Here is a 70,207-nt window from a genome sequence, read left to right as displayed (position 1 = left end):
CTCTCATAGCAGAGCAGGTGTCTTTGGTCACCATCGTGGCCTTATCAAGGTCCGTCGCCTTCGCTCGGTTTTCTTCTTCAAGGAACTAGCAACGGTCGGCAGTGTCTTTTAATTTTACAGCCATCTTGGCCATTTTCTCTTTGCTCTCACAATGCACGGCCTTCTCGGCTCTCAACTCTTCGACCATCTTCAAAGCAGCCGCATTACTACTCCTTGCTTGTTCTTTGGCTCGGGAAAGTTCCGCCCGAAGGGTCTCCACGGTGGCAGCTCCATCTGCGGTCACAACATATTAAAGATACTGGCATCATGCTGCTCTTACTATGTGACATTCACCAGAAAACATTACTTACCCTGTGCCTCGTCAAGCCGCTTGTTAACAAGCTCGATGTCGGCATATGCCGCATCCAGTTGCCGCTTTAGTTCAGCAAACTCATTACTCCGGCTAGCCACCGGAGCTTCCACCACCTGCACATAAAGGTGGTTTGGTTATTACCTGGGACTACGATCCTCTGTTCGCCGCCATTCTCGACGACAACCAGAGTCTCAGGGGCTACTATCTACACAGGGCACACCTAAAAATGTGCGGTACTATCAAAAAGTATATCATTTCACGTACCTCAAAGCCCGTCAGTATACTCATAAAAGCTTCATGCAATCCGCTTTTGGCGAACAAAATTCTTTCCATCACCGTACCCATCAATGTACGGTGTTCTTCTGAGATGGCCGCTCGCTCCAATAGCTCCCTCAGTACGTCCGACCACATACCAGACGGTGCCGGACTCTTTTGTTTGCTCTCTTCAAGAGCCGGACGCTGGGGACTTTGGGTGACTATAGGATTATCTTCTGTCCTCACCGGATCCGGAGAGGCCCTCCGTGACAACACTTCAAGGTCGCCCGCTTCTTGAGCGGGGGAGTCCGGGCGAGGCGTTTCGCTCTCCATCATCTCCGAAAGAAGATCCCCCGAAGATGAGCTCTGCTGAGAAGGGCTAAGATCCAAACTGCAAGATAAATGCTTCGGTTATTTTCCTCAGAGGTAAGGTAGTATATCTTCACTATTAAAGTACTTTTTGATTACTTACAGCTCGTTAGAGAGCAGATCCCCGCGTGGACTTTGTGCGGCAAGAGCACCGTCCAAGGCAGGACCCTCTGGTGGAGATTTCTTCTCCCGTTTGGAAACCTTGGTTTCTGGATCTTCAGAGGTAGTCCTCTTCCTTCCCCGGGGTGAGAGAATGTCAGATTCGTCCCCTTGGTTATCCTCCCTCACAGAGGCACCCATTCCCTCGGTCAGAATAGGTAGTGGTGGAGGCCCGCTTTCGCCCTCTTTATTCCCTCTTTATCTTCCTCTGAGGGCTCCGGGCAAGGTGCTAGCTCGAGCATCTTTTCCAGTACCGGATTTTCCAAACCTTCAGGAAGGGGGGCCGAACACCGAATCATCTTCGCCTTTGTTAGCCAGTCCTGGTCAAAGAGCAATTTCTCAGAATGACGTCATGATAAGTGAAAGAAGGTGTGTTCGGCTAGAGGATTACTTACTTGGTCGGCGGTACGGTTGCTGCTCAGGCCCATGTCCTCGGTAGTGTCCGGACACTCTATTTGGGGTCCGAAGAATGATTTATACATCTCCTCGTGCGTCAGGCCGAGGAAATTCTAAATAGTGCGCGGTCCTTCTAGGTTGAACTCCCACATGCGAAGGGGCCGGCGTTTGCATGGCTGGATTCGTCGAACCAGCATGACTTGCACCACCATAACCAGACTAAAATCTCCTTCGAAGAGATCTTGAATGCGGCTTGTAGTACAGGCACGTCCTTGGCTGGACCCCAGCTCAGCCCTCTGCTAATCTATGATATCAGTTGTGGTGGAGGGCCCGAGCGGAAAGCAGGGGCAGCCGCCCACTTGGCACTTCTGGGAGCTGTGATGTAAAACCACTCCCGTTGCCATAATCCGGACACCTCTGGAATGGAACACTTTGGCCATGGAGCTCCAGCGGTCTTGCTTATTAATGCGCCTTCGCACGCTACATGCTGCCCCTCGACCATCTTCGGCTTCACGTCAAAGGTCTTGAGCCACAGGCCGAAGTGAGGGGTAATGCGGAGGAAGGCCTCACATACGATAATAAATGCCGAGATGTGGATAAAGGAGTCCGAGGCTAGATCATGGAAATCTGGCCCGTAATAGAACATCAAACCCCTAACGAAGGGATCTAGAGTGAGGGCTAGACCTCGGAGGAAGTGGGAGACGAACACGATGCTCTCGTCGGGTTCGGGGGTAGGGACAACCTGCCCTTGGGCAGGCAGCCGATGCGATACCTCGGCGGTCAGGTATCTGGCCTCCCTCAACTTCTTGATATCCTCTTCCGTAACGGAGGAGGGCATCCACCGGCCTTGAAGGCTAGATCCGGACATGATTGAAGGTCCGAAGCGCCTGACCTGGGCTTTGGGTGTTAGAACTCGAGGCGGGGGAAGGATTCGATTGAGCACGGGAGGGAAAAAAAGTAAAAGCCCTGTCCCTTTATAAAGAGGGTGAATATCAAGCGTCCTCTCCGTAGCCGTTTGGGACTTGCCTATAATCTAGGAGTCCTAGACACGGTTGGGTTACCCACGACCGTATTGATGAGAATCCCGTAATTAGGGGAACACGATCTCTGCTTTGACAAGACGTGTCAAGAAACCGCCTCGCGTTATGTGTGGAGCTGGTTGAAGAAAAACGGTTCGAATAATCACCGAGCCATGGCATGATGTCATGTGGCCAAAACGTGTCAGCAGATTAAGATTTGTGGAAATATTATTCTCTCTACGGTGGTATGTGGAACTTATTTTGCAGGGTCGGACACTATCTTTGTATTCAAATTCTTCTGTGGTGTATTCGGAGGAGGAACCCGCCTTGCAATGCCGAAGACAATACTGCGCGCCGGACTCATCGTCATTGAAGCCTGGTTCAGGGGCTACTGAGGGAGTCCTGGATTAGGGGGTCTCCGGACAGCCGAACTATATCCTTTGGCCGGACTGTTGGACTATGAAGATACAAGATTGAAGACTTCGTCTCGTGTCCGGATGGGACTCTACTTGGCGTGGAAGGCAAGCTAGGCAATACGGATATGTATATCTCCTCCTTTGTAACCGACCTTGTGTAACCCTAGCCCCTCCGGTGTCTATATAAACCGGAGGGTTTTAGTCCGTAGGACAACATACAATCATACCATAGGCTAGCTTCTAGGGTTTAGCCTCTCTGATCTCGTGGTAGATCAACTCTTGTACTACCCATATCATCAAGAATAAATCAAGCAGGACGTAGGGTTTTACCTCCATCAAGAGGGCCCGAACCTGGATAAAACATCATGTCCCCTGCCTCCTATTACGATCCGCCTTAGACGCACAGTTCGGGACCCCCTACCCAAGATCCGCCGGTTTTGACACCGACACTCTCCATTCTTTTATTTCAATTATCTATCTTCAATTTCTTCCGTCCGGAGGCATGGTGATGTTGCTCTATTCAATCAATCTTCTTGTTTTGTGAAGATCATGTTCTTTCTTTTGCTTATCCTTTTAACCGGAGTGTCATGTCCTCCATTCAAGTTCTCTCATCTTATCAAGTTTTGCCCCCTTCTCAACCGGAGTGTCGTCTGAAATCATTCTTACCCATTGTGTCATTCTTTCAATAGTTCCGGAGGCAGCGTGTTGTTGATTTCATCAAGTATCCTCTCATCTTGTCAAGTTCTTATTCAATTCCTTTTCTTTTCAATCGGAGTGCTTCCCAAAGTTGTTCTTCCTTGTCCCTCTTTTCTAACGGAGTGATTTCAACTTCGTTCATCTCCGTTGTATTCTTTTCGCGAAATGGCTTAACCTTCTCAAGGTTCTTTGGTTTCACTCGTTTGTCAAAGAAGCAACTTAGTTTTTACCGCTTATCTTCCTTTTCCGTTGTCCCTCCGGTGCCATTCTAGATCTCGGGACGAGATCCTCTCGTAGTGGTGGAGTGTTGTGACGCCCCAAGACCGATGTGCCAGGTGTCTTCCAGTTATTCACCGACGTTGTCGTGTCATTCACTTGTGTGTTGCATATTGTCATGTCATCATGTGCATTGCATCATCATGTTTTCAAAACTTGCATCCGTCCGGGTCTCCCAGTTCTCTTCATTGTCCGTTATGAGCCCAGGCACACTTGCACGCGCCCGTGGCATGTCCGAAATATTATTTTGTAAGTGGCCGGAAAATGTTCTCGGAATGGGTTGAAAGTTGGCGTGCGGTGTTGTTTTGTTGTCAGTAGACCGCCTGCCAAGTTTCATCGCATTCGGAGTTCGTTTGATGCCCCAACGGATAACTATAGCGGCAATATAGCCGGCCTAACGTCGGACGTTTTCGGTCTTCGGAAACGGTTGCCGGGCTGCCTTCTTTCCTCTCCTCTCAGCCCAAGCCCCTCTTCACAGTCCATCTAGATCCCCTCTCGCCGGAGCCGTCCGATCGAGATCAAACGGCTCGAAACGGCCTCAAACCCACCAAACCCTAGCCCCTACCCTATTTAAGCACACCCACATGCCATTTTGGTCCTTCTCCTTCCTCCTCCTCGAAAACCGCGCCACCAATCATCAACCAGCCGCCTCCCACCTCCTCTCCTCAAATTCCGTCGCCGGCCACCTCGTCCCTGCCACTTGGCACCATCCTAGTGGCCAGCCGCCACCACGCAGGACGCCCGCAGCCAACGGGAAGGCGCCACGCGTCCCTCCCACGCCCCACTTCGCTGTGGCCCGCCCGAGCCCACAACCGGCCCGCCCGAGCCAGATCTGGGCCCGTCTGCCTCAGCCCCCGGTGCCCTGTCTTCCTCCCTGCGGTCAGGGAGCCCGAGCTCCCTCTGCGCCGACCTGCCGCCACCTCGCCAAACCCCGATGACCACTGGGAGCTGCGCCGGCGACCACCACCCCTGCATCACGCTAGCCCCGCCGCCCCGCCTCTCTGCTTCCTTCTCCTTCTCCTTCGGCCTTCCTCTCTAAACTCTCTCTCCCGCGCGCGCAGGAGAGATCACCGTCATCGGAGTCGCCCATTCCATCGTCGTCGAGGGCGTTGCCGACCTCCTCGCCCTGAAACATCGTCAGATCCGGGATCCCCTCGCCAGGATCTGCTCGTTCCTGACCTCGCCGACCGCACCGTTGTCGTTTCCCCGTGCGCTGCTCTCGCCGGAGTTCGGCCGCTGCCGCCGTGGTTCTTCGCTGACCGCGCCCTCATCGACCGTGCGTGCCTGGGCCGCCTTCCCCTTCACCTGTTGACCGAGGCCCAGCGCACCAAGCCTCAGCCAACCCAAGCCGGTTGCTGCACTGACCGGGCCAGGCCCATGGTGAGCACCCCAGCGCCCAGCAGTTTCGGCCCGTGCCTTGTTTTTTTCCTAGATCTGCGAGTTTGCCAGATTTGCAGAAAAGTCCCTAGAGTTCATGCATTTAATATCTATTTAACCATACATCGGTTTAAAATAAATTATATATGAAAGTTGCTTAGAATTTTGTCTAGTTTAATAATATTCAACTTTCATCTATGATTCAAATGTTTAAAATGTTGTTTGTTTAAGTTTTGCTTAATTGCCATGTTAAAATGATTTAATTCATAACTAATTAACCGTAGCTCGGTTTTAAATAATCTTTATATGTAATTGGGATAGAAAAATGCCTAGTTTAACATGGTGGCTTTACTTTGCATGTTTAACAACCCTAAAATTGTGTTTAGGACAGAACAGTACCAAACCTAATATATGCATATGGGGATTTACCGGAATTGTTGTTTGTTGTTCCGGCCTCATTTAAACTTGGCTAGATAGGTAGTTTTCTTTTGCTTCACCCTCTTGCCATGTTTAACAACATTTAATATTGTTGGGTACGTAAACAAGATCGAACTAAATTAGTCATGTGGTGTTTCGTCAATATGCAACGGAGTTGCATATTGAGCTCCACTTAATTTGTAGGGTTGTTTGTGCACTTTGCCATGCCATGCATATTTAAATCGGACATGCATCATACTTGGTTGTGCATCATGCCATGTTATGTGATGGTTGTTTACTATGTTGTTTGCTTCTTTCCGGTGTTGCTTCTTCGGGTTAGTTCCGATAACGTCGCGTTTGTGAGGATTCGTTCGACTACGTCCATTTATATTCTTCATGGACTCGTTCTTCTTCCTTGCGAGGTTTCAGGAAAGATGACCATACCCTCGAAATCACTTCTATCTTTGCTTGCTAGATGCTCGCTCTTTTGCTATGCCTATGTTGCGATACCTAACACTTACTTATCATGCCTCTAACCACCTTGTCCTAGCAAACTGTTGTTTGGTTATATTACCACTTTTCTCAGCCCCTCTTATAGCGTTGTTAGTTGCAGGTGAAGATTGGAGCTTGTTCCATGTTTGGAACATGGTTATTTTGTTGGGATATCACAATATCTCTTATTTAATTAATGCATCTATATACTTGGTAAAGGCTGGAAGGCTCGGCCTTATGCCTGGTGTTTTGTTCCACTCTTGCCGCCCTAGTTTCCGTCATATCGGTGTTATGTTCCCGGATTTTGCGTTCCTTACACGGTTGGGTTATAATGGGAACCCCTTGACAGTTCGCCTTGAATAAAACTCCTCCAGCAAGGCCCAACATTGGTTTTACCATTTGCCACCTAGCCTTTTCTTTCCCTTGGGTCGGCCAGCCCAAGGGTCATCTTATTTTAACCCCCCCGGGCCAGTGCTTCTCTAAGTGTTGGTCCAACCCAGAGCACCTTGCGGGGCCGTCCCTTGGCAACTTGGGTTACGTTGGCTCTCATACGCTTAGCTTATCCGGTGTGCCCTCAGAACGAGATATGTGCAGCTCCTATCAGGATTTGTCGGCACAGCGGGTGGTCTTGCTGGTCTTGTTTTACCATTGTCGAAATGTCTTGTAACCGGGATTTCGAGTCTGATCAGGTTGTCTTGGGAGAAGGAATATCCTTCATTGACCGTGAGAGCTTATGATGGGCTAAGTTGGGACACCCCTGCAGGGATTTGAACTTTCGAAAGCCGTGCCCGCGGTTATGGGCAGATGGGAATTTGTTAATGTCCGGTTGTAGAAAACCTGAAACTTAACTTAATTAAAATGCATCAACCGTGTGTGTAACCGTGATGGTCTCTTCTCGACGGAGTCCGGGAAGTGAACACGGTGTTGGAGTAATGCTTGACGTAGGTTGTTCTAGGATCACTTCTTGATCATAGTTGTTCAACCATGCCTTTGCCTTCTCTTCTCGCTCTCTTTTGCGTATATGTTAGCCACCAAATATGCTAGTCGCTTGCTGCAGCTCCACCTCATACCTTTTACCTTACCCATAAGCTTAAATAGTCTTGATCGTGTGGGTGTGAGATTGTTGAGTCCCCGTGACTCACAGATTACTTCCAAAACCAGTTTGCAGGTGCCGGTGATACCGTGCAGGTGACGCTACCGAGATCAAGGAGGAGCTCGATGAAGATCTTGTTCATTGTGTTGTTTCGTTTCAGTTGATCAGTAGTGGAGCCCAGTTGGGACGATCGGGGATCTGTGTAGCTTTTGGGGTAGTCTTCTTTTATTTTGGTTCCGTAGTCGCACCTTGATTGTATCTGGTTGATGTAATGCTTTATTCATGTAATTGTGTGAAGTGGTGATTGTAAGCCAACTATGTATGTTTTTCCCTTATGTATTACATGGGTTGTGTGAAGATTACCTCACTTGCGACATTGCTTACAATGCGGTTATGCCTCTAAGTCGTGCTTCGACATGTGGGAGATATAGCCGCATCCTGGGCGTTACACCTTGACTCAACACTAATCTTTATTATATAGCTCACGGACTCGATTACATAGAAAGATTATAAAGCAAAACTCACAACTAGATCATACTAAGAACTTTTATTCTACTGGATTAAGATATTACCAAAAGGATCGAACTAAGAAAAACGGTAAAGATAAATGTGATGGTGATACGATACCGGGGCACTCCCCCAAGCTTGGTAGTTGCCAAGTGGAGTGCCCATACCCAAGTGATTATGTCTCCTTTGTTGGTGAAGAAGGTGGAGTTGTTGATGATGGATAGTCGCACATCGAGCATAGGAGGTCTTCTAACTTGCGGATAATGCCCTTGAGTGCGATGATATGCTCCTTCAACAAAATATTTTCACGTGTGAGATACTTATTTTGTATACGAGCTAACTCAATCATCTTGAAAGCTTCGATTTCTGTTGGGGTAAGAAGATTGTGATCCAGTTGAAGGGTGTCTTCTGTTGCCGGAACTTGGTCCTCCATGGCCTTCTTGATCCCTTCATCCTTGTTGATCTCCATAGGTTCTTCTCTCTTCAGCTCTATCTTCATTAGCCAAGCATCGTTGCCCTCATGGTTGGAGGAGGGAGACGACATAGTGCCTAGCCTTGACAACCCTGACAGAAAACAGCTCGAAACAAAGACAGGAGATTTTTTGCGTGATACGGGAGTCAAAACCCCCGGGAGATTATATAATAAATTTTTACCGACCAAAATACGTGTCGTGTACGAAAACGGAGTCCGGAGAGCACATGAGGTGCCCACAAGGTAGGGGCGTGCCCAGTAGGGTAGGGCGCGCCCTCCACCCTCATGGAGGCCTCGTGTCCTTCCTGGACTGCTTCTTATTTTTCTATTTTTCTAAATATTCCAAAATGGGGAAATATTGCCTTCAAACTGTTTTGGAGTCTGTTTACTTACCGTACCACATACCTATTCCTTTTTGGAGTCTGAAACATTCCGGAAAGTGTCCCTTATATATTCCTCCGGGGTTACGGTTTCAATAACATTGGTTTCAACATTTATGGGATTACCTGAGATATAGTGTTTGATTCTTTGACCGTTCACCACCTTCGAATTTGTGCCTTCGAAGTTGTTGATTTTTATGGCACGGGAATGATAGACCTCCTCGATAACGTAAGGGCCTTCCCATTTAGAGAGAAGTTTTCCTGCAAAAAAATCTTAAACGAGAGTTGTATAGCAATACATAATCACCTACATTAAACTCACGCTTTTGTATTCTTTTGTCATGCCATCTTTTAACTTTTTCTTTAAACAACTTGGCATTTTCATAGGCTTGGGCTCTCCATTCATCAAGTGAGCTAATATCAAATAACCTCTTCTCACCGGCAAGTTTAAAATCATAATTGAGTTCTTTAATAGCCCAATAAGCCTTGTGTTCTAGTTCGAGAGGTAAGTGACATGCTTTTCCATAGACCATTTCATACGGAGACATACCCATAGGATTTTTATGGGAGGATGATATTTAAACCATTTCTCCTTGGGGAGATCAACATAAGTAGCAAAAGATTCACAAAAAGAAGCTACTATCTCAGAGTCAAGTCCATATTTAGTGCTAAATTTATGAAAAATATTGGTATCCATAAAAGATTTAACACAATCAAAACTAGGTGTTATACCTGACTCCTTACCTTTGTCGAGGTCCCAATCTTCAGAATTGCATTTAATTCTTTCCAATAAATCCCATTTGAATTCAATAGTCTTCATCATAAAAGAGCCAGCACAAGAAGTATCAAGCATGGTGCAATTGTTATCAGAAAGCCGAGCATAAAAATTTTGAATAATCATTTCTCTTGAGAGCTCATGATTGGGGCATGAATATAACATTGATTTAAGCCTCACCCAAGCTTGAGCGATGCTTTCTCCTTCGCGAGGCCAAAAATTATATATATAACTGCGATCACGATGAACAAGATGCATAGGATAAAACTTCTGATGAAATTCCAATTTCAATCGTTTGTAATTCCAAGACCCCATATCATCACATAGCCTATACCATGTCGATGCGTCTCCCTTCAAAGATAAAGGGAAGACCTTCTTCTTAACAACATCTCCGGGTACACCTGCAAGCTTAAATAATCCACAAACTTCATCCACATATATTAGATGCTCATCAGGATGTTTTGTTCCATCTGAAGGAAATATGCCCTAGAGGCAATAATAAAGTTATTATTTATTTCCTTATTTCATGATAAATGTTTATTATTCATGCTAGAATTGTATTAACCGGAAACATAATACATGTGTGAATACATAGACAAACAAAGTGTCACTAGTATGCCTCTACTTGACTAGCTCGTTAATCAAAGATGGTTATGTTTCCTGACCATGAACAATGAGTTGTTATTTGAGTAACGAGGTCACATCATTAGTTGAATGATCTGATTGACATGACCCATTCCATTAGCTTAGCACCCGATCGTTTAGTATGTTGCTATTGCTTTCTTCATGACTTATACATGTTCCTATGACTATGAGATTATGCAACTCCCGTTTACCGGAGGAACACTTTGGGTACTACCAAACGTCACAACGTAACTGGGTGATTATAAAGGAGTACTACAGGTGTCTCCAATGGTCGATGTTGGGTTGGCGTATTTCGAGATTAGGATTTGTCACTCCGATTGTCGGAGAGGTATCTCTGGGCCCTCTCGGTAATACACATCACATAAGCCTTGCAAGCATTACAACTAATATGTTAGTTGTGAGATGATGTATTACGGAACGAGTAAAGAGACTTGCCGGTAACGAGATTGAACTAGGTATTGGATACCAACGATCGAATCTCGGGCAAGTAACATACCGATGACAAAGGGAACAACGTATGTTGTTATGCGGTCTGACCGATAAAGATCTTCGTAGAATATGTAGGAACCAATATGGGCATCCAGGTCCCGCTATTGGTTATTGACCAGAGACGTGTCTCGGTCATGTCTACATTGTTCTCGAACCCGTAGGGTCCGCACGCTTAAGGTTACGATGACAGTTATATTATGAGTTTATGCATTTTGATGTACCGAAGGTTGTTCGGAGTCCCGGATGTGATCACGGACATGACGAGGAGTCTCGAAATGGTCGAGACATAAAGATTGATATATTGGAAGTCTATGTTTGGACATCGGAAGTGTTCCGGGTGAAATCGGGATTTTACCGGGTTACCGGGAGGTTACCGGAACCCCCCGGGAGCCATATGGGCCATCATGGGCCTTAGTGGAAAGGAGAAAGGGGCAGCCCAAGGGGGCTGCGCGCCTCCCCCCTTCCCCTAGTCCTATTAGGACTAGGAGAGGTGGCCGGCCACCCCTCTCCCTCTTTCCCCCTTGGGAATCCTAGTTGGAATAGGATTGGGGGGGGAGTCCTACTCCCGGTAGGAGTAGGACTCCTCCTGCGCCTCTCCCTCTTGGCCGGCGCCCCCTTCCCCCTTGGCTCCTTTATATACGGAGGCAGGGGCACCTCTAAACACACAAGTTGACACAAGTTGATCCACGTGATCGATTCCTTAGTCGTGTGCGGTGCCCCCTGCCACCATATTCCTCGATATTACTGTAGCGGAGTTTAGGCGAAGCCCTGCTGCTGTAGTTCATCAAGATCGTCACCACGCCATCGTGCTGACGGAACTCTTCCCCGACACTTTGCTGGATCGGAGTCCGGGGATCGTCATCGAGCTGAACGTGTGCTCGAACTCGGAGGTGCCGTAGTTTCGGTGCTTGATCGGTTGGATCGTGAAGACGTACGACTACTTCCTCTACGTCGTGTCATCGCTTCCGCAGTCGGTCTGCGTAGGGTACGTAGACAATACTCTCCCTCTCGTTGCTATGCATCACATGATCTTGCGTGTGCGTAGGAAATTTTTGAAATTACTACGAAACCCAACAGTGGCATCCGAGCCTAGGTTATTTATGTTGATGTTATATGCACGAGTAGAACACAAGTGAGTTGTGGACGATACAAGTCATACTGCCTACCAGCATGTCATACTTTGGTTCGGCGGTATTGTTGGACGAGACGACCCGGACCAACCTTACGCGTACGCTTACGCGAGACCGGTTCTCTCGACGTGCTTTGCACAGAGATGGCTTGCGGGCGACTGCCTCTCCAACTTTAGTTGAACCAAGTATGGCTACGCCCGGTCCTTGCGAAGGTTAAAACGGGGTCTATTTGACAAACTATCGTTGTGGTTTTGATGCGTAGGTGAGATTGGTTCTTACTTAAGCCCGTAGCAGCCACGTAAAAAATGCAACAACAAAGTAGAGGACGTCTAACTTGTTTTTGCAGGGCATGTTGTGATGTGATATGGTCAAGGCATGATGCTGAATTTTATTGTATGAGATGATCATGTTTTGTAACCAAGTTATCGGCAACTGGCAGGAGCCATATGGTTGTCGCTTTATTGTATGCAATGCAATCGCGATGTAATGCTTTACTTTATTACAAAACGGTAGTGATAGTCGTGGAAGCATAAGATTGGCGAGACGACAACGATGCTACGATGGAGATCAAGGTGTCGCGCCGGTGACGATGGTGATCATGACGGTGCTTCGGAGATGGAGATCACAAGCACAAGATGATGATGGCCATATCATATCACTTATATTGATTGCATGTGATGTTTATCTTTTTATGCATCTTATCTTGCTTTGATTGACGGTAGCATTATAAGATGATCTCTCACTAAATTATCAAGAAGTGTTTTCCCTGAGTATGCACCGTTGCCAAAGTTCGTCGTGCCCAGACACCACGTGATGATCGGGTGTGATAAGCTCTACGTCCATCTACAACGGGTGCAAGCCAGTTTTGCACACGCAGAATACTCAGGTTAAACTTGACGAGCCTAGCATATGCAGATATGGCCTCGGAACACGGAGACCGAAAGGTCGAGCGTGAATCATATAGTAGATATGATCAACATAACGATGTTCACCATTGAAAACTACTCCATCTCACGTGATGATCGGTTATGGTTTAGTTGGTTTGGATCACGTGATCACTTAGAGGATTAGAGGGATGTCTATCTAAGTGGGAGTTCTTAAGTAATATGATTAAATTGAACTTAAATTTATCATGAACTTAGTCCTGGTAGTATTTTGCAAATCATGTTGTAGATCAATAGCTCGCGTTGTTGCTTCCCTGTGTTTATTTTGATATGTTCCTAGAGAAAATTGTGTTGAAAAATGTTAGTAGCAATGTTGCGGATTTGATCCGTGATCTGAGGTTAAATCCTCATTGCTGCACAGAAGAATTATGTCCTTAATGCACCGCTAGGTGACGGACCTATTGCAGGAGCAAATGCAAACGTTATGAACGTTTAGCTAGCTCAATATGATGACTACTTGATAGTTTAAGTGCACCATGCTTAACGGCTTAGAATCGGGACTTCAAAGACGTTTTGAATGTCATGGACCATATGAGATGTTCCAGGAGTTGAAGCTAATATTTCAAGCAAATACCCGAGTTGAGAGATATGAAGTCTCCAACAAGTTCTATAGCTAAAAGATGGAGGAGAATCACTCAACTAGTGAGCATGTGCTCAGATTGTCTGAGTACTACAATCGCTTGAATCAAGTGGGAGTTAATCTTCCAGATAAGATAGTGATTGACAGAATTCTCTAGTCACCATCACCAAGTTAGTAGAACTTCGTGATGAACTATGACATGCAAGGGATAACGGAAACGATTCCCAAGCTCTTCGTAATGCGGAAATTGACGAAGATAGAAATCGAGAAAAACATCAAGTGTTGATGGTAGACAAGACCACTAGTTTCAAGAAAAGGGGCAGAAGGAAGAAGGGGAACTTCAAGAAGAACAGCAAGCAAGTTGCTGCTCAAGTGAAGAAGCCCAAGTCTGATCCTAAGCCTGAGACTAAGTGTTTCTACTGCAAAGGGACTGGTCACTGGAAGCGGATCTACCCCAAGTGATTGGCGGATAAGAAGGATGGCAAAGTGAACATAAGTATATTTGATATACATGTTATTGATGTGTACTTTACTAGTGTTTATCGCAAACCCTCAGTATTTGATACTAGTTCAGTTGCTAAGATTAGTAACTCGAAACGGGAGTTGCAGAATAAACAGAGACTAGTTAAGGGTGAAGTGACGATGTGTGTTGGAAGTAGTTCCAAGATTGATATGATCATCGTCACACACTCCCTATACTTTCGGGATTAGTGTTGAACCTAAATAAGTGTTATTTGGTGTTTGCGTTGAGCATGAATATGATTTGATCATGTTTATTGTAATACGATTATTCATTTAAGTAAGAGAATAAATTGTTGTTCTGTTTACATGAATAGAACCTTATATGGTTACACACCCAATGAAAATTTGTTGGATCTCGATCGTAGTGATACACATAATCATAATATTGAAACCAAAAAGATGCAAAGTTAATAATGATAAGTGCAACTTGTTTGTAGCACTGCCGTTTAGGTCATATTGGTGTAAAGCGCATGAAGAAACTCCATACTGATGGAATTTTGGAATCACTTGATTATGAATCACTTGATGCTTGCGAACTGTGCCTTTTGGGCAAGATGACTAAAACTCCGTTCTCCGGAACAATGGAACGAGCTACTGACTTATTGGAAATAATACATACCGATGTATGCGATCCAATGAGTGCTGATGCTCGTGGCAAGCATCGTTGTTTTCTGACCTTCACAAGATGATTTGAGCAGATATGGGTATATCTACTTGATGAAACATAAGTCTGAAATAGTTGAAAGGATTAAAGAATTTCAGAGTGAAGTGGAAAAATCATCGTAACAAGAAAATAAAGTTTCTGCGATCTAATCGCGGAGACAAATATTTGAGTTACGAGTTTGGTCTTCAATTAAAACAATGTGGAATAGTTTCACAGCTCACGCCACCTGGAACACCACATCGTTATGGTGTGTCCGAACGTCGTAACCGCACTTTATTTGATATGATGCGATCTATGATATCTCTTTACCACTATCGTTTTGGGGTTATGCATTAGAGACAGCTGCATTCACGTTTTATAATAGGGCACCATCTAAATCCGTTGAGACGACACTGTATGAACTATGGTTTAGCAGTAAACCTAACCTGTTATTTCTTAAAGATTGGGGCTGCGATGCTTATGTGAAAAAGTTTCATCCTGATAAGCTCGAACCCAATTCGGAGAAGTGCGTCTTCATACCCAAAGGAAATTGTTGGGTACACCTTCTATCACAGATCCGAAGGCAAGACATTCGTTGCTAAAATGGATCCTTTCCAGAGAAGGAGTTTCTCTCGAAAGAAGTGAGTGGGAGGAAAGTAGAACTTGACGAGGTAACTGTACCTGCTCCCTTACTGGAAAGTAGTTCATCACAGAAAACTGTTTCAGTGACACCTACACCAGTTAGTGAGGAAGCCAATGATAATGATCATGAAACTTCAGATCAAGATACTACTGAACCGCGTAGATCAACCAGAGTAAGATCCGCACCAGAGTGGTACGGTAATCCTGTTCTGGAGATCATGCTACTAGATCATGATGAACCTACGAACTATGAAGAAGCGATGGTGAGCCCAGATTCCGTAAAGTGGCTTGAAGCCATGAAATCTGAGATGGGATCCATGTATGAGAACAAAGTATGGACTTTAGTTGACTTGCCCGATGATCGGCAAGCAATTGAGAATAAATGGATTTTTAAGAAGAAGACTGACGCTGATGGTAATGTTACTGTCTACAAAGCTAGAATTGTCGCAAAAAGGTTTTCGACAAGTTCAAGGTGTTGACTACGATGAGATTTTCTCACTCGTATCTATGCTTAAGTCTGTCCGAATCATGTTAGCAATTGCTGCATTTTATGAAATCTGGCAAATGGATAAACAAAACTGCATTCCTTAATGGATTTATTAAAGAAGAGTTGTATATGATGCAACCAGAAGGTTTTGTCAATCCTAAAGGTACTAACAAAATGTGCAAGCTCCAGCGATCCATCTATGGACTGGTGCAAGCCTCTCGGAGTTGGAATATACGCTTTGATGAGTTGATCAAAGCATATGGTTTTATACAGACTTTTTGAGAAGCCTGTATTTACAATAAAGTGAGTGGGAGCACTACAGCCTTTCTGATTAGTATATGTGAGTAACATATTGTTGATCAGAAATGATGTAGAATTTTTCTGCAAAGCATAAAGGAGTGTTTTAAAGGAGTTCTTTAAAAGGAAAAAGACCTCAGTAAAAGCTACTTACATATTAAGCATCAAGATCTATTGAGATAGATCAAGACGCTTGATAAGATTTTCAATGAGTACATACCTTGGCAAGATTTTGAAATAGTTCAAAATGGAACAGTCAAAGAAAGAGTTCTTGCCTGTGTTGCAAAGGTATGAAATTGAGTAAGACTCAAATCCCGACCACAGCAAAAAATAGAAAAAAAATGAAAAGTCATTCCCTGTGCCTCAGTCATAGGTTCTATAAAGTATGATATGCTATGTACCAGACCTATTGTATACCTTACTCTGAATTTGGCAAGAGAGTACAATAGTGATCTAGGAGTAGATCACTGGACATTGGTCAAGAATATCCTTAGTAAGGACTAAGGAGATGTTTCTCGATTATGGAGGTGATAAAAGAGTTTGTTGTAAAAGTTACACTAAGTCTCAACCTGGATACATATTGAAAGTGGGAGCAATTAGCTAGAGTAGCTCCGTGCAGAGCATTGTTGACATAAATATTTGCAAAATACTTACGGATCTGAATGTGACAGACCCGTTGACTAAGATTCTCTCACAAGCAAAACATGACCGCACCTTAGTACTCCTTGGGTGTTAATCACATAGCGATGTGAACTAGATGACTGAATCTAGTAAAACCCTTTGGGTGTTGATTACATATCGATGTGAACTATGGGTGTTAATCACATGGTGATGTGAACTATTGCTGTTAAATCACATGGCGATGTGAACTAGATTATTGACTCTAGTGCAAGTGGGAGACTGAAGGAAATATGCCCTAGAGGCAATAATAAAGTTATTATTTATTTCCTTATTTCATGATAAATGTTTATTATTCATGCTAGAATTGTATTAACCGGAAACATAATACATGTGTGAATACATAGACAAACAAAGTGTCACTAGTATGCCTCTACTTGACTAGCTCGTTAATCAAAGATGGTTATGTTTCCTGACCATGAACAATGAGTTGTTATTTGAGTAACGAGGTCACATCATTAGTTGAATGATCTGATTGACATGACCCATTCCATTAGCTTAGCACCCGATCGTTTAGTATGTTGCTATTGCTTTCTTCATGACTTATACATGTTCCTATGACTATGAGATTATGCAACTCCCGTTTACCGGAGGAACACTTTGGGTACTACCAAACGTCACAACGTAACTGGGTGATTATAAAGGAGTACTACAGGTGTCTCCAATGGTTGATGTTGGGTTGGCGTATTTCGAGATTAGGATTTGTCACTCCGATTGTCGGAGAGGTATCTCTGGGCCCTCTCGGTAATACACATCACATAAGCCTTGCAAGCATTACAACTAATATGTTAGTTGTGAGATGATGTATTACGGAACGAGTAAAGAGACTTGCCGGTAACGAGATTGAACTAGGTATTGGATACCGACGATCGAATCTCGGGCAAGTAACATACCGATGACAAAGGGAACAACGTATGTTGTTATGCGGTCTGACCGATAAAGATCTTCGTAGAATATGTAGGAACCAATATGGGCACCCAGGTCCCGCTATTGGTTATTGACCAGAGACGTGTCTCGGTCATGTCTACATTGTTCTCGAACCCGTAGGGTCCGCACGCTTAAGGTTACGATGACAGTTATATTATGAGTTTATGCATTTTGATGTACCGAAGGTTGTTCGGAGTCCCGGATGTGATCACGGACATGACGAGGAGTCTCGAAATGGTCGAGACATAAAGATTGATATATTGGAAGTCTATGTTTGGACATCGGAAGTGTTCCGGGTGAAATCGGGATTTTACCGGGTTACCGGGAGGTTACCGGAACCCCCCGGGAGCCATATGGGCCATCATGGGCCTTAGTGGAAAGGAGAAAGGGGCAGCCCAAGGGGGCTGCGCGCCTCCCCCCTTCCCCTAGTCCTATTAGGACTAGGAGAGGTGGCCGGCCACCCCTCTCCCTCTTTCCCCCTTGGGAATCCTAGTTGGAATAGGATTGGGGGGGGGAGTCCTACTCCCGGTAGGAGTAGGACTCCTCCTGCGCCTCTCCCTCTTGGCCGGCGCCCCCTTCCCCCTTGGCTCCTTTATATACGGAGGCAGGGGCACCTCTAAACACACAAGTTGACACAAGTTGATCCACGTGATCGATTCCTTAGCCGTGTGCGGTGCCCCCTGCCACCATATTCCTCGATATTACTGTAGCGGAGTTTAGGCGAAGCCCTGCTGCTGTAGTTCATCAAGATCGTCACCACGCCATCATGCTGACGGAACTCTTCCCCGACACTTTGCTGGATCGGAGTCCGGGGATCGTCATCGAGCTGAACGTGTGCTCGAACTCGGAGGTGCCGTAGTTTCGGTGCTTGATCGGTTGGATCGTGAAGACGTACGACTACTTCCTCTACGTCGTGTCATCGCTTCCGCAGTCGGTCTGCGTAGGGTACGTAGACAATACTCTCCCTCTCGTTGCTATGCATCACATGATCTTGCGTGTGCGTAGGAAATTTTTGAAATTACTACGAAACCCAACACCATCTCCTAAAAAGGGATTAGCTAGCAGTTTTTCTATCATACCCGAAGGAATTTCAAAGCAGACATTTTCATTTTCATATTCATTTTCAGTAGGTTGAGAAGGTTGAGGAGCAACTCTTTGCTCTACTGGTCGGGGTGAAGATACCCCGAACAAGCCCCTCAGAGGATTACTTTCCATAGTAACAAGTGACAGTAAATATCAGCACACTATATAAATTTTTTCTTACCAAATTCCACCTACCAAAGGCGCTTCACTCCCCGGCAATGGCGCCAGAAAAGAGTCTTGATGACCCACAAGTATAGGGGATCTATTGTAGTCCTTTCAATAAGTAAGAGTGTCAAACCCAACGAGGAGCAGAAGGAAATGATAAGTGGTTTCCAGCAAGGTATTCTCTGCAAGTACTGAAACAAGTGGTAACAGGTAGTTTTGTGATAGGATAATTTGTAACGAGCAACAAGTAACAAAAGTAAATAAAGTGCAGCAAGGTGGCCCAATCCTTTTTGTAGCAAAGGACAAGCCTGGACAAACTCTTATACAGAGAAAAGCGCCCCCAAGGACACATGGGAATATCGTCAAGCTAGTTTTCATCATGTTCATATGATTCGAGTTCATTACTTTGATAATTTGGTATGTGGGAGGACCGGTGCTTGGGTACTGCCCTTACTTGGACAAGCATCCCACTTATGATTAACCTCAATTGCAAGCATCCGCAACTGCAACAAAAGTATTAAGGTAAACATAACCATAGCATGAAACATATGGATCCAAATCAGCCCCTTACGAAGTAACGCATAAACTAGGGTTTAAGCTTCTGTCACTCTAGCAACCCATCATCTACTTATTACTTCCCAACGCCTTCCTCTAGGCCCAAATAATGGTGAAGTGTCATGTAGTCGACGTTCACATAACACCACTAGAGGAGAGACAACATACATCTCATCAAAATATCGAACGAATACCAAATTCACATGACTATTAATAGCAAGACTTCTCCCATGTTCTCAGGAACAAGCGTAACTACTCAAAAAGCATAAACATGTTCATAATCAGAGGGGTATTAATGTGCATATAGGATCTGAACATATGATCTTCCACCAATTAAACCAACTAGTATCAACTACAAGGAGTAATTAACACTACTAGCAACCTACTAGCACCAATCCCGGACTTGGAGACAAGAATTGGATACAAGAGATGAACTAGGGTTTTGAGAGGAGATGGTGCTGATGAAGATGTTGATGGAGATTGTCCTCTCCCGATGAGAGGAGCGTTGGTGACGACGATGGCGATGATTTCCCCCTTCGGGAGGGAAGTTTCCCCGGCAGAACAGCTCCGCCAGAGCCCTAGATTGGTTCCGCCAAGGTTCCGCCTCGTGGCGGCGGAGTTTCGTCCGAGAAGATGGCTTGTTATTTTTTTCCCATCAAAATACTTCATATAGCAGAAGATGGTCACCGAAGGGCCACTAGGGGGCCCACGAGGTAGGGGGCGCGCCCATGGGGGTAGGGCGCGCCCCCCACCCTCGTGGGCAGGGTGTGGCCCCCCTGGTGAAGTTCTTGCTCTCAGTATTTTTTATATATTTGGAAAACGTCTTTCGTGGAGTTTCAGGACTTTTGGAGCTGTGCAGAATAGGTCTCTAATATTTGCTCCTTTTCCAGCCCAGAATCCCAGCTGCTGGCATTCTCCCTCTTTATGTAAACCTTGTAAAATAAGAGAGATAGGCATAAGTATTGTGGCATAATGTGTAATAACAGCCCATAAGGCAATAAATGTCGATATTAAAGCATGATGCAAAATAGACGTATCACCAAACAAATCTATCATAGCGTTATAAGAATCAAAAGTATGGCTACCCAAGAAATTCCCTCCGGTAATGGTATCAAGAATATATCGGTACCAAGGAGTAGTGCCTACATAGAAATTGCGGAGAAGAACGGACGTAGATTGCTTCCTGGTAGATCTATTTTGAGCATTGCAAATTCTATACCAAGCATCTTTTAGATTTTCTCCATCCCTTTGCTTAAAATTAAGAACTTCATTCTCGGGAGACAACGGAGAAGATAGAGGACTAGTCATAACGACAAGACAAGCAATCCAACACACAAGCAAACAAGAAACAGGCAAAAAGGCAAATAGAAAAAGAGAAGGGGAACAGAGAGAGAGGGCGAATAAAACGGCAAGGGTGAAGTGGGGGAGAGGAAAACGCGAGAGAAATGGCAAATAATGTAATGCGAGGGATAAGGGTTTGTGATGTGTACTTGGTATGTCCTAACTTAGCAACGGCACCTGAAATGACTCGTTGTTGGGAGTCAAATCTTGAATTGACTTGGTGTGAATCTCCCCGGCAACGGCGCCAGAAATCCTTCTTGCTACCTCTTGAGCACTGCGTTGGTTTTCCCTTGAAGAGGAAAGGGTGATGCAGCAAAGTAGTGTCAGTATTTCCCTCAGTTTTTGAGAACCAAGGTATCAATCTAGTAGGAGATCACGCTCAAGTCCAACGCACCTACACAAACAAATAAGAACCTCGCAACCAACGCGATAAAGGGGTTGTCAAGCCCTTCACGATCACTTACGAGAGTGAGATCTGATAGATATGATAAGATAATATTTTTGGTATTTTTATGATAAAGATGCAAAGTAAAATAAAAGGCAAAAGAAATAACTAAGTGTTGGAAGATTAATATGATGGAAGATAGACCCGAGGGGCATAGGTTTCACTAGTGGCTTCTCTCAAGAGCATAAGTATTACGGTGGGTAAACGAATTACTGTCGAGCAATTGATAGAATTGAGCATAGTTATGAGAATATCTAGGTATGATCATGTATATAGGCATCACGTCCGAGACATGTAGACCGACTCCTGCCTGCATCTACTACTATTACTCCACACATCGACCGCTATCCAGCATGCATCTAGAGTATTAAGTTCATAAGAACAGAGTAATGCTTTAAGGAAGATGACATGATGTAGAGGGATAAAGTCATGCAATATGATATGAACCCCATCTTTTTATTCTCGATGGCAACAATACAATACGTGTCGGTTCCCTTTTTGTCACTGGGATTGAGCACCGCAAGATTGAACCCAAAGCTAAGCACTTCTCCCATTGCAAGAAAGATCAATCTAGTAGGCCAAACCAAACTGATAATTCGAAGAGACTTGCAAAGATAAACCAATCATACATAAAAGAATTCAGAGGAGAATCAAATATTATTCATAGATAATCTGGATCATAAACCCACAATTCATCGGATCTCGACAAACACACCGCAAAAAAAAGATTACATCGAATAGATCTCCAAGAGAATCAAGGAGAACTTTGTATTGAGATCCAAAGAGAGAGAAGAAACCATCTAGCTAATAACCATGGACCCGAAGGTATATAGTAAACTACTCACACATCACCGAAGAGGCCATGGAGTTGATGTAGAGGCCCTCCGTGATCAATGCCCCCTCCGGCAGAGCTCCAGAAAAGGCCCCGAGATGGGATCTCTCGAGTACAGAAGGTTGCGGCGGTGAAATTAGTTTTTCGTGTGTACATGTGTCTCCGACGGATCCCGCGAGATCCGGTCGGTGTTTGTCTTTGATGGATCCGGCCTTCGTTCGTCTACGTGTGTGTGGATGCATGTTGGATCCTTCCGATCTATGCTTCTCTTTCTCGGCAGCGGTTGTTGTTCTGGTGCACTGGTTCTATGGGGTCTTAGAACAACAACTTCCCGACTATCTAATACAATAATATTTGCCCGGCTCCAATGAGGGAGGTGCGATAACGGCGGCACGCCTTCGGCTCGCTTCAACGCTTGTAGTCCTGGTGTTCTTTGTACTACCTTGATTGTTGATGAATAAATCAAAAGTTTTCTCGAAAAAAGAACATGTTGTAGTTGTGTGAGCATAGATGGATGTCATGTTGAAATAAATGACGTGGACCTATTGTTAGAGATACGACAGGTAAATCAACTCGGTGAAGAACGAAAAACACGCAGGAGACACAAGATTTAACAGGAAAAAACCCTCCAAAACGAAGGGGGAAAAACCATGGGCGCTAGCCAGCCAACCAAACTTCACTATATCGGAGGAGGCTACAAACATCGGGGATTTACAACTGATCAACTTATCCCATGCAGCGGCTTACAAAAAGTATATATAACACAGGTGACCTAGGTTAATACTCGTCCGTACGCTCCGCTTCGGCCCAAGCCTATCAGCGACGGGCCTCGCGCCGCTTGATCGTTAGAAGTTAGTCTTTCTCTTTATACTTGAATTTGAAGTATAACATAACACCTATTGGGGTATCGAGTCATGACCATGGGGTTAGGGGCGGGTGGGATCTATTGTTAGTAATCACCAAAAGCATATCATTGAATCTGTAGAAAAATTCTTATATATATATATATATATATATATATATATATATATATATATATATATAGGAAAATGGTTGTGTACTCCTAGGAGTACGTACTCCCGCTTCTCATATACCACATAGATGAATTTTTTATACCACTTTATTATTTTTAATATACTTCATTAGTAATTATTAAATACCCCAAAATGAGTTCCATGAAAAAATTCATGTGAGTCTACATATTTTTAAATGTTTACGTATATACTGATGTGTTTGTACGTGAAAAAGGTATATTACAAAAAGTACATCACAGATGATATTTTTTCAACAAAACTCGTATTGGGGTATCTTAGAATATTTAATGAAGTATATTGAGAATAATAAAGAGGTATATATATATAGTGTTAATATTCATCACCCAGGATGCAGAATAAGTTATTCTTCATCTGAGGTAATCTTACGATCATTTCATAATTAAATTACGTTTGGAATTTAAATAGTAACATTTCTATTGATTCACTACGTAAAATTTGATATAAGAAAATAAAAAATATAGGTCATAAGACAAGAAAAATTGTAGTTTATGTGTATTTTAGACTATGTTTTTACGTTTGTAATTTTACATAACATAAAATATTTTTAATGGCGATTATATATTTTATTACGGTCTCTTTTTACGTCGGAAATAAGACAAAACTTATGGAACGTAAAATTACGGTGCAAAAAGAGACCGTAAGAAAATATATAATCGCCGTAAATAATATTTTATGTTATGTAAAATTACAAACGTAAAAACATAGTCTAAAATACACATAAACTGCAAATTTTCTTGTCTTATGACCTATATTTTAATTTTCTTATGTCAAATTTTACGTAGTGAATCAATAGAAATATAACTATTTGAATACCAAATGTAATTTAAATATGAAATGATCGTAAGATTACCTCGGGTGAAGAATAACTTATTCTGCACCGTGGGTGATGAATAGTAACACTATATTCACTTATGACACATGTTTGATTAGTCAAATTGCTATCTTAGATGGTACATAGCCGAATTTTGGGTAAGTGCACCTATCCATCGATTTGGTCTTTTCTTGCATGCATCATGCGTGGCATCTCCCGCTTGCGTACGCGTCGCGTGCAATCGTGTCACAGGCGGGCACGACAAACACATACGAGTATTTACGTAGCCGCACGCCGGCACCACACGAACGCACGCATGCGACTCCTCCTCAACGAGAGAACACTTCAGGACACATGGCGGCGGCGGCGACGACGATGACAACCAACGGCGAGGAGGCGGCGGCGAAGGCCACCCGAGACAAAGAGGCAGCCGCCGAGGAGGCTTACCAGCGCGCGGAGTTGCTCTACCACGCCGGCAACTTCACGGGGGCGTGCCGCCACGCCCAGAGGGCCCAGCAGCTCTTCCCGGCGCTCCCAGGCGTCGCGAACGCGCTCGCTGCCTACTCCATCCACGCCGCCGCGGCCGCTGGCCGCCCCGGCCGCCCCAACTGGCACGCCGTGCTCGCCTTGGAGAAGCAAGCCACCCCCATGCGCGACGCGATCAGGAGGCAATTCCTGCGGCTGTCCCTCCTCGTCCACCCTGACAAGAACCGCTCTGCCGCCGCCGAGGGCGCCTTCAAGATCCTCCGCCAGGCATGCGACACTGCGCTGATGTTTGCCGGCGACCGGAAGGACGCATCCGCTGCCTCGCCGCAGTCGTCCAGGCCGCGCAGCTCTGCCGCCGGCGACACCAATGCCGACACAAACAGAAACAGGCCTCCTTCCGGCGCCGAACACAGGCCGCGCCAGTCTACCGCCGGCGACACTAATGCTGGCACAAACAGAAACAGTCCGCCTGCCGGCGCCCAACACAGGCCGCGCAGGTCTACCGCGGGCGACACCAATGCCGACACAAACAGAAACAGTCCGCCTGCCGGCGCCCAACACAGGCCGCAGAGGTTTGCCAGCGGCGACACCAACGCCGACACCAACAGAAACAGGCCGCGCAGGTCTGCCGCCAGCGACACCAATGCCGACATGGGCAGAAACAGGCCGCCTGCCGGCGCCAAAGGAGACGGGCCGCGCGGGTACAAGTGGATCTACTGCTGGCACTGCAAGCGCGAATTCGGGCGGCAGATAGGCCCCGTCGAGGAGCTGGTGGGCACGGCGTGCCCACGGTGCAATATGCGGCTGAGGCCGCCGTGGGATAGGAAGACACTGCTAGATTTCACCGTCCTGGAAGCCTTCGCGCGCTGAACGGAGAGACACCGTGACTCCGCTGGCTCCTGGGGAGAAGACACGTGAACATTGAAGACTTTCTTAATTTTCTTCTTTTTTGCTTTATTAGTTGTTGTTTTTTTTTTGCGAGATTCATTAGTCAGTTTTGCTAAAGCACATCTAGATGTGCTATAAGTATTGCACATCTAAGTACTATGTTATTGATCTTATGTTAAGATTCGTGTAGATATTTTATTTTCTTTTTTCTATTTCTCTCTATGCTTAACTCACTCACTTAGGTGTGCAATAATTAAAGCACATCTAGATGTGCCCTAGACACACCCTTCATTAGTTGTTCCAAAGAATGTTCGTTTAGGAGTCTTATTATAGAGTAGAATTTTAGCACCCTGCATTATATAAGCAGCAGGCCCTAGTTGATTCTAATCACAAGAAAAACGATTTTGAATCTTTTTGACATGAAAAAAAAAAGATTTTGAATTCGAAGAAGAAGAAGCTGCCTAGTTTTTATTATTGTGTGGCATGCCCCATGCTCGTATCTTAACAAGACAACCTTCTCTTACAAACAATCCGTTGCTTTTACTATCAGTTTTGCTAAGTCTCAGTCAACTAAGACTTCGTTGAGTCTCAGTCAATGTTATATCCGCCAGAAAGTACATTGAGATCCGTGTAAAAAATTCTTTTCAATTTTTCTTTTTTCTCTTTTGCATGTAATGTCATTTGATTGAGACTTGGTTAAATCTCAGTCAACTGAGACATAGCCACACGCTTTTACTATCGCGTGACGCGAATGGCTGCATGGTCGCCGCGATGAAGAGGAAACATGTTTGACAGTTTCGGGTGGGATACATGGCCATCATTTCACAGGAGATTATGGGCTTTAGAGGGAAGGGCTGGGGCGGCGAGGTGTGGCAATGCCACCGGCCATGGATGGCAACAACAAGGGTTCGGCTGTCGTTGAATTGGGCGGGTTAGGAGAAATTAAAACAATATAATCTGCGAAATCGACTCGTGCAAAGACTTAGGCCTCCTTTGGTTCACAGGATAGAAAAGTCATAGGAAATGATATGACACATATCTAAAATGATATGTGTTGCCCTGCAGGCGAGCCATTGTAGGGCTCACTACAGGCGAGACATAGTCGCGCCGAGCGTAGCCTGCACTTTTTGTTTCATTCAAAAAAAATGTATGTGGATTCATAAACTTTTAGAAAATCTTTGTGCCATTCACAAAAATATGTCGATTAAAAAAATGTTCACACATTCCAAAAGAAAAGTATGAGACATTTCTGAAAAAGGTTATACAAGTTCAATAAATATTCCATACGATTCATAAAAATTTTATGGTACATCAAAAAGTGTTCCCATGTTTCAAAATATGTTGGCGACATTTAGGAAATTGTTTCCACAATGTAATTTTTTTTGCATAGTTTACTATCAATCAAAAGAAATGTTTCAACGTATATTTGGAAAATGTTGACACATAAATGATTATTTTAATAAAACGCTAATCATGTATTTGTAAAATGTGTGAACTTGTATAAATGTTTTTTGGACATATACGATTCTTTTGCAATGTGTATTAAACATGTATAAAATTTGTTCCACGGGTATACTAAAAATGCACAATGTGTACAAAACAATTAGGCACGTGCTGATAAAAAACAAAACAGGAAAATAAACAAAGAAAAACGAAGGAAAAAATAATGAGGACAAAGAAAACCAGAAAAAATCATAGAAACCATGAAGAAAACCAATGCAAACAGTATTTTTCAGTCAAAACGATAAATAAAATCACAGCAAAAAAACTTGCGCGGCAGCTATTTTAATAGGCTGGCTCAGTAACTCAGCGCCCAGAAGGTGAGACCGAGTGAAGAAGTCTCGCAACGGGCGAGAAGGGATCTCCTAACGCGTGACGCGCTGGCAACGAGCCAGCGCGCACGTCCATTCCCCACAGCGCGCCCCTGTTGGGCCGGACCACGAGCCGGCCGGAACGCCCTCCTGTGTATTAATTTCGATTAGTTTTCCTTTTTTTTCGATTATTTTAGTTTTTCTTCTTTAAAATAATTCGTGATTTCCAAAAATTCCAAACTTTAAAAAGAGGATTTTGAGAAAAAAAGTAATCATAAAATGTTCGTGGATTAAAAAATGTTCACGATTTTGACAACCATTTAGTGGATTTGAGAAAAAAAATCGAATTCAAAAAACATTATATTTATTTTTTAATGTTCAAAAAATGCACATTAATTTTAAAAAACAGTTCAAAACATGTCTACCTATTAAAAAAATGTTCATCGATTCAAATATGTTCACCGACTCAGAAAAAATGGTAACAATTTCAAAACAAATTGCAAAGGATAAAGATATGTTCACTATTTTGAAAAATGTTTGCCAATCTGAAAAAAATTTACGGTTCCATAAAAAATGTTTTATAATTCAAAAAAATTTACCATTTAAAACAATGTTCGTGAATTTGAAAATTATTCATGACTTCAAAAATATGTTCATGAATTCAGAAAAATGTTCACCAATTTGAAAACTTGTTCACAAGATGAAAAAGGGAAAAAGGATAAAGATAAGAAAATAAGAAGATGAAAAATAAAAATAAAAAACTAAGAGGGATAAAACAATGAAAAAAGAAAAAGACGGTCCGGGAAAGCTTCTAGAACCTTTCCAAAACCAGTATGGTGAAGAACCCGGACTGAACTGGCCCATGCCGGGTTCTTCCCTCATTTTTTTCTTCTTTTTCCATTTTTTGTGTTATTATGATATTATGTGTTTATTTTATTTGTTTATTTGTGAAATATCCCTCCGTTTGTCAATAGTTGACATCGGACGGAGGAAGTACATATGTAAGGTGGTATGAACAGCACCGACGATAGGTATGTCGCAGCATTGCTACAGCTACAAACTTTTTTTACGGATTGGAAGCTATAGACAAAGGTGTACTTATCTATTTGGGAAGAAGGAGGACCTCACCCCAAAATTCAGGGGGAAGGAGTGAATTATGAGTTGACACGTAAGTCCGTAAGATTAATTCTGTAAGAGTCATCCATAAGTATATCATTTTCGAGTATATCGGGGATCAACGATATTGTAAGCGTTAAATGTTAGGAGATGTTTTTTGAGTGGTTCATCGAATCTATCTATCGAGAGGCCCACTTCGGCAGCCTCAGCGCCGCTTAGGCTAGAGGGCGCTCGAAGGCGAGCCATAGTGGGCCGGCCCAGGATCGGTCGCATCCAGCAACATGTTAAAAAACAAAACAGGATGGCTAACATCTACAGGCGTAGAACATTAACCACTGCACCACAATCAATATGATGTCCTATAACTGAAACTGGCGCTATTTTACCGCTGTTTCAGTTCCAGTTAGGATTTTTCGAAAAAAGAAAATGTAAATATGAAATAGAATTCATGAATATTGAAAATGTTGATCGATTCTGAAAAATGAATTCACGAGTTTCCCAGAAAAAAGTTCACAAAGTCGAAAAAGTTCATGAATTTGAAAAACATTCAAGGGAGTTTTGAAGAAAAGTTCACGTATAGAAAAAAGTTTGTCAGTTTTGACAAAAAAGTTCACGAATTTGATGAAAGTTCATCGGATTCTGGAAAAAATTCACTGGTTTGGAAAAACTTCATTGATTTTGACAAAAAAAGTTCACGAATTTGAAAAAAGTTCATCAATTTTGAAAAAACGTTCACGGATTTTCAGAAAAAGTTCACGAATACAGAAAAAAGTTCACCAGTTTTGTAAAAAAGTTCACGGATTTTAAGAAGTTCACTGGTTTTGAATAAAGTTCAACGAATTTGTGAAAAAGTTCACGTATCTTTTAAAAAGAGGAGCAAGAAAAAAATATAAGGTAAAAGAAAGGAGAGCATGGAACAAAAGAAGGAAAGGGAAGTAAAGAATCGCATGACGTTGGTTGTCCTGTTGGTTATCCAAGCTACTCCCTCCGTTCCAAATTACTCGTCGCGGAAATTTTTTTTTTGAACCGGGCTTTAACCCCTTTCCATTGCATATGAACGGAAATACATCAGTTCCGGGAAACAATTCAGAGAGAGGGAAATAGGTAAAGCGAGTTCGGGCATTGCTAGGAAACCCACTGCACCACGCCCGACGTTGAGACGAGTGCCATGGGGCGAAAACCTAACAACGCCAGTATAAAATCTGCCTACAGGAACAGTTGACACAAACTCTAGGAACAGTCTAGACCCAAAACAAGACCACGAACAGACATATGAAGACCCAAAACGCCATCAGCTTCACTCGGATGAAGAAGCTTGAAAGTTATTCCCCCGCGATCGGACGCCTGCTTGCTGCGCACATCTTCATCATCTGCATCGTGTTTGACCTGGGTACCTCAGCCCCCGCGCGAAGCTCCTTGTCATCCTCTTCTTGTTGTAACCCTGTCTAATATAAGAGAAACGAGCACATAGCAAATACAATCTCAAACGGGGTTTTGATTTGCTTCTTTTCAAAAGTTGCCCGCTTTCGAGCCGGCCAAATGGACCAACAAGCCGCAGCAAGATCAACAGTATAGAACTTTGCTCCAGTAGAGAGAAAAGAGTAGCACCAAGCATAATATTGTCATTGGTTGCTGGGACATCTATCCGTTCCCAGAACCATCCCCACACAGCGCCAAAACCACCCTAGCTACAGGACCCTTGAAGAACAAATGCTGTGAAGTTTCTACTTCATTGCAGAACGAACAACAAGGATTTCCTGGCCACTTCTTTTTCTTCATCACTTGCCTCGTTAGCACAGCATCCTGGGCCAACTGCCACATAAAGATTTTGATTTTCAGAGGAACTTTTGCTTTCCAAATCCATTTATAATGGCAACCGCTTAAAGGGTTTTCCAGCCATTTATACATGGATTTAGTGGTGTATTTGTCGCTGCCATTAAAGCCCCAGAACACCTGATCACCCCCCTCGCATAGTTGAATCTCAGATATGACTCTACTCATTTCACCCCACTGCCTCGGCATCTCAGGGTTGAGTCTACGTCTGAAGGAGGTTTGAGCATTCAAAAACTTGAACTTGTCAACTGTGCAGTCCTGGTCATTGCACACATCAAAAAGAATGGGGAACTGCTCCCGAAATGGGAGTGAACCCTTGATAGAGTCTTTCCAAACTCTAGCCAAGTCCCCGGATTTAATATTGATCATTTTAGCAGCCATATATAGAGATGACCCCAAGACCACCTTTGTCTTTGGATCTGCATATCCTATTCCATTTAACTAGATGCTACTGCTTTTTTCATGTTGCAACCTTGCCAGAAGAATTTACGTCTATGCTTATCTAGCCTTTCAATGAACGTTTTGTTCATGAGCCACATGGACATATGGTACAGGGAGATCTGGCTGGCCACAGAGTCTAGCAAGGTGAGTCTACCACCCATTGAGGCAGCATTACCAATCCAGGCCTCAAAAATACTTGAGATATTTGTCCACTCGTCGCAGACATAGATGTATCTAGAACTAAAATGCATCTAGATACATCCATACCTGCGACAAGTAATTCGAAACGAAGGGAATAACTTCGAACGAGGAGATTGTGGTTGGAATCTCACCCGCGCAGAGTTTTTTGCCCTTTAAAACAGGAAAAGGGGATAAATGGGCCGGCCCAGCGTGCGTGTGTGTGTGTGTGTGGGGGGGGGGTGCCCGTTTGTGGAAAGCGAAGTAAGGGGCGCAGAAGGAGCCGAATAGGGTTTGGCTCTATCTCTATAGAGGAGGCACAGGTGGCACGATCCGCCTGAACATTGGGCCAGGCTGGAAGTAACAAGAGGCACAAGTCCAGCCTTCTCTCTTTGGCCCATCTCGTCCCAACCAGAAAGAAATACGCGCAGCCTCTCCGATCTGGACCTGGAGTCGGCCACTCGGCCGCTACATAGCACACGCCGTACATCGTCCGATCTTCTCTCGCACGCGCGCGCGCGCGCGGCATCATATACACCGGCACCAACCGCCATTGCGACCGACTCCGCAGACACAGACGAACGACGAGCGCGGATGGCGGCGGAGGCGGCCAACAGGGAGGAGGCCGAGAGGGCGCTGCGGCGCGCGGAGGAGCACTTCCTCGCCGGCAACGTGGCGGGGGCGCGGCGGCTGGCCGCCAAGGCCCGGCGGCTCTCCCCGTCGCTCCCCGGCGCCGCGCACGCGCTCGCCGCCTACGACGTCCACGCCGCCGCGGCCGGGACCCAGCACCGCGCGGGCTACTGGCACGACGTGCTCGGCGTGGGCCGCTCCGCGTCCGCCTCCGCCGTGAAGAGGCAGTTCCGGCGCCTGTCCCTCCTCGTCCACCCCGACAAGAACCGCTCCGCCGCTGCCGAGGGCGCCTTCAAGCTGCTCGGCCAGGCCTGCGACGCCCTCTCCTCCGGCTCCGGCGCCGGCCACGTCCCCTACTACAACAGCGGCCCCGCCACCACCGCGGCCTCCGCGCAGGAGTGGTACCGATCGCACCACGCGGCGAAGCAGCAGTCCACGCCGCCGAAGCCGTCCAAGCCGCCCGCGCCCGAGGCGCCGCCGCCGCCACCTGCCGCCGAGTCGGCGTCGCGCGCGAGGAGGTTCGTCCGCGTCCGGTGCGAGCGCTGCAGGGTGGCCAGGGAGGTCCCCGCCGGCGACCTGGCCGCCGGGGAGGCCAAGTGCGTCCGGTGCCAGACCGTGTTGCACGAGCAGGAGCAGAAGAGGACGTACGTGTGGACGTCGTCGGGCTCGTACCACCAGGTGCCCAGCGAGAATCCGCCGCCGCCGCCGCCACCCACGAAGCCGCCGACGTTCCAGTGCCCGGCCCGGTGCCCGCAGTGCGAGACGCAGTTCACGTCCATGGTGTCGGCCGGCACGTGGAACCTCCGGTGCCGGAACTGCCTGAAGCGCGTCATGGTCAAGGTGAAAGGCCCCGAGGAGGCGACGTGCACGTGAAGTGGAACCACAACGTCTTCAGAGTTCAGATTCAGATTACCACTTCGAGTTACAACCTCCAGAGAAGGATGCAATGTGGAGTAGCTTTAAAACCTTGCAGTAGATGTAAACCTTTCTGTATTTGCTTGATATATGTGTATATATGTAGTACTATATGTTTCTTACTGAATGTTGTTGGTCCAGGGGAAGACTGCTAAAGAATTTACATGTTGGAAAACATAAGCAGAGGTCGGCCAGGAGCTTAGCAATGGCTGCCGTGCGTGCAAGAAAGCAACCCAGGTGCTAGGTTATAAATCAAAGAGCAGGAAAAGTTAGGTTTGATCGTGCATCGGAACACCGAAACCGCATGAGCCGTGTGGGTGAAGAAGCTATTCAAAATCCTATGGAACCTACGTGCATCATCTCTGTTCTTCAGAACCATATACCACTATCCACGTCGATCTGAAAGACGGACATCAGAGCACCGAAACCGTATGAGCCGTGCGGGTAAAGCTACCGAAACGCTACAGAACCTACTCTCTCTTTCCCCTGTGCATCATCTCTGTTCTTCAAAACCATATACTATCCTCCACGTCGATCTGAAAGACGGACCATCTGGCAAGAGCCGTATCAGTCCTCCTCGTCGTCGGGGCTCAGGAACGAGGCAAAGGACTTGCGAAGCTTGATGATGGATTTGTCACCCTGCGAGACACAAACACAGGGTTACTTGTCAAAGAGAATTCCATCCTACTGGGTACTGATACGCATCGAACTCTGTTAAAGCAATATATGGTTACATGACCAGAAAGGCGGTTCCAGTAATGATGCAGGGTGCTGAACAAACCTGCTTCAACTTCTTCAGAGATTCTTCTGCATCTGTTATCTTCTCCGAAACTGTTTTCTCAAGATCAGCAAGAGTGGTCTTTTCCTTCTTCCCTGTTAAACAGGTAGTATTTGAGTAAGAGCAAAGAATCTTGCACATACAAGACCTGTTTAAAAGACAAGTGACAGCAAAGATCTTTCCTACATAAGTAGTGTAAGCATCTACTTACTTTGCAGTTCATACTGAACTATCAGTTTCTCCTTTTCAACTTCAAACTTTGAGAAAAGATCTGCAGCATACAAGATGTCGATAAGTAGTCGACAACAGAGATGATTCACTATGTGGCAGGAAACTACAAATTCAGATCTCAGTATGCACAAGTATAACCTGAAAATACTGGCTCATCCTCGCAAACAAATACTAAATAATTATGTGTATTTAATTGCCAGTAGCACAATTTTTCGTAAAACTGTGCACAGTTCACCCAGCTTTAAAGGTTAACAAGGACATGGTTTTCTTTGGATACTGTTTGGCAATATAATTCTCCTACATGTGTCAGGGCAAGATAATAAACTCATTTATATGCAAATATGGTTATAATTCAAAAAGGATGCAGCTACAGTTTTTCTAGGGTCAAAAGCTAGGACAAGAGCAGACTATGTTCAACATATACTCCTGCCACGTGTAGAGTATGTATTTTTCGTAACATGTATAGTGTAATATGACATAGACTTCAGAAAATGTGGTAGAGGATGCACATTCAGCACACCTTTGAAATTCTGTACGTGTGCAGCCTTGTCTTTGGAGAACTTGTCATGAGTGGCTTGAAACTTTGTGTACTCGGTCTTCAATGAACCTTCACACTGCATTGCATAACATTAAAGCTGGTAACCAAACTGTGGCAATATTATATAACCTGATGAATGTCATTGGATCAATAGAAGTTCAAACCTCTTTGGAAGCCTTCGTTAGAGCTTTAAGAACATTCTGCCTGCTAATGCAATCAGTAGCATTTGTCAGCAATCAGAGTACATATTAATAGCATTCATAGTTTTTATTATCAAGAATTAGCTTATATATGTTCATGTTGGAGCAATGAGTAAAAAGGATAGCAGGAAATTTGTATTTCTACACACAGAAAGTTAAAAGCAAGTGAAACAGTTCGGTTGTTCACCTTTCCTTCTCAAACTTTGTCTTGGTGTCCTGTACCATAGATTGAATCTCTGTTGCAACGCTGAAAGTGAAAAGAATCTGTTAGTAAAGTAAATTCTACCAGCAGCTAAAAAGTGTGCAATATACATAAATTGGGACTTTTGTCAGACAGGAAAGGCTCAAAATATCAAGCCACTGAATATGCACACTGAGATGTCATCAATTCATCATATGAATCCATCCTTCATACCGGAATGATCATGTATGATATGCTTCCTTGTAAGTTTATGATCTACTGGCACAACACTACAGATAAGACCTAAGCAGTCATGACCAATCTGGAAACCATGGTATGCTGCCCTGCTAATTTGGTGATGCGAACACAGATTTCCAATGTCTAAATGCAACACAGCAGGTGGAAACAGTAACATGACTCCGAAGTCCTTGCAGACTATTGTGAGAGTGAGTCAGAAGAAAAAAGGGAAGGTGGATGCATAGATTCGATCAACAGAAGTATTTGTTCCACAAAGAAATGACACTCGTAAATCCTACTTCTCATCAAACTACAGATTTCTGGAACATAATTTCAGGTACAGGCATACAGCAGGCTATAGAAGCACTGATAACACTCATAACTCCACAATCCTACCATTGAAGGGAACAAATCTCCCATGAGTTCATGATCAACTGCACAACATTACAAAGTGCCTAAAATGTCTCTTACTCCCTCTGTAAACTAATATAAGAGCATTTAGATCACTAAGGTAGTGATCTAAACACTCTTATATTAGTTTACGGAGGGAGTACAAGTTTATGATCTACTGGCGCAAAATTACATACAAGACCTAAGCAGTCAGAAACAACCTGACAATAATGGTATGCTGTCCTGGTACTTTGGTGATGCAAACATAGATTTCCAATATCTAAATTCAGGTACAGGCATACAGCACACTAGAAGCACTGGTAAACGAGTTTATGATCAACTGCCACAACATTACAAAGTACCTAAAATGTCTCTTACGAGTTTATGATCTATGGCGCAAGATTACATACGAGACCTAAGCATTCACAAACACCTGACAACAAGGGTATGCTCCTGCTACTTTGGTGATGCAAACATAGATTTGCAATATCTAAATGCAATGCAATGCAGTAAACAGAAGCACTAACATAACCCCCAAGTCTTTGCAGGCTATTATGAGAATGAGCCAAGGTCAAAATTGGGAGGTGGATGCGATGCATATATTCGATAAAAAAACTAGCTATGGTTCACTCTGAACAAGGCGGGTAAATCGTGTTGAACCAACTGGTGCACGCAACACTTCTAAGCCCTGTCATCGCATTGGTACCTACTACTCCAATCACCAAAAGGGCACCCGATCATTCACAAACAACATGACACTGGAAACTCCTAGTTCTCATCCATTTACAGACTCCTGAAGCCTAAATTCAGATACAGTATCCTCAAAAAAAAAAAAGATACAGTGCACTTATATATCAGGTTCAGAGACAGCGCACATCAGGTTCAGATAGGGCACGCAGCAGGTTGGAAACACAAATAACACACTCGTGGCCACTGAATCCTACCGCACGCTAGCATTGCGAGATCGACCGTGGAGAAACGTGGGGAGGTGGATGGGAGCGGGGATCACCTGGAGATGGCCTGCTCGGTCTTCTTCTGGCCGTCCTTGTGAGCCTTGTCCTTGATGTGGCGCAGCATCGTCACGATCTGCTTGAAGTCGCTGCCTCGGCGGATCCCATCGGAGCAAACACCAACAAATCACATGGCCAAATCAGTTAAGCGCACGCAGAATCCGACACGAACCGCCCGCGAGAGGGGGAGCGGCCAGGAAACCCTCGCCCTCGCCGTCGGCCCCTTCGATCCGAGCAACGCCGCGAGCGGGACGCGCGGAGCGCAGAGCGGAGGCGCGAATAGCGGTGGGAGGAGGGGGAGGGGGGAGGGGAGGCACCTGTCGAGCTCGAGCTCGGGGTCGGAATCGTCCATGTCGCGCCGCCTCTTGTCGGACCGGGGCGCCTCGTCGGGGTCCTTGGCCCCGCCCCGCTTGCCGCCGCTTGCCTTCGCCTTCCCCGCGGCCGACATCGCTCGCCGGTGGTGGTGGAGGTGGACGAGACCGCCGCTTCGCCTTGCCCCTTCTCTCTCGCTTTGCCGCGGCGTGTGCGGTGTGTGTGTGGGTGCGTGTGAAGGGGAGAAGGGGGTTTTGCGGTGGTGGGAGAGGCTTGGGCTCTGCTTGTTGCTGGATCTCAGCCCAAAATTACAAATGATAGCAAGTCTAATACATACTCTAATTATTTTTTTCTCAAAAAAAAAGACATACTCTGCTTATTCCGGATAAATATGCGCATATAAATGTCTGCACTTTATTAAGCATAGAATAGAAAGTCTAATTCTAATTGTGCAGTTAAGTTAGATACGATGAAAACCTATGGCAGAGTAGAATGGAGTTATCTGGAAGCTATCTTGAAGAAAATTGGATTCGCCCCCAAGGTTTGTGCAGCTCATCTTGAATAGGGTGACCTTGGTTACCTTGGCCATCTTGAATGGTGGCGTCTCAAAGGAGTGTAGGCCGACTCGGGCCTCATATCTCCTTACCTATTTTTTGCTGGTAGCTGAAGGATTGTGTTATATGTTAAAGCGTGAGGAAGTGACACCGGTGGGTATACAAGGGGCTCCCTTGGCACTTACCGTTAAACACCTTTTTTTTCAAATGATACTCTGTTATTTTTGAAAGCATCTATCGAAGGGCTGCCTGGGCCAGAGATTCAGTGCAAAAGTATTGTGATGCTTCTGGGCAGCGAGGGAACCTATCCAAGTCCTTTATTTACTTTGGTAAGGGCTGCTCTGAAAATAACTTACATGCAGTTAAGCAGATTCTAGAAGTAGAGAAAGAATCTCTTAATGACTAATATTTGGGATTACCGGCTGATGTTGGTTGGCAAAAGAATGGAGTGTTTGCATATCTGAAAGATAATGCCTAGAAAAGAGTTCAAGGGTGGATAGAAAAACTCTTGTTGTATATGGTTGGGAAGAGATTTTAAACAAGGCAGTTGCCCAGGTTGTGCCAACATTTTCAATGTCCGGCTTCAAGCTACCAAGAGGATTATGTCAGCCCATTACGTCACTCATACAGAGTTTCTGATGAGGAAGCAAGAGAAAGGAAAATAACATGGGTCTCATGCGATTCCAAGTGCATGCCAAAATATATGGGGGATTGGTTTTTCGTGATATTGGTAATTTTTAAGTTGTGTATCTAAACAAGCATGGAGGCTCTTAAAGGAACCTACTTCATTAAGTATCATACTTTTGAAGGCACGATCTAAATGTCCTTGGAAGCTCATCTTGACAGGTTTAGAGAGGAATTTTGGAAGGGTGCGATGTACTACGCCAAGGAATACCAGGATTATGCAAGAAAACTTACCACGGGATCATATGCTGAGACCAATGTGCATGGAATCACCTACCGCTCATGTTCTGGTGTCAAAATTGTTTGTGTCGGCCACAAGAACATGGGACGTGGAGAAGCTGCAGGAGGATCTCTCATAAGATTGTCAAAAAAATTTGTGTCGGCCACAAGATCAAATGCGAAAAGGACTGTGTTTAACAAACGAATGGTGGTCTAGCGTTTAGTGGAAGGAATCATCAATTGGACACAATTCCCCCATGACCATAATCACAAATCAAATAAAAAAACTGGTAAATTTCCTCTCGTAATTCAATGTAGTTCCCCACTACACAATTGTTCCACCAAAGTTACAACTTTACCCTTGGAACGGAGGTACCCTCTTAGGTGATGGTACTCCCGTAGAATTGTGTTGCAGTATCAGATGAATTTAACCGTTGGATTAGCATACATGGATGGCCCATATTAACTTTGGGAACACTGTAAAGAACTCAAAATGGAAACTGAACTATGTCAAATCTAGATTCATGCCTTGCGATGATGTGCGCAACCTAAGAAAAATATTTGAATGTTAATTGGAGTCCACCTGAAAATATAATTCGATAATAACATGAGATGAGTTCATTAGTCCAACGGACCTACCTCATGGGCGATAGCAAATGCAATCTCACCATCGGTCTTGAAGTGGTCGAGCAATCCCGTGTACAGTACGATTTTACCGCCGCGCGTGCAGTAGGCGCCGGTGTTGCCCTTGTGATCCACCACGATCACCTCCCAGTCGAGCCCATGGAGATGCCTCGTCTGAGGCGGAGGTAGCCATGCCTTCCCCTTGTGCCGGTTGCTGGCGACGCGGAGGATGACAGCGTCGTCGATGCCGGCGTGGATGATCCTCTCGGCGATGCGACGGGCGCGGACGCTGTGAGGGTGGCGCGGGCCGAGGATTTTGGAGACCACCTCCTGCTTGTAGTCGGCGAACTCGGCGAGTCCGTGCGCTCGCTCCGACTGATGGGACAGGAAGATGAAGTGCGCGCGGTTGGTCCATGGAATCACCTCGAGGAACTGGTAGCATAAGGCGGCAGAGACGACAGACACCGACGCGGCGACCTTCCGTGGATCGTGGTACCAACGGGAGCCCAAGCGGGTCTGTGTGGTCGGGCTAGACGGCGAAGTGCAGTAGTGTCGTGGACGGACGGCAGGTCTAGTGAAGTGGTGGCCGTGGTACCCGGGCGGCAACCGAGGCTGCCATGCGCTGACGGCCGCCGTGGGCTCGCGGCGGAGGAGCCGGGGGAGGAGGCGGCGCAAGCCGTTCATGATCTGGTGGGTACGAAGCGCACGCACAGGATTGTGTTTGAGTTAATTGTTCACGTCACTTATGGCCGGTTCGGTGAAGGTTTCCGATCCAAACTGCACCGGCAGAGACGCGCTTTTGTGGTTCGCGAGAGTCCCAGATTTGGTTGAGTTCGCGGGACGTACGTACGTACTCGAATATTCAGGCATTCAGAAACACAAGGTTCAGAGCGTGTCCAATAGTTCTTTTTTTTAACATCAGTACATATATAAGCGCTCATATGCACATGCATACACTCACCCCTATAAACGCACACACGCACACCCTACCCCTATAAGCATCTTCGAAAAACTGAGCCAGCATATCAACTTGAAATTTACGAAGTCACCGTAGGCACCTCGACGTCGACGGGACGTCTCCTCCCACTAAATGCGCATCGCCGGAAAAATAAATTCAGAAATAAATGCGAGCACCAGAATTTAAACCATGATGGATTGGGGATACCACAGTCCCTCTAACCATCCAACCACAGGTTGGTTCACCCGTGTCCAATAGTTCAATTCACCAAGCTGCACCTAGCAATTGGTCACGGGTAGATAGTTCAATCGATCATCCACAGCTAATAAAGCTCACCTTCTAAGACCAGATGATCCCTTAGGGCATCTCTAACGGCAAGCCGCAAATTTTCTCGCGTGTCCGTCCGCGGACACGGATGCGAGAGAGGCCATCCAACACTAGTTTGTATATGCCTGTTAGCAAATTCAAATTCAAACACTAACTCGAACAACGCGCCGAATCACATCTGCGCCGGATCCCCGATCGCAACCTAAAAGAGACAAATGTGCTTAGTTTTTATAGCCCGAATCCAAAAGAATATTAGTCCGGCAATCTGTGCATTTCTGCCATGTCGTACCAGCAATCCCAACAAGTTGCTCCCCGATCAAAGAGGTGTCGTTGCGGCCGCGTAGGCAGCCTCCGCGTCCGCCTCCTCTGTTGTTGTGTTCCATCGCCGGTGTAGGTGTAGGACTGCTGCGTGGTCGTCTGGGTGTATGACTGCTAGTGCTGTTGATAGTTGTCGAACTAGGTGGGATCGAAGTCTTCCACTTGCCCATCCTCATAGCCCCCTCCTCCTCCGTCGCCTCCGTCGTGGATGATGCCAAGCATCTTCCTATCCGCATAGTACGCCATCTCCCCCGCTCTTGGTATTGCAGCAAACAGCGTGCGGGCACCCATCTGCTCCCCGCCCACTGTCCTCACCCGGAAGAGCTGCGGCGAAGAATACTCAAAGCTCACGTAGCCTAGATTGCCTGAGCGGCGACCTCAGCTTCGTCGCTGCCGGCGCACTGTATGCGGCCGACACGCATGTCTTCGCGAGAGCGCGTCCGCAGTAGGCCATTGTTGGTGGTGGGAAGGAGCCGTCGTTGTTGCTGCCTTGCGCGCACGAGAGGAGATGCGTAGTTTCAGCGAAGTTGTTCATTATGGTGCTCGCTAATTGTTGTACATTCACGGCGAAAGGTGGTGACAAGTGGTGGATTGTATGTGCGACACTTGTCATAACCCGGAAGTTTTGCACTTTTCCATAGGCTTATTTTTTTCAAAACGAAACTGCTTCTTGGACGATACTTGTGCCTAACTTGTGCATAATGTGCACATCGGGTAAATGTTGTCCGCCTGGATTCAATTGCCGTGTGTGAATCATGCATATTTTGTCGTGTGCATAGCATGACTCTTTTCAAAATGTTTCATCTCATGAACCGTGCATTCAAATCACGAACCGCTTTTATCATTGGGTTTCCCACATTGAGATCTTCAAAACTAGATCTCATGCTAGTAGTTATAGACAAACCTTTTTCTCTCTCAAAAAACCATAAAAACTGGAAACAGGAAAAACATGTAACAAAAGAATTGAAACCAAAAAAAAACTGGGAAACACAATTGCGTTTTTCACTTTTTGTGAAGAGCACTCGTGCTTTCACTTTTGGGGAATCACAGATGCGCTTTTCAGTTTTCGAAAAGCATGGTTGTGCTTCATCGTGAAGCACGCATGTGCTTTTCATATAGTGTGCTTCTTGCGAGAAAAACTAATAAATATTTTTTTCAAGGAAACATAGGAAAAACCAAGCAAATCCAAAACCTTGAAAAAATCAGATAAAACCCTAAAACGCGTGCAGAAAAAAAAAATGTGATCCCGCGAGAGCGACCAACACATGACATGTAGCACCGCTGGGATGCTCCCCTTGCTGCCAGCTAAGAATCCCCAAGGGGAACTTGTCAATTAGTTGATCTTTGTTTTATTGAAAATCTGTGAAGTTCTGGATTTGACACAGCTACTTGGGCAAGCATTTTACGATTAAGAATCAATTTCTTCTTATACAAATTGTGTATTAATTTATTATAACTATTGAATACTTTATATACCCGAGCTGTTGTGCTTATCCGAGTGATCCACAAACGATGAAAATCCCTCTTTTGCCTACCTCTATCTCTCCTTTATTGTAGTCACCGAGTAATGCTAGATGTGCTAAAATTTACGTAGATGTTTTACCGGATTGCTGATTTGGAGGATTATGATTGAAAGTGGGGGGAAGAAGGGGACCACCCCCACCGAAATTCCCCGGGCGAGGGGTGGGGGGGTCAGTTTGGAAAGTTACGTAACGTAAACCTTTGTAGGTGTAGGATTATCGCCCTTCACTCCCTCTTTTCGACAGTGTTATGTGATTGTTGGCCCAATAACGCATGGGCTACTGGTTCCACTTCTTCCTTTCTCTCTTGGTCGAACTGAACAATAATGCCATGAATATGAATTGTTCTATGAAAACTTTTGTTAAATGGTTAGAAAGTGTGTTTTCATGTGTGAAATTATAACTTATTACTACCTTCGATCTACAATAAATGTCGCAGTTTGAACTAATCCCAATTTAAAACCGCGACACTTATTTTGGACCGGAGAGAGTACCATTTTTTTTGTCATAAACTATTGTGTAAGTGAACAAACTAATAAGTAATGTGAAAAATGCTACTAGAACTAGCATCGTGCATACATATATGGACTTTTTACTGAACAATGTGAATCATATTTGAAAGTTGGTGAACAAAAAGTAAGTAGCCTATGTAGTACTAACATTCTAGTGCTTGAGGAAAACAAATTTTGTAAGTGGACAAAAAACTGGGTTACATGAACCGCTATTTTAGAATTCTTCAGATTGGTGTGACGTCGAGGTGAAGTTAACAAGCAACTGGGCGTCAATCTGTTTGGTGTCTTGGTGCTAAAAAAAACTCCATTTGTGGACAAAAAACACGCCGCTGCGCTACAGCAGGAGAAATATTCTTTTTTTGCGCAGCACAGCAAGAGATATTAACCTGCCACATTCAGCAGGCATTTTTTTTCTTCAATTAACGATTGATGAAAGAGGTAGCGACGTACCCACAAAAGAAAAGAAAAGAAAAAGAGACTCTCTAACAAACTAGTTGGCTGGGATCTTCACGGAGAGAAAAATCCTGAATGATCCCACGAGAATCTACAACTAACTGCGTCGCTAACTAAATTCAGAGAATTATTAGTCGATCTAAGAACAGTCTACTCATTGCATGATCAAATAAACATCACTATCTCTATTTTACAGATCAATGCGCGGGCACGCCTGGCACGCAGCCGAAGGCTCTGGCGACGAAGGCCAAGCAAGGGCAGACGAACTTCTTCACGAACCTATGCATGGCGCCGCCGCGGCGTGTCCCGAGCGGCCCCGGCGACCGCCGACGATAGCGATGATGGGCGACGCGCGTGTACATCCGCGACGCCGTCGTCACGGCCCCCGCCTCCGACGAGCGGACATTGCCGTCCCGAAACGCCTCGAAGAGGACCATGTCCTCGAAGCTCACGTATCCCAGATCACCGTCGCGGCGACGCCTGTCGAAGCAGACCTCGGCTTCGTCGCTGCCGGCGCACTGCACGCGGCCGACGCGCACGTCCTCGTGGGAGCGCGTCCGCAGCAGGCCATTGTTGTTGTTGTTGTTGTTGTTGGGGAAGGAGCCGTCGCTGCTGCTGCCCTGCGCGCAGGAGAGGAGGTCGCCGGCGTTGTCGTTGTGGTGGTGGGCGAGGAGAGGCTGGGAGCGGGAGTGGGAGATCGGCATCGGAGGCGTGAGGCGGCGGCGGCACTAGGAGGCGGCGGCGGCGGCGAGAACGAGGACTGTGAACTGTGATCTAAGTTGGTCTAGAATCAAGGGAAGTGGTTAAGATCAATGGGCTGCAGCGCTGGGCAGGTGGATATTCCCCCATGGGACGCGCGGGCGCTGACCGCGTACGCGTCGCAGGCTGACTAGCCGGCCCCACATCTGGTGGGCCCACGGCACATCAGGTGGGCCTGCCGCCACCCCTCCTTCCCGCCACGCGTCGCCCCTGGCCGCGGCAGAAACAATCTCAACGTCGCCGTCGTCCGAGCCGACGCGCTGGGCCCCTCACGTCAGTGGCTGGAGCCCACCTCCCCAGTCCGCATCCACTCGAACTGGGTGAGCTCTCGTCCCCTCCTTCCCCGGCCGCTCCACCTCCACTCCTCTTCTCGGACAGTCCACACCGCCGTCGCCGCTCGCGGGAGCCATGCGGGCCCTAGTCTCCCCGGCCCCAGCCGCCGCCGCATTCCTCCCGCGGACTCCGAGCCCCGGCGCGAGCCCTCGAGGTGCCACACCGGCCTCGCGGCAGCGCTCTTCTTCCGGTGGCCGCGCTGTCGCCGCCGGGGCTGCTGCCACGGGCGACCACTGGGGCGCCGACGACCAGCAGCACCACCGGGAGCAGCAGCAGTACCGCGGCGGCGCCGGCAGGGGCGGCACCAGGCGCGCGGGGCCGAGCGTGCAGTGCGACGTGGACGTGGTGTCGTGGCGCGAGCGGCGGGTGTTCGCGTCCGTGGCGGTGGCCGCCGACGTCGACACCGTGTGGCGCATCATCACCGACTACGAGCGCCTCGCCGACTTCGTCCCCAACCTCGTGCACAGGTACGCGTTTCCTTCTCGTCCACCGCCGTCTCGGTCCCGCCTTCTTCACCATGGGAGCACCGTTGAAGGGTTCTGATTTGGCGGAAATTTCGTGCAGTGGGAGGATCCCGTGCCCGCACGAGGGCAGGATATGGCTGGAGCAGAGGGGGCTGCAGCAAGCGCTCTACTGGCACATCGAGGCACGCGTCGTGCTGGATCTCCGGGAGGTCCCCGATGCCGTACGTGCTGTCTTCTCTTCACCATAATCTCCTACTGGCAGTTGTTGTCACAGTTCAGATGTTACTACTTACTAGTAGTAGTACATTTTTCTCATTGATCGCAAATCGTGGGGCAAAAGATTGCAAATCGTGGGGCAAAATGAGATTTCACTGAAATGTTTGCAGTGCGCTCGAACTGAATGCATTGGCAACATCTGTGCATGATCAGTTGATTAGGTCCCGACTACTGAACACTCCCTCCGTTCCTAAATATTTGTCTTTCTAGACATTTCAATGACTACTACATACGGATGTATGTAGACATATTTTAGAGTGTAGATTCACTCATTTTGCTCCGTATGTAGTCACTTGTTGAAATGCTTAGAAAGACAAGTATTTAGGAACGGAGGGAGTACATTTTACTGTCGGTGTCTCTGCATGTGTTGTTTCTCCTTGTTAAGTTGCGGGTAGCAGATTTAAAGAGGATGAATGGTCTCCCTAGTTTTCTACTTATGTTGAGCTATGTGTCCTTATTTACTCGATTGTTTGCTAACAATTGCTGCGCAGGTTGATGGACGAGAGCTCCACTTCTCCATGGTCGATGGTGACTTCAAGAAGTTTGAAGGGAAATGGTCCGTCAGGGCTGGTCCAAGGTGGGCATCTGGTGGTCATTTTTATGCGTTGTTTGTAACATATGCCTTCAGTGAGCATCTAGCTTTTTAAGACCATAGTGACTTATCTTCTACCACTTGATGCCCTGATATAGAAATATTTTGATTCAGGGATCCTTAGATATTTCATCGCCTTAGGCTTTTGAACATCAGAAAAAGAATTCCGTTCATAAATCTTATATGACCCCTGTTTCGTTTTGTAACAGGTCCGCTAGTGCGATTTTGCTGTATGAAGTTAATGTGATACCACGATTTAATTTCCCAGCAATATTTCTTGAGAGGATTATAACGTCAGATCTTCCTGTGAATCTTACAGCCTTGGCTTTCAGATCTGAAAAAATGTATTTAGAAAACCATAAATTTGGACCTACAAAATTTACCGGTGCAGAGTCCAAGCCACTTAACTTGCGTAGTGCAACAGTCGAGAATGATGTCATCTCTTCTAGTAAGTTCAAAGAAGCACCTGCCTCTTCCGGTTTTGGTGGTGTGCTTGCTTCACCTCCTCCTGAGGTTAATGGCAAATGGGGTGTATATGGAAGTGTCTGCAGGCTTGATAGGCCTTGTGTGGTAGATGAGATCCATCTTCGACGATTTGATGGCCTCTTGGTAACTGACGAAGCTTATACCTATCAAATCCTTGGATTCTTAAATTTCACGGAAAGCACACTAAGAAAATTGTCTTCTCTTGTGGAATGCTTTGGGTGAAGGAGCGTGAAGGGGCTCACAGGTGTGTTGTTGCTAGTATCACCGTGAAAGCACCAGTTCGAGAAGTATGGAATGCACTAACAGCATATGAGAAGTTACCTGAGTAAGCAGTTTTATCTTTATGCAGTATTTGGAGTTCACATAGTCTATTTCCAATACGCAGCTATTATCTAATATAGCTATCTTGTAGGATTATACCAAACCTGGCTATCAGTCGGATTATTCTTCGTGATAATAACAAAGTTCGAATATTACAGGTACAAATTCTGTTAATATTTTACATGAGGTCCTGGTTGCTTGTTTGTAAATAGCATTTAAGTTTGGGGTTGTAGCATTGCATGGATTTTTCACAGAGTTGTCAGTCCACAATTTCACTTTCTGCTTGTTAGCTTGCTTATCTTTTGTAGTTTCTTTTTTTGGCTTTTACCCAAGAGATTTCTGAAACTTTCTGATGCTTAAGAGTTCAATGTTTTATTTCACATATATTGTCGCAGAATACTTTACAGAAGGGATCACACTTGTGTCCTACCAGTGAAAAAAAAAGATCAATGCCCCCTGTCTCCAAAGATCCTTCTCAAAAGAATTTAGTTCAATTTGATTGTTTTGTGAGCTGTGCAAGTTTTGTAACATCTCAGTTTTTTTTTTCAGGAGGGCTGCAAAGGCCTACTTTATATGGTACTTCATGCCCGTGTTGTAATGGATCTTCGTGAGAAACTTGAACGTGAGATCAGCTTTGAGCAAGTTGAGGGCGATTTCTACTCATTTAAAGGAAAATGGCGCCTCGAACAGCTCGGAGATCAGCACACACTGCTGAAGTATATGGTCGAGACTAAGATGCATAAAGATACCTTTCTCTCAGAGTCTATCCTTGAAGAGGTATGCACAACCTTGTTCTAGGAACAATATGTGCATTTTATGCATGCGACTTCTTCCTACTTAATCCAAAAAAGAGCTTATTGTTGTGGAGTAGAAAAGTTGGAATAGAAAATGGTTGTGTGTGCCCCCATCCTTCTACATTATTTATTTCGGAAAGAACTACACTAGCTCTGACGTAACCCTGGGGTGTTACTCTTTACTCCCTCCGTCCCATAATATAAGAGCGTTTTTTACACTACACTAGTGTCAAAACGCTCTTATATTACGGGATGGAGGGAGTAGAAAGCAACCTTTGTGTGGATGTATCATCTTGTTCAATGTACCATCATGCTCATGTGACAGACTTTACCTTTTATCCTTTACCCATTCATTTTATTTCTTCCATCAGTTACAGTCACAGGCTTGTTCCTGACAAATGATGAACTGAATGTATCTATATACTCTGAATCTGAAACAATATAAGCTTGTATCCGCCGCTATCTTTACAAATTGGCATTTGTCTCTCCCAATGAAATAATTGGTATTTCATTCCCTTGATAACAATAATTCTGCATTAGGTTATCTCTGAAGAGTCTCCTAGGGATTATTTTTCCCAATTTTATGCTAGCCACAAACATCTATCTCAGGCATCCAAATAATTCGTTTTGAAGGCATTCTTGTTACAAGGTATCATCGCTATGCAAACATGATATTGAACTTATAAAGACAGTTTTGCTGTCAAATATTTGTAGGTTTCTTGTGTGGCATCATCATGCAAATGACAGCATTTTGTTCTCATCTTTGGGGAGAAATAAACCAAAACATTTTGTTTTATCCTTTTCAGGTCATATACGAAGATCTTCCGTCAAATTTATGTGCAATCCGTGATTATGTTGAAAAGGCAGAAGCTGAGAGAGGTAATTCCATAATTCACTCGGATGCGCCAACCAATCGAGATACTGTTCCTATGTATTACACAGAAGGACGGCAGCCGGAGCAAGCACCTGTACATTGCTCTTCAACTTCCACAAGGCAAAGATCAAAAGTTCCTGGCCTGCAAAAGGACATCGAGGTCCTCAAATCTGAACTTGGTAGCTTTATTGCAAAACATGGTCAGAATGGTTTCATGCCTAAGAGAAAACATCTTCGGACACATGGAAGAGTTGATATTGAGAAGGCCATAACACGGATGGGTGGGTTCAGGAAGATTGCCACCTTAATGAATCTCTCCCTTTCTTATAAAAATCGGAAACCAAGGGGTTATTGGGATAATCTCGAGAACTTGCAAGAAGAGGTGAGAGAAAATACTTTTTCTTCTCTCCCTCTGCTTTGTAAACGTCCAGTCCCATACAAGGCTGCTAGTATATCATGGTTTTCTTAGCTTCAGAGTTGTATCATAATATCTTGGACTACACCTTTCCCCATTAGATTTTCTTAAATAACTTTGACATTGCTAGTAAGGGAAATGATAGTGCACACTCCAATCGTTGTATGCCATACCATACATTTTGTATTACGTTTGAAATTTATTTATTTATTTATTATGATATGTTCAGTTTATGATCTTTAACACCGAGAATGACCATTGTGTGCAGATCGGGAGATTCCAGAAGAACTGGGGGATGGACCCTTCTTATATGCCAAGTAGGAAGTCTTTTGAGAGGGCAGGTACTGACTACTTCTACTTGGACCAAATTTAGAATGGGGTTGACCATTTTCCCTACTAATGTTGATTGCAGTTGGTACCCCATTTGGGTATGTAATTAGTCAATGTATCGTTTTTATGGCCTACTTTTATATGGTCAGGTGGCTGTGGGCCATGCCACTGCACTACCTTGCTAGTGTAGTAGTGTTGCTTAAGATATCTGGGACCCCTCACTCTTCAGCACCAAATTTTTGTACTCCCTCCGTTCCAAATTACTCGTCGCAGAAATGGATGTATCTAGAACTAAAATACATCTAGATACATCCATACCTGCGACAAGTAATTCGGAACGGAGGGAGTAGTTTTCTACTCTACAGCCGTTATTGTTGACGTTTATCGGTCCACGATCAAACCGGATGAAATTGATGCACCGCACTAGTTGACATTACTGGTCGCATTCACGGTTTCGTATATGCCAGATTGATGAGGGCAACGGCAACATGGTCGTGCCATGGGTTTCTATCTATCATGCTAGTGCCACCAGTTGTGTGGTCTCTAATTCTCAGTTGGTCCACCATGGCCGGTCTTCCTTCCTAACGGTCTCCATACTCCGTTTGTTGTGGTTGGCAGGGCGGTACGACATTGCTCGCGCCCTGGAGAAATGGGGCGGCATACAGGAGGTCTCCCGGCTCCTCTCGCTTGAACCAAGGCGGCCCCGGAAGCAAGCGGACCCCGACGGCGAGAGCCAGCCGGAATCTCCGAGCGCCGCCGCCGCGGAGCACCACCCGAGCAGCAGCAATGCAGACAAGGCGAGCGTGCCCCTGGACGCGCAGAAGTGGCTCCTCAAGCTCAAGGACCTGGACATCAACTGGGTCGAGTACTGATTACTGAACAGCAGGGGGCTCACTCCGGCGTAGTTCACTAATCCAGCCTGTAAACGACTGTGTATGTATGTACAGAAAAAAGGTAATGCACTGGCTGAGTTTTTCCAGCCCGGAACGCCCGCCGGTTTAGGGGTTCTCCGCCGCGAAAAAACGACTTTCTGAACACTAACCTGTGAAAGCTCTAGAACTGGAGGTTTCTGTACGGCGAGTTTGTCTGTCTGTATTTCTTGACATGTGACTTGGGATGTCTCTAGAACACTGTCAGCTTCCTCGTCGCTGTCAGACCAATTGGTAAAAGGGAATCATTAGAAGTGGGAAGTGCCGCGCGCGCATGGTGGGACGGGAGAGGACGTTGTTTCGGTGCTTGCGTTGCACTGGCCGGTTGTTGGATCGACTGACCTTTTCAAGCACACGTGCGTTGAAAAAACATGGAAGAATATCTGTGCTCTAGATCTTTCCTTTCCGTCTTCTTCCTCCTGACCGACTTGTTATTAGCCAGACAGTGATGTGCCGTGTGCTCCTGTTTCTTTCACTAAATAATACCCTCCTTCTCAAAAAATTTGTATTAGATTTGTCTAAATACGAATATATCAAGACACGTTTTAATATTAGATACATTCATGTATCTAGACAAATCTAAGACAAGAATTTTGGGACGAAGGGAGCACTACGTCCGTTTGGAATTACTTGTCGTAGAAATGGATGCATCTAGATGTATTTTAGTTTTAGATACATCTATATCCAAGAGAAGTAATTCTGAACCAAAGGAGTAATAAAATAGTATAACGAGCTGGAGCGTAGATGCAAGATAAGATGCGAGGGAGCGAGCGTGTGTGTTTTCTCAGGCGACATGGAGTGGACGCCGGCTGCAAGCGCCAAGTGAGAGCAAGTGGATGCTTTCTTTTTCGTGGCAGCGTAATTGATGGCCGTGCAAGAGAAGGACAATGAGCCGATAAGGAAAAGAAAAATGAGCGAACAAATCAGCAGGCCGCAGTGCAAAAAAAAAGTATATAATAAGTAAATAGATGGAAGAGAAAAAAAGAGGTCTCGCCGGGATTCGAACCCAGGTCGCCAGATTCAAAGTCTGGAGTGCTAACCACTACACTACGAAACCAATTGATGACACCTTTTCTCTCTCGTCCTATTTAATGTTAATCCAAGAAATCAAAGCATCGAAGTGGATCTGAAGACCTCCACTATACCGGCTGCTGCGTGGCAAACCTACCATTAATGGAGACCCCAGTCACATGCCTGTGTCCTCGTAACGTAGACCTAGCATTAATGGAGTGGAGTCCCGGGTGCATCTCATCAGCCAGTGATGACAAAAGGCGACACATGGCATGATGCAGGATTCTCTTGTGGCTGGTGTGGTGCCACTTGATGATCCACAAACGGGTCCCGGCCAATTCATTCATCCAACTTGCACACTTGTTCAAGTTGATGCACAGGTCTGCCCGCTGAGAGCACCCACGCCCGTCCAACCTCCATTGCACCCAGCCCAGTTGCGCCATACCACCAAGGCACTGCTACTAGTGACAATCATCCAGGAGAGCTACTGAGAAACACCCAGGTCACATGATTGAAGCACCAACGCAGAGTGCGGTCAGAGGATCAACGATCCAAGTTGCCTAATCCGGAGCACGGACGCGCCCTCGGATTAGTGACCAAACGGCCCTCAAATAATATCATTTGCAATCACATTAGTGTATCCCCACCCCCGCCAGCGGGCGGGGCGAAACCTAGCTCCGCCCCCGGCCTCCTCCTCCCTCGCCGCCACCTAGGGGTGCCGCCGGGCGAAGCCCGGTCGGCGTGGACGGCGGCGGGGTCACACCCTCTCCTCCTCGCGGAGCTCCTGGCCGGCGCGGGACGGCAGGCTGCAAGAGGCGTCGGGTTATGGCAGGGCTCGGCGGCGCGGATCCGGAAGCTCCTGGTGGTGCCGCTGGTGCAAAGTGACTTTGTTTGGTTTCCGTGGGATCGAATATGGTCGTGACAAACTCCGCCCACTGAGGATAGAGACCATCGGCAAGGTAGTATCCCATGTTGTATGTGTGCCCGATGACGGTATAATTATACGGTGGAGTTACCTCATCACAAAGTCTCTTGAACAAAGAAGATTCGTTGGGGCAGATTGATGTCATTGCACGAACCTGGCATGCCAAAGAAAACATGTCAAATCCACAAATCTTTCGATGTCATTGCTTCAAGTACGATGGTGGCGTCTTTGATGTGTCCTTGGTATTGCCCACACAAACCTTTTAGGCAGTTCTTTTCATTGCCAGTGCATGCATTCAAGTGAATCCAACATGCCTGGGAATCCTCTTAATGCTTTAATTGTCAACATTTTTTTAATGTCCTCCACAATTAGCTCTCTCAGGTATTCCGGTCCCAACACTTTCACCACAGTGCATGCAAATTGCACTATGGTCTCCAGGAACGTGCTCTCTCTCATACGGATTTCAGTATCAATTGGATCCACGCCCTTACCGTAAGAAAAGCATTCTAAGAGCAACAATGCATTTCTGCAGAGGAGAGAAAGCAAGTTGTCTGCGGCAATCCTTCATCAGCCCTTCTCCACGGGAGTCACTACACGCAGGAACAAATTTCTACTCATTCAGAAATGACGTTGAAAGAAACCTTCATGGTATGTTGGGTTCGTCGTGAAGTACTACATCTACAGAAGCCGTGCACCAAAAATCCTATCCAGGAAATAACTCTACGACCCTTCATGGAGCCCTTGAAGTTCAGTGTGTGCTCCTCTGCCTTCTCCGTCTCCTCTTGAATGCCCCCCATCATCGTTTCAGCACCTTCGTCATCCGAATCCGATGAGGGGTGAACTCGTTGTATATGAATTCGTCATGGTCGGGGTTCCCATAGCCATCATTCCACACGAATCCATCAGTGACCTACAAGTTGTGACTAAAAGAATAAAAACTGACTCGGACAGTTCGTCGAACACATGGAGCGCGAGGTGTATATATAGGGGGGGGGGAGTTGGACATATCGAGGCACAGCGACCTTGATTGGTGGCGGCACGGTTGGCGGCGGTGTAGGTTGGGGCCTTCGATGGCGAAATCCTAGGTTGGGAACGATGACGGATCAAAGATGGCGACAAAACTCCGGTGGCAACTGTGCTGACGAGGGAGAAAAGAGAAGAGGAGAGGTCTAGTCAGGCAAGGATGTGTGGAGGTATGCAAATTGGCGTTGGCCCTTGCGGTCAGCCCTATGTGGCGACCACATCCTGACGTCCCCATATCCGCTCTAGATATGGGTCAGGTATGAGGAATGCCGGTCAATCCAGGCGTTGTTGGGTTGGATTTGTGAGATTTCGTTGGATGACAACAATTTTTCGTCCAGTCAATTACCTGGTAGCCCGCCCAGGGCGTTTGGGCGGATTTGAGAGCTCCGGTTGTAGATGCTCCCAGCATCCATTCCAGCATCACCAATTCAAATCTGAAATGCATCACAAATGTCGCCTCTCATCCTAAAATAACACTCTGCCTCAAATTTGAATTATTTGTACAAATTACGATGATTTGCGTTCGGTCTAGTTCTATTACTTACTCCCTCCATTCCACAATGTAGTGCTTCCTCTATCCACGTGCTTCAACTTTGACCGTAAATTTAACTACCAAGACCGATTGCGGCGGGAGCAAAAATTATATTAGTGAATTCGTATTTGAAAGAAATTTTCAATTATATAATTTTTTTTCTCCCATCACAGTTGGTCTCGTTGGTTAAATTTATGGTTAAAGTTGGACCTCGGAAAGCGCGACTATATTTTGGAATGGAGGGAGTACAACTTTTGGATAATTTGGCTCATGAGTCACATACATACGTGCTTCTGAAGTCTGCCAAATATCAGTCACAGGCAGAGTGAACGACAGCTTCCGTGCTCCACCAAGAACAAAACCAAGCAGATCCTAGAACTGCCTACCAAATCCCTAATTTCCTCGATGATCTGCACGATTCCCCTTCGATCGCAGCACGGAAGCATTTTCCATCGTTTTCGCCGCCTCATTCCGCTGCCCGGAGAAGATCGGCATTGGCATTCTCACATTGTCATGTATGGCTCCGACGAGCGCAGCGGGAGCGACGCGATCTCGCGGGTGCGGGCGGAGGCCGACCGCCCCACGGACATCTCCTGCTCCACGTTCGGCGACGGCACGGGCGCCGGCGGCGCCGCCACCGACGACGCGAACGTCGACGCCACGCTGCTGCTCACGCCGCTGCCCGAGCCGCCGCCCGTGGTGGCCGTGGTCACCGTCATGAAGCTGTCCGACGACTTGGGCGGCGGCGGCCGCTCCAGCTCCATGATCCCCTCCAGCATCTGCACCACCTTGCCCATGGTCGGCCGCTGCGAGGGCTGCTCCTGGATGCACCAGAAGCTCACCTGCAGCGCGCGCTCCACCTGCGCCATGTCCACCTCCTCCCCGGCCAGCCGCCGGTCCACGATCGGCAGGAGGTTCCCCTTCTCGTACTCCTCGTACGCCCACACCGAGAACTTCTTCCGGTTCGTCTCCTCCGAGATGTCGAAGTTCCGGTGGCCGCTCACCGTCTCCAGCAGGACCATGCCGTAGCTGTACACGTCCGACTTGACGGTGATGGGCAGGTTGGCGAGCCACTCCGGCGCCAGGTACCCCCTGGTGCCGCGCACGCTGGTCAGCGTCCGGTGCCGGTGGTCCTTGGGGTTGATGAGCTTCGCGAGACCGAAGTCCGACACCTTGGCGTTGTGCTGCTCGTCGAGGAGGATGTTCTCCGGCTTGATGTCGCAGTGCACGATGGTGTCGCGGCACTCCTCGTGCAGGTACGTGATGCCGCGCGCCGTGCCCACGGCCACCGCGAACCGCGTCGCCCACGACATCGCCTTGCCGCTGTCGTTACTGTTGCTGTTGCCGGCGCCGAAGAGGAAGGAGTCCAGCGAGCCGTTCTTCATGAACTCGTAGACGAGCAGCCGGTGCCGGCCCTCGGAGCAGAAGCCGATGAGGCGGACCAGGTTGAGGTGGTGCGTGCTGCTGATGGTGGCCACCTCCATCCGGAACTGCTTCTCCCCCTGCTCGATCCCCTCCAGCTGCTTCACGGCCACCACCGTCCGGTTCGCCAGCACGCCGCGGTACACCGCGCCGAACCCGCCGGCGCCCAGCTTCTCCTTGAACCCCTTGGTTGATCTCTGCAGCTCGCGGTACGAGAACTGCACCGGCGCGCCGGACGCGTACTCCAGCAGCGCGTACTGCGCCGACGCCGGCCCGTACTTCGGGCTGTTCCGGCAGAACACCCACCACAGCGCCCACTCGGCCAGCACCAGCCCGGACACCACGCCGAGGACGACCAGGGCCACGACCCACCCGCGCAGGCCGGAGGACCCCGAGGAGGACGAGTCGCCGGTGCTGAGGGGCGGGTTGGGCTCGCCGGGGAAGCAGACCTTGACGAAGGACGTGCTGGGGAGCGACGCCGACTGGTAGGCGCTGACGAAGTTGGAGACCTTGAGGAAGCAGAGGCCGGAGCCGTCGGAGAGCGCGGTGGAGGCGACGCAGGAGCTGCCGGAGAGGCAGTTGAGGCGGCATGCGGTGATGCCGACGAAGAACTGCTCGGTGGTGATCTCCGGCGTGTAGGTGAGGAACTGCGTGTTGTCGAGCTGGAGCATGGTGGAGTTGCCCGGGCAGTTCTGGAGCTCCACCTTGCGCTTGCAGCCGCTGCGGGGGTTGGAGGCGTCGTTGAGCTGGAAGTTCCGCGACGGGCACCCGCACACCGGCGACGTGCCGTTGTAGCCGCACACGCCCATGTTGCCGCAGTAGCCGAACACCTCGCACTGGTCCGCCACCGCGGACCACTGCTCCGTGGCCGTGCCGCTGCCGCGCCCGGCGCTGTAGGCGCGGAAGTTGCCGTCCGAGTCGAGGCGCACGAAGCGCAGCATGTCGCCGCTCTCGCCGTAGTTGCTGCTGTAGGCGACGACGACGGGGGCGTTGAGCGTGCCGTCGGTGAGGGAGACGATGCCGTTGGTCTGCATCGTGAGCGTCGGGGAGCTGAGCGTCTTGTTGGCGGTGAAGGTGGAGTTGTACCCCTTGTTGAAGTAGGTGACGGTGGCGGAGCCGGCGGTGGCCCACCTGAGCGTGAGGTTGCCGGTGGCGCGGTCGACGGCGAAGACGTAGGGGCCCGAGGTGAGGTTCATGCCGGAGGCGAAGTTCTGGGACATGACCACGGTGTCCGTGGGGTGGTCGAAGGACTGCCACAGGGCGCCCCCCGTGGAGTTCTTGAGCACGAGGTTGCCGCTCTCCTGGAGGGCGGCCGCGGAGACGCCCTGGCCGGCGGTGCCGGACGACCAGAGCACGGCGCCGGAGCCGTTGACCAGCTGCAGGTCGCCGGTGGAGGAGAGGCGGAGCGAGCCCCCCGAGTCTACGGGCGCGCCGGCGCCCGCGGACCAGACGGAGATGCCGCCGGCGTAGGTGACGGCGGCGACGGAGAGCGAGGGCGCGGTCGGGGACGGCGCGAAGGCGAGGGAGAAGGTGGAGTTGGGCGAGGACCACGCGGCCGAGTTGCCGCCCGGCGAGAGGGTGGAGCCCAGGGGCATGTCCTTGCCATGGGACAGGAAAGGGAGCAGCAGGAGCAGGAAGCAGCGGCAGAGGACGGCGAGATCCCCCCGTGAAGGCCGCATCTTTGTTGGACGGAGAGCGGATTCTTGCGCCGGGAGGTGCAGCGGAGGAGCTAGCGGGGGCTATGTAGCTCGGCTTCCCCTCTCATGGCGTCAACTGCGGCTGTGAATCGGGAATTGGGCAGAGGGGGAGAGGCAGGGGAGGGGAGGGGCTGAGCGTGAGCGAGGGAGGGAGGAAGGGAGGAGGAACTAGCCGGAGCAGGACAGCGACTGTGACGCACACTGACCGTTCGGTCAAATTCCCGTATGTTCTTTCTTTTTTTTAATTTTCATCCGGGGGTGATTCCTCACCTGAATTGTTTTCATTTTGTCTATAAGGCTTTGCAGCCCGTCGCAAGATAGGTTCAAGTGAACCAGAAGTACATGAGATACAAGGAGTAGAGATAAAGCAAAATAACACACACTGACCACACACATAACAGAGGAGAACAATGAGGGAGAACTCAACACCACACAACACACCAAAGAGCACCGTCAATGAAATCGAACGGCATCAGCCAGCCGAGTCCAAGCCATGACACTGCATCGTCGACGCAATCGAAAGGCTCCGCGCATCCGAAACTGCACAACGTCGCGACACCACCTGTGTCGAGGGGCACATTCGAAGGGGCACGCGAGGCCGAGACGACGCCACGATACCTGTGTGCCACCAGCATAGTCGAAGGGCATCGCCTAGCAGACCAAACCACGACACTGCACCGTCGACACAATCGAAAGGCGCCACGCATCCGAGACTGCACAACGCCGCGACACCACCTGTGTCGGGGGCACATTCGAAAGGTCACGCGAGGCCGAGACGACGTCACGGCACCTGTGTGCCACCGGCGTAATTGCTGGGCACCGCACTAGCAGAGACACACCAAGAAGCACTCCGCACGAACACCACCGAAGAAGAGCACAAAACAACCGTCGACCCCGAGCCGGCCGCACCACCACCACCGAGCCGCCACCCCGCAAACATCAACGACACCACCTCCAACCACTGGTCTTTGTAGCCAAGCCAAGCTCCAAGACGAGGCCCTCATCAGGGAATGTGACGTTGAGCACCACCATCGTCTGACCCAGGAGACCCGGACCGAAGTTTCCTCCGGAGCATCACAGGCAAGGAGGCGAGCACAGCAACACGACGCCTTCAACAAAGGGATAGTGCAAAGCACTACCGTCGTTGGCTTTGACCGCAACCGAAGCTCGGCTTTCACCGGCTGTGTCACCACCCCCACCCAATAGCCTGGAATCCACCAAGACGCCCTCCGCCAGCAATGTAGAAGAGGAAGCCACAGCCTGCCCACGAACAGAAGCTGCCACACCACGCGGAGCCTCCAAATGCAGGCACCGAACCGAGCAGAGCTCGATCCAAGGCTAGGCAGACTAGTGCCTGCTTGGCGTCGTGGTCACCGCACATCTCGTGCGTCGACGCCGACGCGAACACAGACCCCATGCCAGGGCCTAGCTGGCCGGAAGAGCCGAGTCGCGCCCAACTTGCAGCAGATGAACCCCAGCCTCCTGCGCAGACCCACCGCGGCCCTCAAGCCGAGGGGGATGGCCCCGTCGCCGCCTTCACGTCCGAGGAAGGAGGCCAGCCACCGAGCAGCCGCAGCTGCCACGCGCGCCGTGGGTGCCCCCAGCTTCTCGCGCCCGATTGGATCTGAGGCGCAGCAAAAAATCGTACGGGAGCCGCAGACCCGATTGGATCTGAGGGAGAAGGACGCCCGTCTCGCGCCGGCTGGCCGCAGGTGACAACCGGAAGGCAGCTGGTGCACACAGAGGCAGAAGGCAGGGCACCGAGGTCGGCCGCGGCGTGCCGGAGCGCTAGCCAGAGCACCGACGCGTGAGACCTCAGGACTGAGCTCCGCCGTGCCCGAGAGCAGCCATGCGCCGCAGCAAGGTCCCCGCCGCCGCCGTCAGCCTCACGGCTTCGCGTTATGGCGTCGTCCGGCGGCGGCGGAGAGGGGGACGGCCGGATTTTTAGTGGCGGCGGCTAGGTTTTGCAGGTTCCGCCCGAGTCGCCCACACGGAAGCGACGCGGGGCGCGGGGGAAAACTAAACCGAATCGGTTTTTGCGCGAAGAAATCCCGTATGTTTGTAGCAGTAATTAAGAGCTCTGTAGACCAATGCGAATTTTAGCCGAGTAAAATGCACACTTGTTTGGGCTTGTAATTTATTATAGTTCACAAACTTGTTTGGGATCGTGACATCCAATGCTCTTATATTCCATATATTTCCATTGGATGACATACAATCATTCAAATTTCCTGCCTAACTAATGAACAAACGGCTGTTTATGCTACCAGTGGTTAGTTGGAGTAGTATAATTATGGCCTATGCTAATCAACTGCTGACACCAACCAAAAACAAATAAGGTATAGTAGAATGGTCAAGGTGTCTCCGGACCAGACGAAACAAGTGGGCGAGCATGGCCGGTGAGCTCAAGACCAAGCCCACCCACACACCTCTCTAATGTCAGCTGTTCTGAGTGATCTCAGCCGTTCAAGATCCCACGGAGGGCCCTGACGAGCCGGTGGCGACTGCACCATCGACACGTACGCTTGACTTGGTGGCACCTGCACCGCTGGTCGCCGGTCGGAGGGTCAACAGGGGCGGCTTGTGGACGATCGAGCAGCCCACTAATTATATTTGGTTACAAACCAAATGAACTTCTTTTGGTAACACCGTCATTTTTTTTCACCATCTTGTTTGACTGTCGTTGGGTTAATTTTTACTGGATGAGCGTGCACGCTCGTCGGTGACAATGCAAAACAAAATAACCTACCAGCGTCAAAAGTATTGAATATTTGTATTGACTTTGACATCGGGGATTGAGATTTTTTATACAGTAGCAGAACTTTATGTGAGGATCCAGGCTAGCTGAGCAGAACATGGTCTTACGCGTACAACAACGATGTCAGTATGTCACGATCACAGCCATCAACTTACATCCGTATGATAGTATTCAACATAATCTTACACTGTTGGGTCATTACGACCAAGTCCTGCACATGAGAGCCAGGTGGGAGAAACATCAAATAAGGCCATGTTTGGAAATTGGAATACAGACTACCAAACCAACATAGGACGCCCCAAACCCCTCCTCAAACGCCTAGACAAACACTCAGATCATTGACAAATAAAAGTAATCCAATCTAGACGGGCGTCTTAAACCGGCCTCAAACGCCTGAGCCTCGTATCCAGCCCAAATGAAACGGATATGGGGTGGCCCAAGCGTGACCGGGCGCGCCTGTCACGTAGAACCCGACCCACACTAGCCCACCCAATCCCACATATATCCATCCCCATCCGCTCCCCGGACCAATCCCTAGCCGCTCCACGAGGTGTATCGCAGCCACCTCACCGGAGGCGGTGCGGTCCGTCCGGCGTCTGAACGTGATGGCAGATGCGCAGCCGCTTCATTGGCACTTGGCGCGCTGAGGCGGAGGTGAACACATGGGCGGCGTCCAACACAAATATGACACATTGTGCGGGGAGCGAGCGCGGGAGACGATAACCGTGGGTGTCAAAACCGGCGGATCTCGGGTAGTCTAGGCCGGATGGTAGCAGGAGGCAAGGGACACGAAGTTTTACCCAGGTTCGGGCCCTCTCGATGGAGGTAAAACCCTACGTCTTGCTTGATTAATATTGATGATATGGGCAGTATAAGAGTAGATCTACCACGAGATCGGAGAGGCTAAACCCTAGAAGCTAGCCTATGGTATGATCGTTGTTGTGTATGTTGTCCTACGGACTAAAACCCTCCGGTTTATATAGACACCGGAGAGGTTTAGGGTTACACAAAGTCGGTTACAATGGTAGGAGATCTGCATATCCGTATCGCCAAGCTTGCCTTCCACGCCAAGGAAAGTCCCTTCCGGACACGGGACGAAGTCTTCAATCTTGTATCTTCATAGTCCAGGAGTCCGTCTGAAGGTATAGTCCGGCCATCCGGACACCCCCTAATCCAGGACTCCCTCAGTAGCCCCTGAACCAGGCTTCAATGACGACGAGTCCGGCGCGCGGATTGTCTTCGGCATTGCAAGGCGGGTTCCTCCTCCAAGTACTTCATAGAAGATTCTGAACACAAAGATAGTGTCCGACTCTGCAAAATAAGTTTCCACATATTGCCATAGAGAGAATAATATTTACACAAATCTAATCTGCTGACGTATTCCGTAGTGTGACACACCACGGCCAAGCCTTTATCCGAATCGTTTCATTATCCCACCTCAGCGCGTCATGCAAGGCGGTTTCCTTGGCACGCCTTGTTAAAGCAGAGATCGTGTCCCCTTATTCCGGGATTCTCATCAATACGGGCGTGGGTAACCCAACCTCGCCATTGATTACGGCGCTTGGAGATAAGCGAGTTTTACCAGGCTGGTGGGGACACGTAGTTGCGTCCACCCATATAAGGGGATAAGGATCCACCTTTTCACCTACGCCTTCTTCCTCCTTTCCTTATCCATTCCCGCGCACTCGAGCTCCAGCGCCCAAGTCCGCACTCCCCACCTCAACCTTCTCCAGCCATGTCCGGAGCGGGAGGCAAGTGGATGGTCCCCTCCGTCACGGAGGGACACATCAAAAAACTGAGGAAGGCCGGATACTTGCCTAACGACATTGCGTACCGGCTTCCCGAAAAGGGGCAGCTCATCCCCACTCCTAGGCCCCATGAGAGGGTGGTGTTCCTCCCCCATTTCCTCCGCGGACTGGGCTCCCTCTGCACCCATTTGTCCGGGGGCTCATGTTCTACTATGGCCTGGATTTCCACGATCTGGCCCCGAACTTTGTCCTCAACATCTCGGCGTTTATCGTCGTGTGCGAGGCTTTCCTCCGCATCCGCCCCCATTTTGGCCTATGGCTCAAGACTTTCAATGTCAAGCCAAAGGTGGTGCGCGGCAACCAGGCGGAGTGCGAAGGCGCCATGGTGGGCAAGATGGCCAACGTCTTATGGCTCGAGGGCTCCTTTGTGGAGACCCTAAAGGGGTGGCAATCGGGGTGGTTTTACATCACCGAGCCGCGCGACCCCGAATGGGTCGCAGTCCCCGAGTTTCGATCCGGACCCCCTACGCGGCTCACCTCCTGGAAGGAGACGGGCCTGTCGTGAGGTAAAAAAGGAGAGCTGACCGGACTCCAAATATGTGTCCAAACCCTGGTGGACAAGAAGCTCAAACTTGTCAACATAGTCCAGGTTATGCTCATCCGCCTGATCCTCCCGTGTCAACAACGGGCTTTCAACCTATGGGAGTTTGACCCGGCGCGGCACCAAACTCTGAGCAGGCTCTTCGACACGACGTACGAAGATGCCTGGAAGGTGCTTTTCAAGGGCGCCGAGGCCCCCGCATCCGCTGCCGAGGATCGCGGATTCAGTACGCAGTGTCACGCTCATGCGGTAAGCTGTTTTTTTCCTTTTACAGGGTATCAGTTTTTCATAGTTTGACTCCATGCGGGATCTAAGCTCCCTTACCTTTGACAGGATTGGCAGGTGACGTCCTGACATATCAACTGTCCGGCTCCTTTGCCCGAAGGCCCAGCGGACGCTCGCTTGGCGAAGCTGCTGGTTCCGGCACCCTATGTGGTGCCGGAGAAGAAGGCCGCGAAAAAGGCCACGGGGACTCGAAAGAGTGACCGGCACCAGGAGGTGTCGGATCCATCATCCGACGGTTCCGAGGCGCATTCCTCCCGTGAAGACGAGGAGGAAGAAGAAGAGACCTCTCCCCCTCCAACGGGAGGAGAGAAGAAAAGGAAGGCCGCCCTCTCTGGGGAGGCTGGAGGGTCCAAGAAGGGGAAAACCCTTCCTCCGGACTACTCCACCGACGCCGACGACGGCGGAGAGGAGTGGCCGCCCAGGGCCAAGCCCCTGGCAAAATCGTAAGTATCCGGATACCAGAGTAATTCATAGTATTCGTTTATTGCACAACTTTCCCTTATGTCGAATATGTTTATGCAGCCCACCCAAAGACCGGCTCGACGCATCGTCGAGCGGCTCACTGGACTCGTCGGATGTGAACTCGCTTCCGACGGCTTCCTCCCCCCGCCCTACGGACTACACCGAAGTGTTGTCCCAACAGGTTCCAAGCCGGGAGGAGGTGATCCTGGAGGCGCCGCAAGGCAACCTCCCGGACTCCACGAGTAAAGGGGATGAAACCCCCCAGGGCTCCAAGTCCGGCTCTAGGCCGGACACTGCTCCAGAACCTTCAAAGGTTCCAGAGTCCGGCGGGGGACCTCCTTCCAAGAGGAGCAAGCCCACCGTGCCGGTGACCCCCGTCCAACCGGAGGCGCCGGACAATCTGTTGGAGGCGCTCCAAGGCGCCTCCATCGACGAGGAGCACCGCACCATTATGAGTGCGGTGGTCCAGAAGGTTCAGTCCACCAAGAGCGGACTGACTGAAGCTTGTACTAGCCTTTTAACAGGCTTTGATGTAAGTAAAGAATGTGTAAATAATATTACCGCATAGACAGTATCCCCTGATGCTCTGTTTGGCGTTTGGGAAGAAAAGCCGAATAGAGGATCAAATAAAATTCATAGGAGTCTAACAAAAAGGAGTCAATATGCGTATGCAGGCTTCTCTGCTTGCGTCCGCCGCACTGACTGCGGAAGTGGACACGTTAAAGCAGAACCTCGAGCGGTCCGAGCAAGAGCTCGGGCGTGCCAAGAAGCAGCTCGAGGACAATGAAGGCAAGAAATACCTTGTTTAAATATATATAAAAATGTGCAATTGCAAAAAATGACAGGATTATCGTGGCTATTGTAGGGGCCACGTCTGAGGTGGTGACCCTTAAGCAAGCGCTGGTCGAGGCCGAGAAGAGGGCGGCCATGGAGCGCACCGAGCGGGAGATGTATGAGGCCGAGGTTGGCAAGGTACGGCAAGAGCTCCAGGCTCTCATGGAAAAACATGAGAGTTTGGAGCTTGACTCAAAGACACGAGCGTCCGAGCTCACGGTGGCTATTGAAAATGCCAAGTCTGCCAAGGCCGAATCCCAGAAGACCCTCCAGGAGTTGGATGAGGTGAAGAAGATAGCGGCGGGTAAGGCATTTTTTATGCAAAGCAAACACATAAACGTGAGTTACTTGTTACTTACCCGAATCCAGAGCTCTCCAGGAGCGTTCGTAGATCTTCCCCGGAGTGTGTCCGATGTCGCCGCATTCTATCGAGCCGAGGAGGGCAGCTCGACAGAGAAGGTGTTCTGGTCTCAGTATGCTGAGGCCGGACACCCCGTGCCCCTGAGCGACCAGCTGAAGCAACTGGTCGACCTCCACAAGACGGCCGAACATGCCATGAAGGGCCTCATAGTTCGGCTGTGGCCTGGAGGGGCTCTGCCTGGGAGCTATTTCGGGCTGGTGCGGCGGCTGGTGGAGGCCTGTCCAAGGCTCAAAGTCATCAAGCGCTCCGTCTGCATTGAAGGTGCCCGTAGGGCCCTTGCCCGTGCTAAGGTGCACTGGGGCAAGCTGGATGCTGAGAAGCTTGTGAAGGAAGGGCCACCGCCGGGGAAAGAGCATCGCAAGCCCGAGAATTATTATAAGGATGTTCTGAAGGGTGCCTGCCTTGTGGCGGATGAATGTTCTAGGGATGTAATTTTTGAGTAAAACTTGCTCGTTTTGTCCTGTGCGCTGAAAACTTGTTCATATGCGCTAAGCAATGCTGTTGGAATTTAAAATATTACCTTCTGTGCAGCTGTTTATCAATTCTGAGAGATGGCAAGTCGTCGGCTTCTGCCCCCGTGCCGCTAGTGCTGGGGTGTTCGGGGATAAACCTGAGCGCTCCTTTTCCCATGTTTGGGTCCTTCGAGGGAGGCGCTCAGCCCAACAAACAAGGCAATCAGACTATAATGCGTGAAAACTCTCACTTAGCCATAGAATTCTATAATTTTAAATTTCGACGAAGCCCCTGGTATTCGGAAGATCGAGTTCGGGGTGCTATCCACGCCTTGGCCGGACAGAGCCGGCTCCTCGCTCTAAGTGGCATAAGTCGTTAGGGACTCAAAAAACCTCTCGAACAGCGACCAGCTCTCGCTTCATCATGACAGTCAATTTTAGCTTTCTCCACTGAGGTGCTCGACCTAGCTCAACTAGGGCACAATCGCAGTGGTTCTCCTAGTGCTACCTTAGCCGATATAGAGGAACGTAAAGGCACCAAAACATAGGAGCCGGGCAAACCCAACTATTGACCCAAGACATGATTCGGAGCCGATGCATATAATGCTATAAGTTCGGGGTGCCGCACTTGTTAAAGTGTTCGGACTTCTCACACCATATTGAGGGGTACTAAAGCCCCTGGCGTATTTAGGCCGTACCAAAGTGTACGGGTGCAATATGTCGTTAAGGAACATATATATATATATATATATATATATATATATATAAGAGTAATGCAAAAATAGACAAAAGCTATGCACTGTTTATTAAAGAGGGCTGCGATCAAAGCAGAACAATACAAATAATGCGATAAGCAAAAGGTTGGACTATGTAACATGTCCGTTCTAGGGGCAAGCTGCGGAATAGTATGCGAAACAGGTATACTGCTCGTGATACAGACCACCTGGGAGTTCCATAATGCGGCGTGGCTTGTCTGCTTCCCTGGTTCTTGCATCGTTTGTGCGGCAATTGAACTGCCGAACAGGCCTTCCGAAGTTTGGAGTCCTGAAAGTAATAGAAAATTAAAAAATCAGCAGCCCCTGGTGCGGTTTAAGTCGTGTTTCGGGCGTGCCGTGATGGTGCCCCTTCCCCTGTACCCATGGTATTTTTAGAGCGTAGTTATGTACGCGAAGTACTGGTGTCGCATTTTTGCGAGGGTTGGGGTTGGGGCCGCATTGCTACGCCTGCTCGGATCATGCCAGGCGGTCTTGTTGTAGGTTACTCCGGGCGCGCTTGATGGTGTCCGGTCGTGTAATGACCGGACTGGAGAACTGCCTGGAGAGGCTGCTTTGTACTTCCGCTGCAAGGGCCGCCATGTGCTCCTCCGTTCAGAGGGAGCGTTCGGTGTTTCCATTGACCGTAATTACTCCTCGAGGGCCTGCCATCTTGAGCTTAAGGTATGTGTAGTGCGGTACCGCATTGAACTTGGCGAATGCGGTTCGCCCGAGCAGTGCGTGATAGCCACTACGGAATGGGACTATGTCGAAGATTAACTCCTCGCTTCGGAAATTATCCAGAGATCCGAAGACCACTTCAAGTGTGACTGAGCCTGTACAGTTGGCCTCTACACCTGGTATTACGCCTTTAAAGGTCGTTTTGGTGGGCTTAATCCTCGAGGGATCTATGCCCATTTTCCGCACTGTATCCTGGTAAAGCAGGTTCAGGCTACTGCCGCCGTCCATAAGGACTCTAGTGAGATGAAATCCATCAATAATTGGGTCTAGAACCAATGCGGCGAATCCGCCATGACGGATGCTAGTGGGATGGTCCCTTCGATCAAAGGTGATCGGGCAGGAGGACCATGGGTTGAACTTTGGGGCGACTGGCTCTACCGCGTATACGTCCCTTAACGCGCGCTTCCGCTCCCTTTTGGGGACGTGGGTTGCGTATATCATGTTCACCGTCCACACTTGTGGGGGAAAACCCTTCTGTCCACTGTTATTCGGCGGCCGAGGCTCCTCGTCGTCATCGCTATGCAGCCCCTTGTCTTCATTTTCGGCATTTAACTTGCCTGCCTGCTTGAACACCCAACAATCCCTGTTGGTGTGATTGGCCGGCTTTTCGGGGGTGCCATGTATCTGGCACAAGAGGTCGAGTATTCAGTCCAAACTGGACGGGCCCCTAGGATTCCTTTTGAATGGCTTTTTCCACTGACCGGATTTAGAGCCTTTGAATCCGGCATTAACTGCCGTATCCTCAGCATTGTCGCCGTTAATGCGGTGCTTCTGCTTATTGCGACGCGACCTGCCATTACTGTCCCTGGTATCCGAATTACCAGGGTTCTTGGTCATATTGTTGCTACGAGCAAGCCAGCTGTCTTCTCCCGCGCAAAAGCGGGTCATGAGTGTCGCCAGTGCTGCCATAGACTTCGGCTTTTCCTGTCCAAGGTGCCGGGCAAGCCACTCGTCACGGATATTGTGCTTGAAGGCTGCTAGGGCCTCAGCGTCCGGACAGTCGACTATTTGATTTTTCTTTGTTAGGAACCGTGTCCAGAATTGCCTGGCCGATTCCTCTGGCTGCTGAATTACGTGACTTAGGTCATCAGCGTCTGGGGGTCGCACATAAGTGCCCTGGAAATTGTCGAGGAATGCGGCTTTCAGGTCCTCCCAACAACTGATTGATCCTGTTGGCAAGCTGTTAAGCCAATGCCGAGCTGGTCCTTTAAGCTTGAGTGGGAGGTATTTGATGGCGTGGAAATCATCACCGCAGGCCATGTGGATATGAAGGAGATAATCCTCGATCCATACCGCAGGATCTGTTGTGCCATCATATGATTCAATATTTACGGGTTTGAAACCCTCGGGGATTTGATGATCCATTATTTCGTCTGTGAAGCATAGTGGGTGTGCGGCGCCTCTGTACTGGGCTATATCATGTCGTAGCTCCAATGAGCTTTGTCTACTGTGTTCGGCCCTGCCGAATTTGTGGCCGGCATGACGGTTACCGTCTCGAGCCGTGGGGTGCCCACGCGATCCATAGATCGATCTTGTTTTCCTTGCCTTGTCCTCCAACATATCTCGTAAATCCGATGCATATTCTTGTGCCTTGGTACGGGGTGCGTGTTGAGTGGAGGGCCGAGAGGCCTCTCTGTCGCGGCCATGAGGTGGCCGGTCGGCCGCATCAAGTGCTTCCTCCTCTAATCGGGGTAGCAACCTGCGCTCTGGGTAGCTCTTGGAGGGGCATTCGAGTTTATGCTCTTCGGCCGCAAGGACTTCAGTCCATCTGTCGACTAGCAAATCTTGATCAGCTCTAAGATGTTGCTGTTTTTTCTCGAGGCTTCTTGCCGTGACCATAAGCCTGCGTTGAAAACGCTCTTGCTCGACGGGATCCTCTGGCACGACAAATTCGTCATCGTCGAGGCTTGCCTCGTCTTCGAAGGGAGGCATATAATTATCGTCCTCGACCTCTCTATCTGCCGCTCTCTCATGAGGGCTGGTTTCTCCATCCTCCTGTGCTAAATCTTGCTGGAGGGGGTTTTCTTCGGCACTTCCCGGAGTATTATTATCTCCCGTGCTAGAATCACCGTATTTGTTTTGGCGGGATTTTGAGTGGCACCGTTGACGCCGGCGCTTAGGCTGTTTCTTGGAGGGGTCATCCTCCGCTGTTCCATCGCCATCTCCTTCTTTTGGGGTGTCCACCATGTATATGTCATATGACGAGGTGGCTTTCCAGGGCCTGATAGGCGCTGGTTCTTCATCGTCTCCTTCATCGGCGTCCATACCGTCGATGTCTTCGGAGTCGAAGTCGAGCATGTCGGTTAAGTCGTCGACAGTGGCTACAAAGTGGGTGGTGTGTGGGCTTTGAATTTCTTCATTGTCCGAATCCCAACCTTGCTGACCGTAGTCCGGCCAGGGCTCTCCAGATAAAGAGAGAGACTTCAGTGTCTTCAGAATATTGCCGAAAGGCGAGTGCTGAAAGATGTCCGCGGCAGTAAACTCCATAATCGGCGCCCAATCGGATTCGATCGGCAGGGGCGCGGAGGGTTCGGAGTCCGGAGAGGAGTTCGGCTCCTTGAAGTCACGAGTCTCGCAGAGTGCGGGGCTGGTGTTCGGCTCAATCGCCGTCGGGATCGCAGCCCCCGAGGCGGTGTCCAACCACCCATCCTCGATCGGCGCAGTTGGCTCCGAATTAAGGGTCGAAGCCGATGCGGGTGCGGCCTCCAGGGCACTGTTCGGCAGCAGAGCTAGATCATGCTCGTCGTGACAGTGCGGCGCGCTCGGCAGTGGCTCGAGTCCATCGAAGATCAAGTCCCCGCGGATGTCAGCCGTGTAGTTTAAACTTCCAAATCTGACCTGACGGCCAGGGGCATAGCTTTCGATCTGCTCCAGATGGCCAAGTGAATTGGCCCGCAGTGCGAAGCCGCCGAAGACGAAGATCTGTCCGGGGAGGAAGGTCTCACCCTGGACTGCATCGCCATTGATGATCGTAGGAGCCATCAAGCCTGACGGCGACGACACAGAGGAACTCTCAATGAAAGCACCAATATCGGTGTCAAAACCGGCAGATCTCGGGTAGGGGGTCCCGAACTGTGTGTCTAGGCCAGATGGTAACAAGAGGCAAAGGACACGAAGTTTTACCCAGGTTCGGGCCCTCTCGATGGAGGTAAAACCCTACGTCTTGCTTGATTAATATTGATGATATGGGTAGTACAAGAGTATATCTACCACGAGATCGGAGAGGCTAAACCCTAGAAGCTAGCCTATGGTATGATCGTTGTTGTGTATGTTGTCCTATGGACTAAAACCCTCCGGTTTATATAGACACCGGAGAGGGTTAGGGTTACACAAAGTCGGTTACAATGGTAGTAGATCTGCATATCCGTATCGCCAAGCTTGCCTTCCACGCCAAGGAAAGTCCCTTCCGGAAATGGGACGAAGTCTTCAATCTTGTATCTTCATAGTCCAGGAGTCCGGCTGAAGGTATAGTCCGGCCATCCGGACACCCCCTAATCCAGGACTCCCTCAATAACCCTCACGGTGGTGGATGTTGGTGAGGCGGAGTCACATTCTTCGACGCCCCGTATGGTGCACCAGTCCGAGTGCCGCAACCATGTCATAGTGGATATCGCCGGCTCCTCCCAGGAACGATTCGTCATAGATCTCACGTCCACCGACACCATGAAGGTTCTGGGCTCCGACGAGGAGGATTAAGGCATGGGAGACGACGGCGACTCGAGTCCCGTTAGCCGGTGCGTGCCCCATGTCCTACTCTAATTCGGTAGCGACCGAAGCAACACTTCGAGGGGCAGCTGGCCGCGGGACATGGGCATGGCAGAGTCAGACGAGCTCCGCTTAGATTAGGTTTTACATTGCATGTAATAGTATGGATTTGAGGTTTCTAATTGAGGTATCCGAAGATTGTCCGGTCACTATCCGTAGACGTGTCCGGACGCGTCCGCGGGCATTTGAGGGGTCGGATTGCTGTATCCGACTGTAGATGCTCTTAGTCCATTAATATGTGGAAAATACACTGAGCTTTTTTGTGGGACAAATCACTGGGGAGTTTGTCTTGAATATATTACCCAAAGAGACCAAAAGCCAAGAGAGAGTTGCACTCTTGGTTTCGGTTGATCCATTTTATAAGAAAAGTCGGATCGAAAATCTAAACAATTTAACTCATTATGAGGAAAATTGTGCCAAAAACCATGCAAATAGCAAAGAAAAAGAAAAGAAGAGAAAATCAGGTGTCCCTGACAAGGCATACCCCAACCAACAAAACATCATTACCATCACCAAGAGAGACTTGGTGTGTTGTCGAGGGTATAACATACCAAGACTTTACTAGATGCCAAGAACACCTATGTGAATATAATGCCAATCCCCATGACACGATATAGGAAGACGAACAATCAATAAGAAACATAGGCATGACCACAGGCTCCGCCAAAGGAGCCATGATACTAGAGCAATGCAAGTTGAGAGGTTGTCAAGGAACATGAACCTTGATTGAGAACTCCACCGCGAAAAGCTAGACTAATTAGCAAGTATGGATGCATCTTGCGTCGTTATAGAACAAAGATATCAACTGAGATATCACCAAAAGCACGTTGCTCACCGCAACACAACAACCACCATGGAGGGTATTGAGCATGCATGACTATACGGGGTAGAAAATGGCCACACTACGACATCAAAGGCACCAACACCGAACCCCGAAGAACACATTCGAAGACGAATACATGAGGATCAGTTGACTGCTCAAAGCACCAAGATTTCCGTTGTATGTGTTGGGGAACGTAGCGATAATTCAAAAAAATTCCTACGTGTCACCAAGATCAATCTAGGAGATACTAGCAACGAGAGAGAGGGAGTGCATCTTCATACCCTTGAAGATCGCTAAGCGGAAGTGTTACAAGAACGCGGTTGGTGGAGTCGTACACGCAGCGATTCAGATCGCGGTCGATTCCGATCTAAGCGCCGAACAACGACGCCTCCACGTTCAACACACGTACATCCCGGGAATGTCTCCTCCTTCTTGATCCAGCAAGGGGAGAGGAGAAGTTGAGGGAGAACTCCGATAGCACGACGGTGTGGTGGTGATGGAGCTCGTGGTTCTCCGGCAGGGCTTCGCCAACCGCTACGGAGGAGGAGGAGGTGTAGGAGATGGGGAGGGCTGCGCCAGGGGAAGGGTGAGGCTGCCCTCTCTCTTCCTTACTATATATAGAGGAAGGGGGAGGAGGAGGCCCCCTAGGGTTTCCCTAGGGGAGGGGCAGCGGCCACAGGGGAAACCCTAGATGGGTTTGGGCGCCCCCACCCCTAGGAAACTTGCCCCCCAAGCCGGAAGGGGTGGCTGCCCTAGGGGAGGCGCCCCCATCTCTCCAGGTTACGTGAGATGGGGTGGGAGGGGCGCTCAGCCCCTTAGTGGGCTGATGTGCCCCTTCCCCTTGGCCCATAAGGCCCCCCAACGCTTGTTGGGGCCTCCGACACCCCTTTCGGACACGCTGGTCGTCACCCGGTACCCCCGAAACAATTCCAGACTCCAATACCCTTCATCCAATATATCGATCTTCACCTCTGGACCATTTCGGAACTCCTCGTCACATCTGGGATCTCATCCGGGACTCCGAACTATTGGAAATATGCCCTAGAGGCAATAATAAATTAGTTATTATTATATTATATTTCATTGCTCATGATAATCATTTATTATCCATGCTAGAATTGTATTGATAGGAAACTCAGATACATGTGTGGATACATAGACAACACCATGTCCCTAGTAAGCCTCTAGTTGACTAGCTCATTGATCAATGGATGGTTACGGTTTCCTGACCATGGACATTGGATGTAGTTGATAACGGGATCACATCATTAGGAGAATGATGTGATGGACAAGACCCAATCCTAAGCCTAGCACAAG

General features: G+C 48.2%; 5 protein-coding genes and 1 non-coding gene across 7 annotated transcripts; 2 read left to right on the top strand and 4 right to left on the bottom strand.

Moving 5' to 3' along the window:
• The first annotated feature begins 30,862 nt into the window (after nucleotides 1–30,862).
• Nucleotides 30,863–32,291, top strand: LOC123087743 (uncharacterized). The gene is made up of 2 exons (XM_044509842.1): nucleotides 30,863–32,082; nucleotides 32,161–32,291. The coding sequence occupies exon 1, from the start codon at nucleotides 31,069–31,071 to the stop codon at nucleotides 31,975–31,977; it is 909 nt and encodes a 302-aa protein (XP_044365777.1). The 5' UTR covers nucleotides 30,863–31,068; the 3' UTR covers nucleotides 31,978–32,082; nucleotides 32,161–32,291.
• LOC123087745 (uncharacterized) lies at nucleotides 32,165–36,196 on the bottom strand. 2 transcript variants are annotated; one of them, XM_044509844.1, is made up of 8 exons: nucleotides 35,902–36,196; nucleotides 35,584–35,673; nucleotides 33,954–34,013; nucleotides 33,731–33,773; nucleotides 33,549–33,642; nucleotides 33,009–33,068; nucleotides 32,801–32,892; nucleotides 32,165–32,658 (listed from the first exon to the last, which is right to left on the bottom strand). In XM_044509844.1, the coding sequence occupies exons 1-8, from the start codon at nucleotides 36,030–36,032 to the stop codon at nucleotides 32,587–32,589; spliced, it is 642 nt and encodes a 213-aa protein (XP_044365779.1). In that variant the 5' UTR covers nucleotides 36,033–36,196; the 3' UTR covers nucleotides 32,165–32,586. The 2 variants fall into 2 exon arrangements, with proteins under 2 accessions (XP_044365779.1, XP_044365780.1); XM_044509845.1 differs by having other exon boundaries at nucleotides 33,731–33,770; nucleotides 35,902–36,194.
• A 137-nt stretch (nucleotides 36,197–36,333) lies between these two features.
• On the bottom strand, nucleotides 36,334–38,709 carry LOC123087744 (mitochondrial metalloendopeptidase OMA1-like). The gene is made up of 2 exons (XM_044509843.1): nucleotides 37,993–38,709; nucleotides 36,334–37,901 (listed from the first exon to the last, which is right to left on the bottom strand). The coding sequence occupies exons 1-2, from the start codon at nucleotides 38,659–38,661 to the stop codon at nucleotides 37,842–37,844; spliced, it is 729 nt and encodes a 242-aa protein (XP_044365778.1). The 5' UTR covers nucleotides 38,662–38,709; the 3' UTR covers nucleotides 36,334–37,841.
• A 4,417-nt stretch (nucleotides 38,710–43,126) lies between these two features.
• Nucleotides 43,127–49,035, top strand: LOC123087742 (uncharacterized). The gene is made up of 10 exons (XM_044509841.1): nucleotides 43,127–43,624; nucleotides 43,722–43,842; nucleotides 44,389–44,474; nucleotides 44,699–45,098; nucleotides 45,200–45,300; nucleotides 45,388–45,454; nucleotides 45,846–46,073; nucleotides 46,897–47,346; nucleotides 47,648–47,720; nucleotides 48,328–49,035. Exons 1-10 carry the CDS (start codon nucleotides 43,233–43,235, stop codon nucleotides 48,579–48,581), a joined length of 2,172 nt encoding a protein of 723 aa, XP_044365776.1. The 5' UTR covers nucleotides 43,127–43,232; the 3' UTR covers nucleotides 48,582–49,035.
• Nucleotides 49,036–49,623: 588 nt separating this feature from the next.
• Nucleotides 49,624–49,695, bottom strand: TRNAQ-UUG (transfer RNA glutamine (anticodon UUG)). Its single transcript has one exon. It is a non-coding gene; the product is annotated as a tRNA-Gln (tRNA).
• A 2,638-nt stretch (nucleotides 49,696–52,333) lies between these two features.
• Nucleotides 52,334–55,479, bottom strand: LOC123087741 (G-type lectin S-receptor-like serine/threonine-protein kinase At1g34300). Its single transcript, XM_044509840.1, has one exon. It carries the CDS (start codon nucleotides 55,228–55,230, stop codon nucleotides 52,633–52,635), a length of 2,598 nt encoding a protein of 865 aa, XP_044365775.1. The 5' UTR covers nucleotides 55,231–55,479; the 3' UTR covers nucleotides 52,334–52,632.
• Between the last annotated feature and the right edge of the window lie 14,728 nt (nucleotides 55,480–70,207).

Source organism: Triticum aestivum, chromosome 4A, assembly GCF_018294505.1.
Source record: "Triticum aestivum cultivar Chinese Spring chromosome 4A, IWGSC CS RefSeq v2.1, whole genome shotgun sequence".
Classification (NCBI taxonomy): Eukaryota; Viridiplantae; Streptophyta; class Magnoliopsida; order Poales; family Poaceae; genus Triticum; species Triticum aestivum.
The sequence above is the reverse complement of the archived record's forward strand: the minus strand, read 5'-3'. Positions and strand labels throughout refer to the sequence as shown.

What these genes read in the sequence shown, in the direction of transcription:
- LOC123087743 (XM_044509842.1), top strand. Translation starts at nt 31,069, where the DNA reads ATGGCGGCGGAGGCGGCCAACAGGGAGGAGGCCGAGAGGGCGCTGCGG.
- LOC123087745 (XM_044509844.1), bottom strand. Translation starts at nt 36,032, where the DNA reads ATGTCGGCCGCGGGGAAGGCGAAGGCAAGCGGCGGCAAGCGGGGCGGG. An exon ending in ACCGAGCAGGCCATCTCCAG is followed by an intron (nt 34,014 to 35,583) that starts GTGATCCCCGCT and finishes TTTCACTTTCAG; the next exon opens with CGTTGCAACAGAGATTCAAT. An exon ending in CTCTGAAGAAGTTGAAGCAG is followed by an intron (nt 32,659 to 32,800) that starts GTTTGTTCAGCA and finishes TGTGTCTCGCAG; the next exon opens with GGTGACAAATCCATCATCAA.
- LOC123087744 (XM_044509843.1), bottom strand. Translation starts at nt 38,661, where the DNA reads ATGAACGGCTTGCGCCGCCTCCTCCCCCGGCTCCTCCGCCGCGAGCCC. An exon ending in CATTTGCTATCGCCCATGAG is followed by an intron (nt 37,902 to 37,992) that starts GTAGGTCCGTTG and finishes TATTTTTCTTAG; the next exon opens with GTTGCGCACATCATCGCAAG.
- LOC123087742 (XM_044509841.1), top strand. Translation starts at nt 43,233, where the DNA reads ATGCGGGCCCTAGTCTCCCCGGCCCCAGCCGCCGCCGCATTCCTCCCG. An exon ending in TCCGTCAGGGCTGGTCCAAG is followed by an intron (nt 44,475 to 44,698) that starts GTGGGCATCTGG and finishes GTTTTGTAACAG; the next exon opens with GTCCGCTAGTGCGATTTTGC. An exon ending in ACAAAGTTCGAATATTACAG is followed by an intron (nt 45,455 to 45,845) that starts GTACAAATTCTG and finishes TTTTTTTTTCAG; the next exon opens with GAGGGCTGCAAAGGCCTACT.
- LOC123087741 (XM_044509840.1), bottom strand. Translation starts at nt 55,230, where the DNA reads ATGCGGCCTTCACGGGGGGATCTCGCCGTCCTCTGCCGCTGCTTCCTG.